At 41.0% G+C, this 72089-nt stretch overlaps 1 long non-coding RNA gene across 1 annotated transcript; it reads left to right on the forward strand.

The window, feature by feature from the left end:
• Positions 1 to 6064: 6064 nt before the first annotated feature.
• On the forward strand, positions 6065 to 20331 carry LOC138421654 (uncharacterized). The gene is made up of 2 exons (XR_011249575.1): positions 6065 to 6215; positions 19487 to 20331. It is a non-coding gene; the product is annotated as an uncharacterized lncRNA (long non-coding RNA).
• The last annotated feature ends 51758 nt before the right edge of the window (positions 20332 to 72089 follow it).

The following is a 72089-nucleotide window of genomic DNA, read 5'->3' on the forward strand; positions in this document are numbered from 1 at the left end:
CCCTTCTCCAGGGAATCTTTCAAAACCAGGGATAGAACCCAGGTCTCCCGCATTGCAGGCAGATTCTTTACCAGCTAAGCCACTAGGAAAGCCCAAGAATACTGGAGTGAGTGACCTATCCCTTTTCCAGGGGATCTTCCTGACCCAGGAATCAAATCTTTACCAACTGAGCTGTCAGGGAAGCCCATAAATGCATAACTAAATGTTAAAAATGCATTTAAAAGTGTTCTTGGGAATTGCTGTATGACTCAGGGAGCTCAAACTGGTGCTCTATGGCAACCTAGAAGGATGGGATGGGGTGGGGGGTGGGAGGGAGGTTCAGGAGGAAGGGGACATGTGTCTACCTGTGATTCATGTTGCTGTGTGGCAGAAACCAACACAATATTGTTAAGCAAGTATCCCCCAATTAAAAATAAATACAGGGACTTCCCTGGTGGTCCGGTGGCTAAGACTCTGAGCTCCCAGTGCAGGGGGCCCAGGTTCGATCCCTGGTCAGGGAGCTAGATCCCACATGCTACAACTAAGACCCAGAGCAGCCAAATAAATAAATAAAAATTTTTTTTAAAAATACACTTTTAAAAAGGAAAAAATAAAGCGTTTTGAATAATAATTTTAGTTTTTTGTGCCTCATATTTATCTCTTCATTGCTATTTGTGAACCTACTTTCCCCTCCTCCCTCTACCAGAGTGTAAGAATATCTAGTTTAAGGATGGTAACTTACCAATTCTTATACTCACACAGAGAGGTCACGAAATAAATATTGACCGAATGCAGTTAAGCCCACTTTTACTCCAAGGCATTGTCATTCTTGGTCCATTTGGGAAGTGTTCAATGAAAGGAAGACTTTCTTGGAGGCTTAGTATTAATAGAATTCTGGCCTAAGTGCCAGTCAAATTCACATTTGAACCACAGTTTTCCTGTTTGTATACATAGAAGGATGCCAGCGGGAACCAGAAGTCGCCAGCTGGCACCGGGCTGGGTGTCGCAGGGGGCAGGGATGTGCCCTTGCCTCTGCAGTGATGTCCGGCTGTTCCCTGACCCCAGCTTCCTCTGCCCTCTGCCAGGGTGGAAGCGGGGGCCACCCTATCTCTGCTGGCTTATTTCACCGCATGGACCACTGGCTAAAAATGTAGACCAAGGTTAACCCTGCAGAACCCTCAGCTGCGAGATTTTAAAGCCAAAGCGCTCGCCACTCACTTGCATATTGTGGTTTGGTCAGCGCACCTGAAATGTTAGAACAGTGGCCTTTCTTTCCTACAAGTAAGAGACTGCCCCAAAGCCTGAGCTTATAATCAACAAAAACTCCGTGGCAAGGAGTAAAAACTCACTTTCAGAAACATTAAAATTTAACTCAGCCCTTCAATCAGAGGAAATGCATCTTTCTATAAATCCAAGAATCCTCTCTCAAAGAAATCGCAAACTCTACCCTGGTAAATATGTTTGAGACCATAGCAGTCTAATGTCTAGGTGGCATTCTATGAATACTGAACACACATAAAGCTTTGTAATAGAAAGAGGGGACACCCCGGATTAAATAATTTCTCATCATATTTGTTAATTCCAAATTATGGATGCACATGATGACTCGAATACATACCAATTTAATTAAAATTACCATTTAAAAAAATGTGCATCAGAGTCTTCAGAGTGGGAGCTGGGTCTGCTTGTCTGCTTGTTCAGGGGTGGATACGCAGTTCAGAGGCTTCTGCGCCATCTAGGTGGCACCAATGACAGTGGTTCTTCCTTCTGCGGGTCTCTGAAGCCTTGCTCGGGAGACCCGGCAAAGCCATGCAGAATGCTTGCATCTCAGGAAGAAGACCAGACTCTGAAGGACAATTTGGGACTTCTGGGGCAGGTGAGAAGCCACAAACAAAGGTAGACGGCAAAGCGGGGAAGCCCACCCATGACTTGTCAGTATCATCAGTTAACTGCCTCCTGCAACTGCGGTGCAGGGAAAAGGTGCCTAATTCCTGACATTTGCTCTGCATTCTCACTCGGCACGCTGGTGCACAGAACATCTTTCACGCCCGCGTTCCCTGTGGCACTTCCTAAGGACATAAACACAGGGAAATAGCATCTTGTCCTGTGATGTCAAAGGCTGCTATTAACTAGATAAAGCCGGTTCCAGACCTTATTAGTCCAGTCTTGTCTCTTGGCAAGCCTCATACCTCAGCATGAGAAAATGTGAACTCTGCTCACCTCTCTTTGATTTCCAAGTCAAGCAGGGTTTATGTATAAGCCCTCTGGCACCAGGCTGCAATGTCGAGGCCTCTGTCTGTACCGAGAGTTAAGACAAGACAGGTCTTTAAACTGATTGGACTGCTGGAATGGGTGCAGGGGTGTCGTGTGTGTGTGTGTGTGTGTGTGTGTGCGCGTGTGTGTGTGTGTGTGGCTGTGAATCCCTACATGGTACTCCCGTGTTGTGAAGCTGTGAGATCCTGACACGGTGTCTATCATCTGGATAGACCCATATGAGTCAGGGAGCCTCATTATCACAATGATGTTGACAAACTCAAAAGTACAAAGAAGAGACGCAACAGTGATAAAGCACCTGAAAGGACTGATTTATGAGAGAGAATGAAAAGAACCATAGATAATGGTGAAGAGCGTTTTGTCTTTCTCGCATAGCGCTTTGGGGGAATTCTCAACAGGAATGTTGGCAGACAAATTCAGAAAAAAGATATCTGGAAAACAATCAAAGTCAGTGCAAAAATTTAGGAGAAACTGAAAAGAAATAAAGGACACAATTTGGTTAGGTAAAATTGGGCAACACCTGGTTTGGTCCGTGACTCAGAAAGTGATAATTTTGTTGAAAGATATATTCTTATAAAAAACGATTTGAAGTTATAGTGAATGAATATTATATATTCGCATTGCAAACAACCAACTCAGAAATAAATACATGACATGTAAATCGTAGCACATGTTGGAATGTGAATTATCTGAGGAGCTGGAACGTTAACACGTCAGATCTGATAGAGCAAATCTCAGCAGACAGGTCAGGGATCAGAGTGAACTGCTGTTGCCCAAGGGGGTGATCAGTATCATTTTCCCTTTCCATCGCTTCGCTCTATACTCTATTACAGAGGGTAGCTGTTTGAAGTCTGATCCCTGGGAATAAAGTAAATATCAATCAGGGACTGATATCTGCTGACATCAGGGAACAGAGAAACACCTGATTTGCTTATGGAAGCGCAATGCCACGGGAGCCCGTGTTTCTATGAAACGAAACATCCAGGATGCCTTACAAGAAGGGATCATAATTTCCCTCCGAGCATCTTTGCCTTGGCCATCTTTTCAGATGCCTTCCTATGAGCTGAGTTGGACCAAGTTCATTTTCACTGGCCAAGTCCCACTGCTTTTTAAGGCGATGGGATCAGGGACCAGTTTCCTAAGGATGCGTTGTGTTGCTCAGTCGTGGAGTCACGTCTAGCTCTTTCGCGACCTCACGGACTACATTCAGCCTCTCAGGCTCCTCTGTCTTCAGTAAAGTGCTCGTGTGCTGTGACCACAACAACGCGGAGGAGCCTGTCTCCAGCCGAGATCATCATCCTGTTAGACTCCCTGGGTCTTAGTCAAAATATTTGATGAGCTGTGTGTAAAAGTGTGTGGGCATGAGGAGTTGACACCTTTTTTAAGACAGGAGGTTGCACATGGAGGATCATGGAGGCTACATTATAATCGGGGACCAAAATCTGGTGCAGTTGTCAGGAACTCATGATATTTTGACATATCTGTTAAAATCAAACCTTACCACCTGATACAAAATATCCGAGTCTGATAAAGAAGTGGGAAAGGCTCTTTGTTCTCAGGGTAACACACACTGTCACTGAACTTCTCTTCCTTCCGTAGTTTTTTTCCAGGCAATAATCGCCTTTCTCATTTTGAAGAAATACAATAAATCTGAGATGCCCCTCCTCTCCAATTCATATAACATGTCTGATCAGCTGCGTCTGACTCTTCGCAACTCCATGGACTGTAGCCTGCCAGGTTCCTCTGTCCGTGGGATTCTCCGGGCAAGAATACTGGAGTGGGATGCCATACCTTTCTCTAGGGGACCTTCCCAACCCAGGGATGGAACCTGGTCCTCCCCACATTGCAGGAGTGTTCTTTACCACTAGCGCCACCTGGGAAGCCTTATACAATAAATATGTATTCTTCAAATACTCATTTCAGAGCATTCATTATTACCAGAAGCCAAAATAAAATGTCACACTTTGAACAGTTTTTTTTTCAGAAGTCAGTCCAGAGGAAATTTTTGTCTTCCCTGGAAATGCAGATGAGCTGGCTGTGGGGAGGCTGGGTGGGATGCAAGTCTCGTCCGCCCACTTTTGTGGGGTTGGATTAGAAAAAGATTCCTCAGCAGTTGCTTTGCTTGGGTAATGGCGCTTTTCTGTTTCCAGTTCCCCACAGTTAATATCGTTATAGGCGTGATCACAAACATCTCCCTGGTGTTGCCTTCACGCCTCCAGGGCACTGTGCTTCCCATCTTCTTCTTCAGAGGCCGCGGGATCCCAGCTCCCCATCCTTGCCCGGGTGTGCTCAGGATGTGGTCCTCCCCCTGGAGGGGCACTGGATCCCGATTAACCCCCGTCTACCCCTCATTATCCATCCACTGGGCAAGCCGTGCTCACTGACCTGCATTCCTGACATCAGATAGCTAAATCTCCCTTTAGGGAGCTCCAGGTCAATTCTGAAATAGCCACTTTGAAAAATTATTAAATCTTCTTCCATTCACAGAGTCCAAAAAAATCAACTTCTTTTTTTTTTCCATTCGAACCAAGGAACAGTAAAAAGGAAATGTTTGAGAATCACTTTCCAAACAGAAATCTAAAAATAAATAAATAAATAATCACAACATAGCTGAAACCCGTTAGGAGGCACTGACTTCGTGGATAGCAAACTTCCACCTGCAAGATAAGAAAACACGGGGAAGCCCTGCTGAGAGTGACCTGACGGAGCTGGAGATAAGGCTGGGGAGGAGCCCATGATGCCAGCAACACCAGGGAAGGGAGAAGCCAGTGCGTCTTGCGGTGTCTTCACCTACTGGACACAGGGACACGTTCAGACAGACAACACAGTTACACGAGTTCTCATTATTTACAGCCATGCTTCCTCATCACAGCACAGCCAGACAGAGACTACTTTTAACTTTCCTTTATCTCTGTGGGGAGGGAAAATGCCAGCTGCCTTGATGTTTGGTTTGTAGCCCTTCAGTTGCTGAGACTGTAAACCCTGCCGCCCAGGAGCGGAATGCCAGCACGGAAAGCCTGTAACTGCAGAGCATCCCAGGTGCCCGCAGCCTTGCAAAGAATGCAGAGATTCAGGGTGTCTCATACCTCTGGGATGCAGGGGCTCTGAGTATGTGTCTGGTTTCCACCTGAACCAACACTCCTGGGGTGAGCAGGGGCGATCTAAGATGGGTCCCGCCTGCAGAGCCCACCCTGCACCCCTGGAAACCCTGTCCAGGGAGGGGTGTTTGGCTTGGCCCTGAACAGAGGCCTCCTCTCCTGGCTCCCCTCCCTCCTCCCCTGGCTCCTCTCCCTCCTCCCCTCCCTCCTTCTCCCTGTCAGCTCCTCCCCTCCATCCCAGGGAAGGTGTCACCTCCTCCCACTGGGTACAGCAGCAGGTGGCAGCATTGTCACAGGCCTGGCAGCCGGCTGGCTGAGGGGACACAGGAGTCCAGCGGGAAGGACTGCACGTGCAGGGGGCTGCCCCTTTCCTGAGCTTCCGGTCCCCTACCTCCGCTGCTCCGCTGTTAGCCCACCACAGCAGCTAGTCATCAGGGTCATCAGCCTCTGGAGTCGCCCTAACCTGAGTTATCTGTTCTTCTGCTTGTTCCCACTGGCAACACGACCTATGTTCTTCCACCTCGAATCTATTAATACCAGGCCGAGGTCTTGGGACCACAGAGGGAGTGCCGGCATCTCTCATCCTTAAAGGACAAGCAGGAAACGAGCGGCAGGTGGGCGCACAGGGGAGGACAGGGGCGGGCGGCAGGGTGCGGAGCCTCTCTCATGACCTTGACACTGAGTGCGTGTTATCCGAGGGTGCTGGGAACGGTTCTTTCCCTTTGTCTAAGTAGTGACTGAGATGAAACACACCCGCCTCTTGCATCTCACGTGCGTCTGGGTGGTGCACAGCCTGGAGGAGCAGCATTGCATGGGGCAGGCATGCAGAGTAGGTTGGAGCCGAAATCCCACCAAATCCTGGAGGTAAGAGGAAGGGCTTCACCCTGCCTTCCAGCTTTACATCTGCAGTAGAGGGAAAAACGGGGAGAGGCATTTTAGACAAACGAAAGACCAGGGCTGGGGCCCAGAACCAGCCTGCATCAATCCACAGGCTGTGGCAAAATTGGGCACCTGGTTGCCGTGGGCCCGCTGGTCTCTCTGTCACTGCGACCTAGTTAGGTTTGCTTTTGCCTGGCACTTGTGACATAAAATGCTGTTTTTTCCTTTCTTGTTGTTTGGTCCCTTGTGCTAAGGCTCACAGGACATGACCGGTGCAATTAACCATCTGAGCTTAGACTGGTCATTCATTCACGTGTCCTCCCCCTACCCCCTTCCTCTATGTGCTTGTGAGCACTCTCTCTCACACACACACACACACACACACACACACACACACACACACACCTCACCCTGCCTTCTCCATGTCAGTAAATGAGTCGTGATCACTTACATAGGCTTAATAGCTCACAAGGCAAACGCCTTCCATTACGGCGCATCGAGCTGCCATAACGGGGCTGAAAACTGCCGCCACTGAGGTGTTAAGAGGCAAGTTCTGCTGAAAATGATGCCAGCACAAAGGACCAGGATTCATTAACTCGGGCAGCCTTTCTCATTAAACGTGCAGATTGACAGTCAGGACTAACTGTCATCTGCCGTTTCCTTGGCGTCCCCCTACCCAATAATATACATATAGACGTTTTTGCACAGGTGCTATTATATTTAAAACAGAATAGTGAAATTGTGACTATTTGGGGGTTGGTAGATGCCTGCTTTGTGTAAAAACAGCAGTGTTCTTGCTCCCTTCTTTGCTTCTCTGAAAGAAGAGGGACCCTAAGAAGAGGTAAACCCAATTCGGAGGCTAACCCCCAAGGCTTCTAGTTGGGTCAACATATCAGATAAAATGGACCCATGCCACCTGGAAGAGATGTAAATATTAACCATGAACCCAGAACACTCACTACTCTGGCCTTCTGTTTTCTCGCCACTTAATCCATGCATGTGTTCCACTTTCACTACACCTAATAAATCCTTTATGGAAAATTCCTTATAACACGACTAAGGAGGAAGCGTCCAAAAAGTCACATCCCTCTACGTGTAGAAATGTGACTGGATGAAGGAAAGGCACAAACTCATTACAAAAATATCATTTTTCCTCAAAGATCTGAGGCCCCTAGGTGACACTGCTTTGCATCTTAACATAAAATATGTAATGTAGAACCTTCTGGTATTAACAGATAGCACCAGAGTACTCTGCTCTGGGCACTTTGCAAAGATGCAAGATAGCTGTGCCTTGAGGTAGGTAAAGAAAAAAAAGAAAATATTTCTTCCATAAATATGGGATCTCGATCATCAATGAACAAATATCCTGGAAGGCACTGTCAATATGAAATGTCATCTAGGGGCAAAGATGCTTTCCTGATTAAAAAAATAATAGTTGTGTAGATGTGTCTGTGTACATGTATAGGAAATACTCCTCAAAAAAATAAAAAAATGCAATTTTCCAGAGAACAACCCTAAGGACCCATTCATTACGGAGAGATCTTTTACTGAGAAGTGGCTTGCACGGCTCTATGCTCTGGTTTTGTTCACTTCCTATTATCCACTTCCTTAAATGTACCCTCTATTAAAAAAAAAAACAAAAACGCTATGAGAGGGACACTTCTGTCTATGCAATGCCTCCTTCCTTTCAGGCACTTCTGTTCCAGAAGAAGTGCTTCAGTTTACAATCAACTGATTTTTAGTTCACAGCCTCTTTCCCTCATTCTGTCAGGAGCTTGGATTTCTCTCTTAAGGCAAATTCTCTAAGGCCCCTTGAGCTACTAGGAACTTGAAAGCACTTTCTCTGGGAAGCTTTTTCTCATCTTTTTTCTCAGCCTTTTGCAGCGAGGATCATTTCAAAAGGTTGCTTCTTACCTTTGTGTATAAATATAGACGGATATGGATATAGATACAGAAAACCTGGGCAACGAAGCACACACACACTCCCTCACATTCATTCCATGTCGCCTTCCCTGTGACTTGCATGCCTGTCTCTTTCCGCTGCTGTTCCCCTGGGGCAGGCAGAAGGATTCTCCTCTTTTTTTTGTGCATCACTGACTACCCTTGTCAAGTGCTTTAAAAAATAAATGATTAGAAATTTTTAAAAAAGTCTTCACCTTTGTCCTTGGATCTGAGAGTATGACTTGAACATTTTTTCCAGTCTAGCACAAACTGTGCAGTCTTAAATCAATGGTATCTTCATGATCTTGACATCCACAATTCTGCAAGTCAAGCCCAGACGGAAAACAATGCCCTTCTTTAATTACATAAGAGATTTTGAACTCATATTGCATGAAAGAGTCCAGAATAGCCAATGATATGTTACAAAAGTACTTAGCTAAAAATAGTTATTTACAAGGATAAGCCAAATCCCTGAAAAAATCTACAACTTTTTGCAAAATGATTTAAAAAATAGATATGTCCTGAAAATCACTCATGGTTTTAGGCCCATAATAGGTTTTCTTTGGAATAAAGATCACATGGAAAAACCTGATACAAATTAAATGTATTTTCCGTGGAGATGCATTAAACACTGCAAATATTTTTATGTGGTTCAAAAATGTGTGAGATTAGTATATATTGTAATGCTGACATTTTAAACTGCTGAGAAATAGATTGTGCGTCAAATAGCATTGAGAAAACTGATTTGCTGTCTCAGAAAAATCAACTTCAATATACTTAAAATAGTTGAAGCTGTGCACAATGTTTTTCACTGACTACAATAAAATAAACTAAAAATCAATATTAGATACTAGATAGCTCTCCAAAATTTGAGAAATAAATACTATACTTCTAAATAATTCATGGATCAAAGAGTCACATAGAGAATTGGAACATAAATTAAAATGAATTGCAATTAAAATACATCATATACAAATTTATAAGATGGAGATAAAACACTTCTTTGAAGGAAATTTTCTTTAAATGCTTACATTGAAAATAACAGATGTTTCAAACTAATTGCTAAAACTTACACAGGAATAAATTACAGAGGAAAGGAAAATTAAACTTAATCATAAAAAAGGAAATGAGAAACTTAACAGTAGTGTTCAGTGGAATTAGAAACAAAAAAAAGAAAAATCAGTGGAATTAAAGGAGATTGTTTCAAAAGGATCAATGAAACTGATGAACCTTTTAGCCAGACTGATCAGAAAAAAAGAGAGGACCTAAATTACTAATATCAGAAATTTAAAAATGACATCACTAGAGAATCTGCAGATATTAAAAGGAGAGCAGAGCAATATTAATACTAAAGACACACACAGTGTACAATGTCATAGACTAAACAGATTTATTCAATAATACAAAGTATCAAAGCTCATTCAAGAAGAAATAGATTACCGGGATAGTATTATATATATATATCTGTATAAAATAAAGTTTTAGTTTAAACTATTGTCACTGAATTCAAGTATCTTTACTGGCAAATTCTGTCAACACCTGAGGAAGAGATAATACCAATACCAGTTCCACATAACCTCGTCCAAAAAATACAGGATAGAGAAAATTTGCAAGTTTATTTTATTTTATTTCATTTTTTATTTTTACTTTATTTTGCTTTACAATACTGTTTTGGTTTTGCCATACATTGACATGAATCAGCCACGGGTGTGCATGAGCTCCCAATCCTGAACCCCCCTCCCACCTCCCACCCCATATCATCTCTTTGGATACTCCCTGTGCACCAGCCCCAAGCATCCTGTATCTTGTATTGAATATAGACTGGTGATTTGTTTCTTACCTGATGGTATACATGTTTCAATGCCATTCTCCCAAATTATCCCACCCTCTCCCTCTCCCACAGAGTCCAAAGGTCCGTTCTAAACATCTGTGTCTCTTTTGCTGTCTTGCAAGTTTATTTTATTAGCCCAGCATTATTCTGATATCAGAACTAGACAAAGATAGTCCACAGAAACAAAAAGTATAGATAAATAGCTCTAAAAAAGTAAGGAAATGAAATCTAGCATTATTAAAAAAAAGCATAATAAATCATGATTAAATGGTACTTATCAACAGAAATATAAGGCTCAATTAATATTTGCAAACTGATCAATATAATTTGCTATACAAATATGCTGCAGGTGAAAAAACATTATCTCCATAATGTTTGTTTGGTTTGCAGACAAAACATTGACAAAATCCAACAACTATGCTTTATTAAAACAAAAAAACAGAAAAGTAAGCTTCCTTAACTTGAGAAGGGCAAGCTGCACAGAACCACAGCTATTATACTTCATGGTGACAGACAATACTTTCCCCCAAGATTGAATAAAATGCATTGATTGAGAATAAAAACAAGGATGTTTCCTATCAACATTTCTATTCAATACCTATATCAGTTTTCTATTGATGAGCCAACAAATCATCAAAAACTTTGTGTCTTAGGATCGCTTATATTTATTATTTTATCTATGTATGGGTCAGAAGTGAAGATCCAGGTGTCACCGGGACTCTGTTGACTGGAGGCCTTCGGGGTGAACCACTTCCTGCCTGTTCAGATTGTTGGCAGAACTCAGTTTCTTGCAGTCGTAGGACTGAAGTCCCCAGAGTCTTGCTGTCTGTCCTTGAAGGTTGTTTCCACCTTCCTTGAGTCCGCCCACGCTCCTTGACTAATGGTTCCTTTCACCATGTTCAAAGTCACCAACAGTGGCTGAGCCTGTATTACAACCAGAGGTCTTCTCTTTTCTTTCTTTCAGCCATGTTAACCCTACATGAAAGCTCAGTTCAGTTCAGTTACTCAGTCGTGTCCGACTCTTCGGGACCCCATGAACCACAGCACACCAAGCCTCCCTGTCCATCACCAGTTCCCGGAGTTCACCCAAACTCATCCATTGAGTTGGTGTTGCCATCCAGCCATCTCGTCCCCTTTTCCTCCTGCCCCCAATCCCTCCCAGCATCAGAGTCTTTTCCAATGAGGCAACTCTTCGAATGAGGTGGCCAAAGTACTGGAGCTTCAGCTTTAGCATCATTCCGGTGCTAACCCTACATGAAAGGACTCCTGTAATCTTAAATGCTAGCATGATTAGGTTGTGTCCAATTGGATAATCCAGAATAATCACTTTACCTCAAAGTCCACACTCTTAATCACATCTGCAAAGTCCCTTTTGCTACTTAAGGCAACATTTTCACAAGCTCTGGTAATTAGGGTGTGGGCATCTTTTTTTGTGGGGGCATTATTCTGCCTACCAAAATAGCATGTGGAGGAACTATCCCGTACAGTATAGTAAGGGAAAGAGAGAAGTGGCATTATAGGAGATTAAAAATAAAGGCTAAAATTATTTCTATTTATAGACTAGATTATCTATGTCAAAACTCCAAGGCATCTAGAAAAACAGTAGTAGATATTATAAGAGTTCAGCAATATTATGGTATTGAAAGCTAACAAAAAGAATTGCATTTTTATATACTAGATATATTTTTATATAATATATATAAACAATTAGATAGGAAAATTTCAAAGAAAAATTTTCAGTAAAGCCAAAAAATTTGAAATATTTAGAAATAGACCCAACAAAATTGTTTGAGATTTGCAAAATAGGAAACTGAAGAGAAAAATCAAAGAATGAATAAATATATATTTATACATATATACGTATATGTTAGTCATATATATACACACATATATACACGAGATTATCCAACTTTTTTTCATGAATTGGAGGTCTGAGTTTTGTTAAGATGTCAATTTCCCTTGAGCGTGCATGCTAAGTCGCTTCAGCTGTGTCCACCTCTTTGGACACATAGCTCCAGGCAAGAGTACAGCAATGGGCTGCCATGCACTCCTCCAGGGGATTTTCCTAGGCCAGGGATTGAACCTGCATCTCTTATGTCCCCTGGATTGGCAGGTGAGTTCTTTACCACTAGAGTCACTTGGGAAGCCCCAGTTTCCCCTCACAGATTTATTAATTCAAAGTAATCCTAACTAAAGTCTCTGTAGGCATTCTTACTGAAAGCAACAGTTAACCTAAAGTTTATATGAAAATCTAATTTCTCCATCACTGAAGTCTCCAAAAGTATAACATAAAACAAATGAAACAAAAGAAATTTTTCTTTAGAGCAAAAAGAGACTTCTCAGATGCCATGAACTCCAAAAATCCATCTCCTCCTTTAACATGTAGCTTTCCAAAGAGAGACAACATCCGGAGTAAATTTCTTTCTGAAATGAAGACAATTTAAATTTATTTTAATAGACCATATTATTGGTCAAGGAAAAACAGACCTAAAAATTAGCTCCATAATGTCAAAATCATTATCTTTAGCATGCAACAACCAAGGACTGTTCTTTTCTTCCATGAACTCCATGAAAACTACAGATGAAGAACCTCAGCCAATCAAGCAGTGACTATGGAAACTAAACTCCAAACGGATGAAATTATGACTACAACTACTGATTAGCATGACTGAACATAACCCCGCAAGTGGAATTTGCTTTCATGATGTGAAGGAAGGCACCCAGCCAAAGCTGCACAAAGATAAAAACAAGCACAATTTTTGTGACTAGGATATCTCTTTCTAAGTGGAACATTAAGAAAAAATAGAAAGATATTTAACAAAACAACGCTAATGCTAAAAAAAATTTCTCATAAAAATGATGCCATATTCACTATCACTTGTAGAAGGTATTAATAGATACTGCCTAAATAATGAAAAGATGAAGGGTGCTAAATTAAGTTTTAATCATAAAGGCAATCACTAAAACGAAAAACCCAAAATGCCAGCCTTTCTAAATACAAAAATCTATTCACCAAAAAAGCACAAAAAAGTTGAACACCTATTAAAGGCTTTGCTGCTGCTAAGCTGCTAAGTCACTTCAGTCATGTCCGACTCTGTGCAACCCCATTAGATGGCAGCCCGCCAGGCTCCCCCGTCCCTGGGATTCTCCAGGCAAGAATACCGGAGTGGGTTGCCATTTATAATACACAAAATTATATGAAAGGACTAAAACAAAACATATTTATTATTTTGATGAATGTAAATAAACACATTTTAAAGTGAAACCCAAATTTATATTGTTCCACTTAAAATGTTGTGATTTTAAAACTTTAAAACAAAAGAACAAGCAAAGAGCTATAAGAGGAAAAGAGAAAGCAGGCGACTTAATTTTAAAATCAAACAAAATAAGGAGTTCGGGTGAAAACTTTAAACAAGATTAAAAAGAAACTATAATATAAAAATGAACTTTGATAAGAAAGATGTGGCAGTTATGAACATCTGTGCATGAAATAGCATAGTTGCCATACTAATGAAGCACAAATCACAGAAACAGCGAGAACTAGAAGAACCATAAGCATTAATAATATCATTAGTAAAGGAGATTTACCTTATATACAGCAAATACTGTCTCCAGGAAATAGAGATAATGTTTCCTTTATATCTGATTGTGGAGTGTCCACTGAAATAACCCATACACTGCTGTTGCTGCTGCTGCTAAGTTGCTGCAGTCGTGTCTGACTCTGTGCGACCCCATAGACGGCAGCCCACCAGTCTCCCCTGTCCCTGGGATTCTCCAGGCAAGAACACTGGAGTGGGTTGCCATTTCCTTCTCTAATGCATGAAAGTGAAAAGTGAAAGTGAAAAGTGAAAGTGAAGTTGGTCAGTCGTGCCCGACTCTCAGCGACCCCATGGACTGCAGCCTACCAGGCTCCTCCGTCCATGGGATTTTCCAGGCAAGAGTACCGGAGTGGGGTGCCACTGCCTTCTCCGACCCGTACACTTGGGCACAAATAAAATATAAGAACTTGCAGCGCTTCTTGTGTTTCACTATTGAGTGTAATTCTGGCTTTTGGGCAAAAGCAGACACATTTTATCAATTAGGAAATGGCCATCTGTTTTTGATTTATTAATTTTTTCTAAAATCATGAATAGTTGTTGAATATTTCCAAATGCCTGTCAGCATGTATAGAGATGAGCATATTTTTCTTTAGATCTTTAATATTATGGATTAAATCAATAGCTTTCCTAATATTCAACCATCGCACCATCTGGAATCAGCTCAAGATTATTAAATAATTATGTCAGTAAAGTGTTCTTTGATTATGTTTATTCATTTCACATTTAGGACTTTTCATATATACACATCTATATATACTGCTGATACGTTAGTATGCAAAACATCCCTTTGATTATCAGCATGCTCACTACAAACCAGCATCATTTAACACTGGGGAGGAGGCACTAACCAATGCAATTAGATAAGAAATAAAGCAAGTTGAAAAAAACTGGAAAAGATGAGATAATTTTCTCACTATATGATCATATGTGACATGAAAAAAATGAGGGAATCAACAAAACACTTTTGAAAATAATATCAAAATTCAGAAATTGTGAAAAGTGAAAAAATAATTTATAGAGAACTGATATATATATATATATATATATATATATATATATATACACCTGTATAATGGAAAAGTGCCCATTTAAAGTAATGAAGCCCAAATATACTCAAATATAAGATGACTACGTTCAAGAGGAAAAAACAATACTTACTTGAACTAACCTTTCCAATATTATACAAAGAGCACAAAAATAAGTGAACGTAAGAAAGGCATACCATGTTCTTTAACATGAATATTCAAAACTAAAGATGTATGAAGTTCTTACAATTTAATTTACAAATTTCACATAGTTCCAATAAAAATATGCCAAGAGATATTTTGGGAGCAGTAAAATGAAAGGGTCCTAAAGCTCGTATGGAACGAAAAGACGCAGAGAACATTGTGAGAGAAAAGCCAGCGGAGCGTGGGCAGCCTTACCCGATCTTAAAACACATGATAAACTCTCCATTAATAGAGTGTTAGGGTCCTGGCACATGAAGAGATAGACCAAAGGAAATACCCTGAAATGCCCTGGGACTTTGGAATTTTATTAATATGGCAATTAAGTAAGAGGAGTAAAGATAGACTTCTCAATAAGCGGTATTGGGACAACCGGATTGATTTATGAACACAGGAATGTTGGACCCATTCTTTACACCACACCCCAAAAAACTTCAAATGGTTCAAAGATTTAATTATAGAATGTAAACTTATTAAAGGACCAGAAGGCATGGCAAAATGCCTTAATAATCTTGAAGAAAGAGCTGACTAAAATCAAGAAGTCATAAAAGAAAATATAATTAAATTTCACTGCAAAAGCTGAAATTCACTGTATGAACCAAAAAAGAAAAAATAATAATAATAAAGCTTGAGATAAATGTCAAACCTAAAAGACTTTTTACAACACATATCACAAGCCAAGTACTGTTCTCCCTAATAGACAGCACTTCCCTCAAGCTGATAAGAAAACACCAACAACCCTACAGAAAAACAGGCAATATATATAGACTGGTATCACAAGAAAGGAGATAGAAATGTGAGAAAAGATACTCAACCTCACTTTTACTAAAGGAAAAGCACATTAAAATTACACTGAAGTGCCAAGCTCTGCTCACTACATCGAAAAAATCTGAAAGTTTGATCATGTACATTCATTGAATTAGTGAAGAAGAGAGCATTCTAAACCATGACTATCAGAAATGTAAATTAGTACAACCTCTGTAGAGGGCAATTTGGCACATTATTCAAAATTACAAACTCCTATGCATTTTGACCCAGCAATTCCACCTCTGGAAATTTCTCCTAGCATAACAAAAAACATGTGTATATGTGGTTATTTGCAATGGCATTATTCCTAATAGCAAAGTTGTACTGATGTCAATAATTGTTAACAAAGTACAGATTTATTAAATTGCCAACTACATAAATCAGTACAAACATATAACAGAATACAGTAAAATAAAGACAGAGAATACAAAATACAAATAAAAAGTCAATAGATTGAAAGGCTTTTAATATTGCTTAAATGCTAAGTCATCCAAAATGATATACAGACTCAATGCAATATCTATTAAAATTCCAAAGGCGTTTTTTTTTTTCCAGAAATAGAAGACATCTTAAATTATGTGTGCAATTTCAAGGTGCCCCAAAGAACCAAAACAATCTTGAAAACAAGAAATAAGTCTGGAGGTGTCCACTCTTCCTTATTTCAAAACATGTTGCAAAACTACAGTAAGCAAAAGAGGGCAGGACTGAGATTGAGACAGAAATAGAAACCAATAGAACAGAATAGATGACCCAGAAATCATGGTGTACCTGGTTAAATGATCTTCAACAAGGATGTATAGATCACACTGGAGAAAGAACTGTTTCTTCACAAATAGTGTTGGGAAAACTGGATATCCACATGAAAAGGAAAATTACACCGTTATCTTACACTGCTTACAAAAATCAGTTCCAATTTTGCCAGATGAAAAAGTTCTTGTGGAGATCTGTAGAACAATGCGAACGTAACCAACACTACTAACTGCATACTTGAAGACGGCCAAGATTATTTTTTGTTGTTGTTATAAAAAAGACAAAGAAAGCTCTTACAGACCTACTAGAAGTATCCTAAAGATTTATTAAGTGAAAAAAGGGAAGATGGATAATATGCATAGCCTTCTGCCTTTTAAATAAAAATGCGGACTTTAAGACCCCTTGTTTGCTTTGGCTAGAACACACAGGAACATATTTTGAAAGTTTTCTCAAGAAACTGACTCTTGATCTGTAAGGTCCAGAAGGTATATGGTGAGAACTCTGCGAATTGAATTGGGGTACAGGAGGGTGACATTTTATACTGTTGACTTGTATTCATTTTTAAGTCAGGAGAAAGTAGTGAATTTCCAAAATCATGCTTAAGACATTGAGAATTTGTTTAATTGTTATGAAATCAATAGATTGGAAGTACTAGTTGGATGAAAGTACCATTTAGGAAAATAGTGTTGAGAAAAGGTGGACTTTTGTTTGGGTTTGATAGCCTACACGGGGTTTAGTTGTCAACGCTACGTTCTGAGAACGTGGGCTGGAGGAAGCGAGCCCTGGAGTATTGACACGTGAGTGCTGAGAACACGCGCCATTGGTGCCATCTTCCAGACGGCTGCCCAAGTCCTCAGGAGACAGGATACGGCGAGCAGAGCAGACCAGAGGCTGGCCGCCTGAGTGATGCGGCACGCCCGGGGGGCGTGCCCACGTCCATGATGAGGACCCGGCATGGCACCCTCTGAGGAGCTCGCCTCAGTGGAGCCGGGTGTTTGCAGAGGGGTGGAGTAGAAACGACGCCGGCTGCAGAAGGGACAAAACGGCTCGCTCCCCTTAGTACCCCGCTTGCTTGTCTGCAAAATGGGGCTGTTGAGGGGGTGAAATGGGTTACTGCCCGTAAAATGCCAAGAACAGGGCCGGCGATGCAACAAGTGTTCTGTACAACAGGGGAGAGTAAAAACCTCTGCAAGGGCTGCTGGGGACACGGCATCTTCTGGAGCGGGCAGGAGTCCGTAAGAGCAAGGGGAAGTGGGGAAGGAGAAGTTGAACAAAGAGGGGATTCTTGGCTCAGTGGGAGCTTTGAGAGTGGGGAGGAGAGTAGCTGGTGGAGCCAGTGGGAGCTTGGGGTGCAGGTGATGAGTGGGAAGGGGGGACCTGAGGCTGCAGCTGGTGTCAATAGGAATGAAGGGCTTTGAGGGTCTTTGCACAGAACCAGAACATCACAGACATGCCCACAGCACTGGTCTGTGCCAACTCTCTGTCGTCAGGTACTTGGGACACCTTGTTGGCAGGACTTTGGGGTGACAGATGAAAGGGCTCAGGAGCACCATGCTGTGCCCCTTCTGGCTGCGGTGGGTACTGCACTTGCCTGTGCTGGGGAACAGATGGCGGACACTTCACAGAAAGGATGCGATTGTTACAGAAGACTTCTTGTCATTGTGGGAACTGTGTGCTTTGTCCGGTCAGTTCTTTCCCTCGTGGGGATAGGAAGTACAACATTCTAAATGAATAAGAAGGGGAAAAGGATAATAACATACCCAAACTTTACAAATAAGTGATTCATAGAAAGTGAAAGTGAAGTGGCTCAGTTGTGTCCAACTCTTTGCGACCACATGGACTGTAGCCTACCAGGTTCCTCCTTCCTTGGGGTTTTCCAGGCAAGAATCCTGGAGTGGGTTGCCATTTCCTTAAATGATTTATATATTAGGGGCAGATTTCTGCTGTCTTTTCCAATATAGTTTATATCAATGATAAAAACTGGGTAAAATTATTTTGTACTATTGCAGACTGAAAGATATACAAACTTTTTTTCCCCATATTTCTTTATGTACCAAAATACTGTGTTTCTTTTTTAGGGAAAAACTGGTGTACTCTCTTCTATGATAGGTTGCTTAGTACCAGTACCTGAAAAATTGCTATAAACTTACTTCCCGAGGACATTTGCTGACCTGAATGGACACTCGTTACCAATGCACAAATTTTAAACCATAATAGATTATGGATTTTATTTAGTTTACTCGCTAGTACTTGTATATACAATTGAATGTTATCTAGTCTACTTTAGCTCGGTGGCTTTATGAAGAGGTACCTAGTTCAAGCATTGTTAATTAAATTTAAGAATGTTTACAAGACATTATGGAGAAGGAAGTGACAACCCCCTCTAGTATTTTTGCCCAGGAAATCCCATGGACGGAGGAGCCTGGCAGGCTATAGTCCATGGGGTTGCAATTAGTTGGACATGACTTAGAAGCAGCGTGACTGAGCATGCTCAAGACATTTATTTCTAAGGCACTAGGGATGCCTTGCAAACAACGCCGTCAGAAGGCCGCAGAGGCTGGTATGAGAAGCTCAGTGTCATCCTTTAAATTTAGACCTGTGTCTTTGTGGGATCTGAAGGAAACTGCCTCCCTTTGACAATATTTTCTTTCTTTTTTATGAGCCAGAAAGAACTGATGGTATCTTTGGAAACCTGTCCAGCCAGTATGAAGGGAGAGACATATAAAGCCTGTCTACATACAAATGTCTGAAAGTACAGCATCAGCAAGTCGATACTGTAACCCTTGTCCTCCGTTGCTTCAGTTTCCTTTATAAGTTTCCTTATAACCTCAGCTGGTGTTGGAGAGTCCCATAAAGTTCAATGAGCGCTTGCATAACATTCTGTAAATTGAATTATCTTTGCATCAGTGGGTAAAGCACAGATTAGCTGGGGGCAAAAGGTTGCAAAAGAATAAATCTAGTGGACCTGCTGCTCTTTCCTAAGCAGGATGTGTGTGTTAGATGTAACAGAGTGTGAAGCGTTCACCCGATTCTCCAAGGGTTGCAAAGGTAAAATCACGGACGCAGGAGGCAAGCATCTCATTTCATCCTTCTCTTCATTAGGTTCAACAAAGAACTCCAGCTTCTGCTCTGGTGATGGTGAGCATCTTCCCAGGCTAGGTGACCCACAGCCACCACCCACGCCCATGCTGGTGGTGTCAATGTAGATTGTAGGACTTAACCCAGCAAGCTCCTTCACTTGGTCGACAGTGGCTTCGGTAAGAGCTTTCAGGAGGGCATCCTTGGAAGTATCCAGCCCAAGACTGCCTCCTCACGTGCAACTGCAGGTCGTGACACTTGGTGCCTGCAGTGAATGCTGACTTGTTTCATTTTCCTTCTCCACGAAAATCTGGCCCTGGTTATGCCTTACCTAGTGGCAAAGGTGTTCCCACTGAGAGGATGCGCAAGGAAAAACCCACGGGCGACATGTGGAAATCCTGTTAGCAACGCCATGGCAAAGTGCAGACGGCAAAGGAGGAGGGGGCTGGCCCATCCGTCCATGATACTGCCGGAACAGTTCAATTAGCGGGTAACGCACATTCTAAATCACCAAGGCAGTAAATCCTGGACCGCGTCTCACATGCTGAGGGTCTTCGAAATTTTCTCTGATCCGTTTTTAGCATGGGGGCGGCAAACAGAAATAATTATGTAGATTAGAACCAAAACCTCACCTAAAAGACAAATTCTTGGGGCTGGCATTAACATTTCACTGATAATGCTCTTTTCATAAATCTTGGCATTCCTGTTAAATTATTCATACACTGTTCTAGGAGAACATATGACAATTTTTTAAAAATGTATTCTTCACAGCATCTTGCAATCAGCCAGAATGTCACTCCATGGGTTATTTTTCTGAATCTCACCATCTGAATGTTCTGAATAAATTTTACTTTATTCAATAAGTTTCACTCTTGTTTCCAAGCGTTCCTTTTATGATTTCTATGGCTTCACTTCTATTGTATTACCCTCCTATTTTATTTCTTTCCCATCATCTTGATCTCCCTTTATGTCCGCCGTGCGCTTCACTTTACTGTTTTCTCAATCTATCATTTCAGCTTTGGCAAAAAAAAAAAAAAAAAAAAGGATATTTCCTATTATCTGATCTTCCCTAGATGTACTTAACTCTGTGACACTCGTATTTCTCTGAGTGACCTTTGTGATATAACTCTTTGGTGCTACATCTTGAAAGTGCCTCTGACAGATTCAGCAGGTGCCCTTTTGATTCGCGTTCTGGAACCACCCTGCCTGTCTTGAATACACTTTCTGCCAGCCCTGCATTGTCTGCACTTCCTAAACCAGAGGCAGCACAGTCACAACGCTGTCAGATGCTCCCTCCGAGGGGCCGCACGCATTTTTTCTTCCTGGAATTGTCAGATGACTTTTTCGTTGCTATTTGCCTAAGGAAATCCAACGTCAATGTAATGGAAACATACAGACATCCTCCTGTAGCCTCCATCTGGGCAGGTGGGTAGATATACGCCTTGCAAACCACCAGCCGAAGTCTGCCTTTTCAGGGTAAGAAATCTCTGTGTGTATCTGGTCACGTCCCTCTTCCTAGTCCTGAAGTCCTGCCTTGGGACTGTCCAGCGAGGAGGGTCATCTCTGGATTCTGGACCATACCATTTTCTAACAAGGTTGGTCTGAACTGTGACCCATTTTTCAAGCCAGTGATAGCCCTGTCCTGCCCCACTGGCCCGATATAGCTCAGGGGCCTGCCCTGTTTTCCAGGGGATGCAGATGAACCCCTGAATCCAAAACCGAATCCCAGAGTACGTCAGAAGGCTCTCAAGAGCTGTCTCCCCCCCACCATCTGGAACCAATAAGGCCCCATTTGAATAGTTTCAAGCTCTAGTCTGGTCCATGATGTTCACTTTTTTCAATAAATTAGAATAAATCATTTAATAACTAACAGATTAGAAAGCCTCTAGTATCATTCTTAGGTAAGCCATATACAAATAAGCCCCTTGGTGTGTAACAAAAATATTTCTGTTATGAACCTCATCAAACAGGGAACTCTGTGGTTCTTTTAAATAAACAGTCACACAATACCTGGATGATTGGCGACTTTTTATGGGAAGAAGCAAGAAAAGTGGGTGAGGCAGGACCTGTCTGACTGATGATACTTTTTGGGGTGATTTTGAGGCCGCTTATAAAGAAGATCTTTCTCTACCACCGAAAAGAACTCCTGACAAGTCTAATGCTATCCTGGAGGGTAAAAGAATTAGGAGTTTGATTATGTTAATCCTATTGAGATGATGTGAATTTTTTTTTTTAATTCAAACTGAATAAATGAATACATTTTCTTCCAGCTCTGAGAATGGGTATAAGCAAAGTAACTGCTCGGGGCTGACCTTGGGGAAGATACAGGGAGCTCTTCCAATGTTTGAGATTCAGAGCTTTCCGTCTTCTCAGCTTCTGTGGTCCGCCCACTGCCCACGAGGGCTGCACTTGAAACTATGGGTAGTACAGAGTCTTGCCTCCAGAATAAGTCAGCTTCTTCCATGGGCTCAGTTCTCATTCCTCTCCGCCAGACACTATCATCACCATGGCTACTGAGACTGCAGATTGCTTTCCACTTTCCAAAAGCTCAAACTCTGACACCAGCCACGGTGCTGCCATCACTCGTATTCCTTTATTCCAATTAACATACCGTTCTCGCTCTTTTTACCTTCCTTTCATCTCATCTCTCATCTAGTCCTTCCAACTTCCTCAGTATCAGGGCAGACACATTTCAACTCTTGATGCTGGGTCCCCAGGGTTGATCGTTAGCGCCATGCAGTAGCAATCGTCCTGAGATGACCCCCTCCACCTCTGAGGGCAAGGCCTTCCCAACCCTCATTGCCCCTCCCTCTTCTTTTCTCTCTCATCTCTGCTTTTGGACATCTTCTCTCACATCTCTGCTTGTGGACATTGCAACAAAGGCTTTTAAATTAGGTCCTCTGGAGGGTTGTATATTTGGTTCACGTAAATTGAGTTTTTTTTCCATTACTTTGACCTGAGCATTGTTATCAAAGTGGACCTGGAAAATATCCAGGTGCAGAGTGAACGGCATAAGTGGGGAGCACAGACAAAAGAACCATCCAGACAGATGGGACAGCAGCTGTGGCATACCCCCAAACTTGGGAGCCTGGCAGGGAGCTGAGCAGCTCTGTGGATGGGGGAGTTGAGCTGAACCCCAAGGTTGCTTCCTCGTTCTGCTGGGCCATGGGGTGATTCAACATAGAAGGCAAAGCAGAATGCAAGGACAGGCTGTGGATAGCACCATGATGAGATGGACCCTATCAATGAGAAAAATGTGGAATTTGCAGGTTTGGGCTCTCTGGCAGGTAAGTTGGTGTATATCTGAAGCTTAGTAGAGAAAACTGAAATTAAAAAAATAAAAATAAAAAGATTTGAGAGTTGCCAAAACCATATGCATTAATGTAGGCTTGACTTTCAAGTTTCAGAAACTGTTCTTTAAGGAAATAGATAGCAGTGAAGATTTTAAAACATGGCATCAGGGACAGGAACAAGGTGGATCTCATGGAGAAAGCAAGCTGACACTAACATTCGGAATTCCTCCAGCACGAAGGACTCCCATTCTGGGTTGTTCCTGCCATCCTTGAAAGCCGGTGCTATTCACTCTTCATTCTGTTTCTCCATCCACGTGGTACCCACGTCTTATAATCTTATAAGAGACATTCCCAGCTCAGCTCACAAACTGACTGGATGCTTCTAGGTACCAAACACAAATCCTTAGGAAAAGGAATCTGATTGTTCCAGCGTGGGCCACATGCCCAGTTCTTGCCCAATAAGCTACAGGTAAGGAGACGGAATTACACTGTCTGAGTAAGTCTAGCTCAGGGCCTACCTTGAGAATAAAAAAGTGATGCCAGGAAAGGACACTGGCTCATAGGATGAGCAGATCTCCACCCAAGTGATAAATAACTTCACTGTGGAAATGAAGGGGTGATTGTGAGCGTGGATGAAAAGGAAGTAGTTATACTAGTTGCAAATAGAAGGGGGAAAAGTGGAAAAGGTGGCAGATCTTATTTTCTTGGGCTCCAAAATCACTGCTGATGTTGACTGCAGCTATGGAATTAAAAGATGTTTGCTTCTTGGGAGGAAAGCTATGACCAACCTAGACAGCATATTAAAAAGCAGAGACATCACCTTGTAGATAAAGGTCTGTAGAGTCAAAGCTATGGTTTTTCTAGTAGTCATGTACAGATGTGAGATTGGTGTTGCTGTTCAGTTACCCCTTTGGGTCTGACTCTTTGTGACCTCACGGACTGCAGCACATCAGGCCTCCCTTTACCCCACTATCTCCCACAGTTTGTCCAAGTTCATGTACATTGGATTGGTGATGCTATCTCATCCTCTGACCCCTTCATGGATCACTGCCTTATCATGGCAAAAGGACTTTCATAACTCAATGGAACTATGAGCCATGCCATGTAGGGCCACCCAAGAGGGATGCGTCATAGTGGAGAGTTCTGACATAATGTGATCTACCACAGGAGAGGATGGCAAACCATCCCAGTATACTTGACGTGAGAATCCCATGAACTGTATAGAAAGACAAATGTGAGTTGGACCATATAGAAGGCTGAACACCAAAGAATTTATACTTTCGAAGTGTGGTGCTGGATAAGACCGTTGAGAGTCCTTTGGACTGCAAGATTAAGCCAGTCAACCCTAAAGGAAATCAACTCTGAATATCCATTGGCAGGACTGATGCTGAAGCTCAAGTTCCCATACTTTGGCTACCTAATATGAGGAGCTGACTCATTGGAAAAGACTCTGATGCTGAGAAAGACTGAAGGCAAAAGGAGAAGGGAGTGGCAGAGGATGAGGTGGTTAGATAGCATCATTGATTCAATGCACATGAATCTGAGTAAACTCCGGGAGATAGTAGAGGACAGAGGAGCCTGGTGAGCTACAGCCCATGGGGTCAAAAAGAGTCGGACGTGACTTGGCAACTGAACAACAACGACAATACTAGTTGAAAGACATCAAGAATCTCATGTTTTTCTTCTCATAAGCGGTTCTTTCTACAATAAATTGTGTTTTCAGTTTTTAATTTTTACTTAATTTTTACTCATTCTTTAAGCGTCAGCTTGACACCTTTCCTTATAAAAATGTATTTAGTTGCTATTCAAAGAGATCACCTACTTTTCTGAATTTGAGCATAACTCTATCCCTTTGTGTACTAAATCATTCATGGGTGTGTATCAGTCTAGATCCTCTAAACTTCATTTCCTGTGTAAATAGGTCATGCTTTATTTATCTTTGTGCCTCATGTTTCTTCACAGCCACTTGACCAGCCCATAAGCACCTCCATCCAAGTGTAAACCCCTCGAGGGGCATGTTTGTTGCCTACTGTACAGTCCTAGCAGTTGTGAAGGCGCCTGGCAGAGCAGAAAGCATAAACCCTCACCTGACGACTGGCTGAGCCATCAGTCCCCACCATGATTACTGATGCATCCTGAGTCCCCACTGTGATTACTGACACGTCTGGAGGTCTGGAGTTAAGCTAAGTCAACCATAAAATAGAGATTTGTTACCAAAAAAAAAAAAAAAAAAAAAGAAAAGAAAAAAAGAAAAGCTCACGGTTTCTTGAAGATGATTTTAAACTTTCTAGAGAATGAGCTTTCTTTTATTTTATTCCAATTCCAGGATCCTTGATGGTGGCATACATAAATGAATTCTCCCTTGAAGCATTAGCTTATAAGATTAGATCTAGAACATATGATGCTAAGTAAAATATAACGTTGCTTTTTAACAAAAAGATACACACACACACACACACACACACATTAGTCTACTAAATGTGAATGGAGAGCCTCTTATTTCCCATAACTCACTCTTATAGGATCTGTAATTTAAACTGACCTGCATCTACTGTGGGAGAGAGCTCTGGTGATTGCCATAACACCGTCTTGTGGCAGGAATGGGGTCAGCATAGATGGGGAACCTGTTCCCTCTTCCTGGAGAGTGAAGAGAAGCCACAGAGGTCAGTGAGGACAATGCAGGTGTCCTACATTTGCTAAGTTTGCTAAGTGGACCACCTGGGGAGAAAGGGCACTCTAGTCAATGAAAAAGGAACGTGCCAAAGCCCACAGACAGGTAGCAGTTTTTCTGGCACATAAACCGTTTATGGAAGATTGGGCTTCCCTGGTGGCTCAGACAGTTAAGAATCTGTCTGCAGTGCAGGAGACACGGGTTTGATCCCTAGGTCAGGAAGATCCCTTGGAGAAGGAAATGGCAACCTACTCCAATATTCTTGCCTAGAGAATTACATGCACAGAGGAGTCTGGTGGGCTACACTCCATGAGGTCTCAAAGAGTCAGACATGACTGAGTGAATAACACTTCATATTTTGATAAGCCCAAGGTGCTTTTGAACTGTGGTGTTGGAGAAGACTCTTGAGAGTCCCTTGGACTGCAAGGAGACCCAACCAGTCCATCCTAAGGGAAATCAGTCCTGAATATTCATTGGAAAGACTGATGTTGAAGCTGAAACTCCAATTCTTTGGCCACCTGATGTGAAGAGCTGACTCATTTGGAAAGACCTTGATGGTGGGAAAGGTTGAAGGCAGGAGGAGAAGGGGATGGCAGAGGATAAGATGGTTGGATGGCATCACCGACTCAATGGACATGAGTTTGATTAAATTCCAGGAGTTGGTGATGGACAGGGGGGCCTGGCATGCTACAGTCCAGGGGGTTGCAGAGTCGGACACGACTGACCCACTGAACTGACCTGAACTGAAAGCCCAAGATCAACTGCCCTTGTAGAAGTGCAGGAGACCAAGTTCAGAGCCCTGACTCCTTTAAGAGCTTTTCACGTTGATTCTTTGATTTCATGGCCCTGGGAAGAACTCCAGTCATAAAAATTTAAGATGCAAATATCTTATTTCACAATTTCAAAGAATATGATATAAAATCTCTGAGATACAATTTGCTTCAGCCCATCTATCTTCATATATGAAAGATTTGGCCATGTGCTGGGCACCACACTGGGTGGACAGTAGGAACCAGGACAGACAGGGTCTCCAGCTTCACAGACATAGCAGTCTAGTGCCAAGGAGAGACTCAGACACGGTGCCACCTGGGAAGAGGAACTGCTTCATTGTACTGCTTTTCCATTACTGCCATAACAATTGGCTATAAATTCAGCAGTATAATACATTACAAACATATTGTCTTATAACTCCATAGGTTAGAAGCCTGCTGACTTAACTGGGCCAAAATTAAGCTGTCCACATGGCCCAGTTGCTTTGCTCTGGCTCCAGAGGAGAGTCTGTCTTCTTGACATGTCCAATTGCAAAGTCCACCCATGTTCCTAGATCCCTTCCTCCATCTTTCAAGGTCTTCCCACATCTCGTGACTTTGACCTTCTCTTTTGACTTCCTCTTCCACCTTTTAGAACCCTCGTGATTGCACTGAACCCACCGGCATCATCTAGGTTAGTCTTGCTCCTTTAAATTCAGCTGATTAGGAAGTTCATTCCACCTGCAACCCTAATTCCCATTGGCTGTGTAACAAAATATATGTGTACATATATATATATTTGTGTATATATATGTGTATATATATATGAATATATATATATGAATATATATATGTATGTGTGTATATATATATATATACATATATATATATATATATTCACAGGTTCTGGAGGCTGGCACATGGATTTCATCAAAAGATTTTATTCCAAGGGCGGTACCAAGATAAAGCAGAAAAAAGCAGTCAGTATTCCAGTGATATACTGGAGATGTAAAAGGTGATGATGTCCAAGGAATGATAAGCACAATGGTGAAGGAGGAGGGAGGCATTGCCAGAGAGTGGAGGCTTGGTCCACAGAGGTCCTGAAGAAAGTGCGGGGCATGAAGTCCACAGACGGAAGAAGGAGCCGCGGGATGAGACGAGAGGAAGTGATCGTGTGATGACGTGGCCCGGCACAGCGTTAGTCAGAACAGACCGTGGTGCCGATTTCAGGATTTGAAACCTAGTCCTTAGGGTAATGAAAAGATATTGGTGAGATCAGAGTAGACAGACATACAGTGTGAATTGTGTTTTTAAAAATTTTGATTCTGCGTTGGAGTTAAGTTGATTTACAACCTTGTGTAAGTTTCAGGTAGGCAGCCATGTGACCCAGGTTTAGGTACATATTTTGTCTTGTCTGACTCTTTTGTTATCTCGTGGACTGTAGCCCACCAGCTCCTCTATCCATGCGATTCTCCAGGCAAGAATACTGGAGTGGGTTGCCATTTCCTCCTCCACGGGACCTTCCCGACCCAGGGACGGAACCTGCACTTCCTGCCCTGGCAGGTGGATTCTTTATCGCTGAGTCACCAAGGAAGCCGAAATATATACTCTTTTTCAAATTCTTTTCCCTCTAGATTATTACGAAATACTGAGAGTAGCTCCTTGCACTGCGTCGTAGATCCTTGCTGGCTGTCTATTTTATGTATAGTAGTATGTGTAAGGGGCTTTCCCGATGGCTCAGTTGGTAAAGAATCCATCTGCAATGCAGGAGTCACAGGAGATGCAGGTTTATTAACCTCAATCCCCTAATTTATCCCTCCCTAACCTTTCCGTTTTGGTAACCATACGTTTGTTTTCTAAGTCTGTGGGAGTTGTATTTTTCAGATAATTATTTAGAATTAGCAGAAAAATAGAAGCGGTGGGTTGAGGTCTGAAGAATGACCGAGAGAGCTGGTAGGAGAGAACTTCGGTGATACAGGCAAGAGATAATGACCATTGCTAAAAAGCTTCATTTTAGATGCTTTGTTTGTGTTCATTCATCCAAAACCATTCACTGGGTTACTCTGATGATGAATAAAACAAAATTTCTACTGGGGGGAACGTGGCATTTTAGTATTGAGTGTTGGGTGCTGGAAATTGTAAAGAAAATGCCACCATGAGTTAGGGGATAGGCAGTCAGCGAGGCAAAGTCTCTTAAAGAAGCAAACGATAAACTGCTTGTTTAGGTCTTCATATAAACTTGAGCTATTACTTGAGGAAACGACTTGCAAGAAAATATAATCTGTGATTACAAAAGTACTATACTAAATATATCTTCCTCTAATTTATTTTGATCACTATTTTTTTTTCTTCCAAGCACAGCTGTAGTAAATGTTGATATTGCTTATATAAAACAGGCATTCACTAGAGGAAAATGAAGCCACTGGCAATTAAACTTCCTTGAACACATGCACATTTTGAATCTTTCAAATGATATTTGCCTGTTACAGTATACTGCAATATGCTGAATAGTATATCTTAAGGTGTATTTTATACATACATCTATAGCCTTATTAGAAGTTCATTGATTAAAAAGAAACTTTTCCAAAAGTTTTAAAGTATTTTCAGTTGTCTGTACATCATAGTATAGTAAATATAGAAATAGATTCAAATGAGTATGTTTCACATATCACAATATAAGCAGACTATATAATGAATTGGGCTTCTCTGTTGACTCAGTGGTAAAAAATCTGCCTGCCAAAGCAGGAGACGCAGGAGACTCAGGTTCAATCCCTGGGTCAGGAAGATCCTGTGGAGAAGGAAATGGCAACCCACTCTAGTATTCTTGTCTAGGAAATACCACACACAGAGAAGCCTGCCAGGCTACAATCCATGCAGTCACAAGGAGTCGGATATGACTCTTTGACTAAGCACACACACACACACATGTATCTAATGAGTGATATAAACCAACTTGTGTGTCTTTTATAATATTTCATCAAAGACATTATTCACATTAAAGTCAGAGCTGTGAAATGAGTAAATGTTTTGTGTTTTGACCAGATGGTTCCATATTTCATTTCCTGTGCAGATAGCATCTCAGGGACAAGGGATTTCTTTTCCTCCCTGCCTCTCCACATCAGTGCATAAGCTGTCGTCTCCCTCTATATCTGCTTTCATGATCTGTATTCCATGAACATGATCACCTTCAACCTAATGTGGCCTCTGAGCATGGCTGGCTTGTTGGTCAGTTGGTATTTTGTTTCATCAGATCCTTGACCATGGCAGGCTTAGTGTGTTTTCAGTTCAGTTCAGGTCAGTCTCTCAGTCATGTCTGACTCTTTGTGACCCTATGGACTGCAGCACACCAGGCTTCTCTGTCCATCACCAACTCCTGGAGCTTGCTCAAACTCATGTCCGTCGAGTCAGTGATGCCATCCAACCATCTCATCCTCTGTCGTCCCCTTCTCCTCCCATCTTCAAACTCCCAGCATCAGGGTGTTTTCCAATGTCAGCCCTTCACATCAGGTCACCACAGTATTGGAGTTTCAGCTTCAGCATCAGTCCTTCCAATGAATATTCAGGACTGATTTCCTTTAGAATTGAATGATTTGATCTCCTTACAGTCTAAGGAAATCTCAAAAGTCTTCTCCAATACCACAGTTCAGAATTGATGCTTTTGAACTGTAGTGTGTTTTACTTAAGAGCAAAAGCACATTCTCTGGTTCTAAGGAATGTGATGTTCTATTTATATTATGAGAGTAGACTCTGGTTTGTATCAGTGGAAGGAAGAGAGACCATAATTGAGAGGTAGTCTTTACAATGAAAAGATAAAAAAAAAATGCATTCAAAGTTTTTACCATCATGAATGGAAAGAAGAATGGAAATACAAATATATACTAAAAATTCTGAAATGCAGCAAATGCAGGGACTCATTGGGGCCTTCAAAGAGATGAAGATCGACAGTGAAATGTTCCTTTGTATAATGCTTAATAAATTTATAGAATTTAGCATACTTACAAAATTTCACATGGGTCATTAAAACTACATTATGCAAGTAGATTTAAGTAGACTATTTTTAAAAGTGTCACAGATGGAGAACCATAATAACTATTAGGAAACATTGCAGATATCTTAGGTTATAGCTAAGTCAAGGCTTCTGTGGTTTAAGATAAAGTGATTATATTTAGTGTCCATGGGAGATGAAATTCTATGTGTTGTATCTTTCAAGTTGGACCTCAAAGCCCATCCATCTTATATTTTTACAAAAAAGTATTCAAATTAATTACTGAATCACCCTTTTAAAATATGTAAAACATTATTTGAAGTATACAAAACACATGTGAATTGCTTCCACTAATTATGATTTTTAGAAATGGATCCCACAATCCCAGTGTATTTCATGACTGAAAAATTATAAAGTAGTTGTTTGAGTCAATGAAACAACTTTGTCAAATATTCAGTGAATTAGTTAAAAATAAAGATAAGGATTCAATATTTCTGAATAATTCATCATTTCCTTCTAAGATACTATATTACTATTCCTGAGAAATAACACAGAATTCTGATTTACACTTACCTTTTTTAGGGTAAGATCCTGAATACAATGTATCTTTTAATGGTCTTTTATCAATTTCAGTGCATAGATCTTTAAATCTACAAATCAAATTTTAATTATTAATATTAATATTCTCCTTCTATCCTAGGAGAATCTCAATTATTGGAGAGGGTGAAATCTCAATTGAAATCTCGGTTGTTGGAGGGTGAAAATCCCTCCAGATTTGAGGACCTGGACAAGGGGTCCATGCCCGGGGCTTGCTCTGACTGTGGCAGATGGTTAGTCCCAGTTAAATGAAAGGTACTCTAGCCTGGACAGTGTAACCAAAAGATCCCACCAAAGCCCGAATCTGCTGGTACCTGGATGCTGCACTTCCCAGCTTCCAGAGCCTCAGGAGAACTTTGCAGACACGCACATATAATTGAAACTTAAAAACCCTGCTCTTATCATGGGTCAAAGATGACTTCAGGGTTGGTACCACCAGTTCTCCAAACACGATCTCGGACTGCACATCAGTGAAAAAGCATCCACAGAGACCAGCTGAGTTCTTCCTCAGCCGAGTTGCTAGGAAAACAGCAAACATAGCACAACAGTATATTTCTGATTATTTCTACGTCTTCGTCACATCTTTGGGAATTTTCTGTGGCACAGAAGGACTCCCTAGTCCTATTCCCCGAACCATACCTCACTTCCCTTCTCTCTCTCCCCACCTCAGTCTCCTGCAGGTGATAGTGTGATGGGCCTGTCAGGCTTGGCCAGAAAGAGCCCAGGGCAAGGTGCAGTTTGTAGATAAATGATTTATCAGCAGGTAATAAGGCAATGCCAAAGAATGCTCAAACTACCGCACAATTGCACTCATCTCACACGCTAATAAAGTAAAGCTCAAAATTCTTGAAGCCAGGCTTTAGCATTGCATGAACCATGATCTTCCAGATGTTCAAGCTGGTTTCATTTTCATTTATTTATTTATTTTTAACTTTACAATATTATATTGGTTTTGCCATACATCAGCATGAATCTGCCACAGGTATACACAGGTTCCCCATCCTGAACCCACCTCCTCCAACCTCCCTCCCCATACCATCCCTCTGGGTCATCCCAGTGCACCATCCCCAAGCATCCTGTATCATGCATCGAACCTGGACTGGTGATTCATTTCATATATGATATTATAAATGTCTCAATGCCATTCTCCCAAATTGTCCCACCATCTCTCTCTCCCACAGAGTCCAAAAGACTGTTCTATAGACATCTGTGTCTCTTTTGCTGTTTTGCATACAGGGTTATCGTTACCATCTTTCTAAATTCCATATATATGTGTTAGTACACTGTATTGATGCTTTTCTTTCTGGCTTACTTCACTCTGTATAATAGGCTCCAGTTTCATCCACCTCATTAGAACTGATTTGAATGTATTCTTTCTAATGGCTGAGTAATATTCCATTGTGTACATGTACCACAGCTTTCTTATCCATTCATCTGCTGATGGACATCTAGGTTGCTTCCATGTCCTGGCTATTATAAAAAGTGCTGTGATGAACACTGGGGTACATGTGCCTTTCAATTCTGGTTTCCTCGGTGTGTATGCCCAGCAGTGGGATTGCTGGGTCATAAGGCAGTTCTATTTCCAGTTTTTTAAGGAATCTCCACACTGTTCTCCATAGTGGCTGTACTAGTTTGCATTCCCACCAACAGTGTAAGAAGGTTCCTTTTTCTCCACATCCTCTCCAGCATTTATTGCTTGTAGACATTTGGATAGCAGCCATTCTGACTAGCGTGAAATGGTACCTCATTGTGGTTTTGATTTGCATTTCTCTGATAATGAGTGATGCTGAACATCTTTCCCTGTTTGTTAGCCATCTGTATGTCTTCTTGGAAGAAATGTCTGTTTAGTTCTTTCACCCATTTTTTGATTGGGTCATTTATTTTTCTGGAATTGAGCTGCAAGAGTTGCTTGTATATTTTTGAGATTAGTTGTTCGTCAGTTGCTTCATTTGCTATTATTTTCTCCCATAAAACACTGGTGACAGAAATCAAAGAAGATACTAATAGATGGAGAAATATACCATGTTCATGGATTGGAAGAATCAATATAGTGAAAATGAGTATACTACCCAAAACAATCTATAGATTCAATGCAATCCCTATCAAGCTACCAATGGTATTTTTTTCACAGAGCTAGAACAAATAATTTCCCAATTTGTATGGAAATACATAAAACCTTGAATAGCCAAAGCAATCTTGAGAAAGTAAAATGGAACTGGAGGAATCAACCTGCCTGACTTCAGGCTCTACTACAAAGCCACAGTCATCAAGACAGTATGCTACTGGCACAAAGACAGAAATAGAGATCAATGGAACAAAATAGAAAGCCCAGAGAGAAATCCACACACATATGGCCGCCTTATCTTTGACAAAGGAGGTAGAATATACAATGGATTAAAGACAATCTCTTTAACAAGTGGTGCTGGGAAAACTGGTCAACCACTTGTAAAAGAATGAAACTAGAACACTTTCTAACACCATACACAAAAATAAACTCAAAATGGGTTAAAGATGTAAATGTAAGACCAGAAATTATAAAACCCCTAGAGGAGAACATAAGCAAAACACTCTCCATCATAAATCACAGCAGGATCCTCTATGACCCACCTCCCAGAATATTGGAAATAAAAGCAAAAATAAACAAATGGGACCTAATTTAAATTAGAAGCGTCTGCACAACAAGCTGGTTTTAGAAAAGGCAGAGGAACCAGATATCAAATTGCCAACATCTGCTGGATCATGGAAAAAGCAAGAGAGTTCCAGAAAAACATCTATTTCTGCTTTATTGACTATGCCAAAGCCTTTGACTGTGTAGATCACAATAAACTGTGGAAAATTCTTCAAGAGATAGGAATACCAGACCACCTGACCTGCCTCTTGAGAAACCTATATGCAGGTCAGGAAGCAACAGTTAGAACTGGACATGGAACAACAGACTGGTTCCAAATAGGAAAAGGAGTACATCAAGGCTGTATATTGTCACTCTGCTTATTTAACTTATATGCAGAGTACATCATGAGAAACACTGGACTGGAAGAAGCACAAGCTGGAATCAAGATCACTGGGAGAAATATTAATAACCTCAGATATGCAGATGAACCACCCTTACGGCAGAAAGTGAAGAGGAACTAAAGAGCCTCTTGATGACAGTGAAAGAGGAGAGTGAAAAAGTTGGCTTAGAGCTCAACATTCAGAAAACTAAGCTCATGGCATCTGGTCCCATCACTTCAGGGGAAATAGACGGGGAACAGTGGAAACAGTGTCAGAATTTATTTTTTGGGGCTCCAAAATCACTGCAGATGGTGATTGCCGCCATGAAATTAAAAGACGCTTCCTCCTTGGAAGGAAAGTTATGACCAACTTAGATAGCATATTAAAAAGCAGAGATATTACTTTGCCAACAAAGGTCTGTTTAGTCAAGGCGATGGTTTTTTCCAGTGGTCATGTATGGATGTGAGAGTTGAACCATGAGGAAAGCTGAGCGCCGAATAATTGATGCTTTTGATTTATGGTGTTGGAGAAGACTCTTGAGAGTCCCTTGGACTGCCAGGAGATCCAACCAGTCCGTTCTAAAGGAGATCAGTCTTGGGTGTTCATTGGAAGGACTCATGCTGAAGCTGAAACTCCAGTACTTTGGCCACCTCATGCAAAGAGTTGACTCCCTGGAAAAGACTCTGATGCTGGGAGGGATTGGGGGCAGGAGGAAAAGGGGACGAGATGGATGAGATGGCTGGATGGCAACACCAACTCAATGGATGAGTTTGGGTGAACTCCGGGAATTGGTGATGGACAGGGAGGCTTGGTGTGCTGTGGTTCATGGGGTCCCAAAGAGTCGGACACGACTGAGTTACTGAACTGAATCGAAAATGCTGAGATATCGTAAACTGTACTTGGGGATCAAGTACTTGCCTTTCTTACTTTCAGGAATATGTTAACTGATGTTAGTTGTTCACCTTCTTAAATTAAGCTAAAATTCTAAATTCTTGGTTTTTTTTTTTTTCCTGTCCAGTTTCTTAAGGGAAAGACAAAATAAAAATTACCCTAAGTTGAAATGTAATGATAGACCTGACTGAAGAAACCTGGGTGATGCTCAGAAGAAATGAAAAGACATTGTTCTGAAAGATCCTCCAATAATTAATATTTATGAAATGGAAAAGGACAATATTAGATATTTTAGATGCTTAGAAGTCTGATTTATTAAGAATTATTAGTTTTTCATGGGACAAAGTATTGATGTAGGTATTGTTGAGGATTTTTATGTGAATTTTTGTTTGTTCTTTGTAGAAGGATGCTCAGTTGTTTCAGCATCATTTGTTGAGACAATTATCCTTCCTCCATCGAGTTGCCTTTCTGCTTTTCTCAAAACTGAGTGCCAGACCTGTGTGAACTTATTGTTGGACTCTTACTTGGTTCCACTGAACTATCTCTCCATTTTTTAGGTCAGTACCATACTGCCTTAATGACAGCAGCTTTATAATATATATTCATAACAAGTGTTACTAGGCCTTCTGGTTTGTTCTATCTCAAAACTCTTCTGAGTTTTTTATTTTTTTAATTGTTTGTTTGAGGTAAAAAAATTAGTCTAATAGAGGCTATAGTAAGCATATTTCTCTCGTGCCTTATATTGGTAAATTTGTCTATGTCAATTATATGTATCTTAAGACCAACATGTAATTTTAATGATTTTCTCCATTATTTTTCTGGTTGTTTGTTTCATTTTCATCTGTTCTGTTCTCTATTATTAATATTTGCTGTTTTGTTGCAAAATTGAAGACAACTTGCTTTTCTTTTCCTTAAAGCTGAAGTCATTGATGTGATATTTTCCTTTGTTTCAACATAGATGTTTATTGCTATAAATTCAAGTTATTGCTGTAAGTTCAACATCTCTTCTTACAGTGTTCTGCTTTAGCTGTTTCCCACAAAATGGAATATGTTTTCCTTTAATTTTTTGTTTTGACTATTTTTTCCTAATGTCCCATTTTTTATTTATCCTTTACTATATGGTTTCTTTGGAACCAGGTTATTAGTTTCCAAATATTTAAGATTTTTCTAGAAATTTTTCTTTTATTGATTTCTAATTAAATCCATTGTGGTAAGAGAAAATACTTTGCATGAATTGAACTATTTTATATTTATTGAAACTGGTTTTATGAGACAAAACATGTTCTGTTTTGCTAAATATTTCCTGTGCATTGCAAAATAATTTGTATTGACCTTTTGTCAGATATGGTATTCTAGGTATGTCACTCAGGTACAATTAGTTGATAATTTTTTTAATAGTGTGTATCCTTATTGATTTTCTCTCTCCTTTTGAAAGTAAGGTATTAAAATCTTTTAATATAATTACTGATTTACCTATTCTCTTTATAGTTATTTTGTTTTTTGCTTCCTATATTTTGAAGCTAAGTTATTAGGTTCATAAAATTTAAAGATTATTAGTTCTATTTGAGAAATAGAGTCCTTTATATTTGTGGAATGACTTTCTTTATATGACTTTCTCTGATATATACTTTGTTTTGTTTTAATGACTGTTAGAATAGTCTTTTTCTATCTTTATATTTTTATTTACATATAAATTTATTTTATTTATTTTTTATTTCCTTCTTTTAATTTCATGGCTGCAGTCACCATCTGCAGTGATTTTGGAGCCCCCAAAATAAAGTCAGCCACTGTTTCCACTGTTTCCCCATCTATTTCCCATGAAGTGATGGGACCAGATGCCATTCAGGTATGACCTAAATCAAATCCCTTATGCTATACAGTGGATGTGAGAAATAGATTCAGGGGATTAGATCTGATAAACAGAGTACCTGAAGAATTATGGATGGAGGTTCATGACACTATATGGGACAGTGATCATTCCCAAGAAAAAGAAATGCAAAAAGGCAAAATGACTGCCTGTGGAGGCCTTACAAATAGCTGTGAAAAAAAGAGAAGCAAAAGGCAAAGGAGAAAAGGAAAGGTACATCCATTTGAATGCAGAGTTCCAAAGAATAGCAAGGAGTGGTAAGAAAGCCTTCCTCAGTGATCACGGAAAAGTAATAGAGGAAAACAATAGAATGGGAAACACGAGAGATATCTTCAAGAAAATTAGAGATACCAAGGGAATATTCCAGGCAGAGATGAGCGCAATAAAGGACAGAAATAGTATGGACCTAACAGAAGCAGAAGATATTAAGAAGACATGGCAAGAATACACAGAAAAACTGTACAAAAAAGATCTTCATGACCCAGACAATCACGATGGTATGATCACTCACTTAGAGCCAGACATCCTGGAGTGCAAAGTTGTAGGAAGCATCACTACAAACAAAGCTCGTGGAGATGATGGAATCCCAGTTGAGCTATTTCAAATCCTGAAAAATGATGCTATGAAAGTGCTGCACTCAATATGCCAGCAAATTTGGAAAACTCATCAGTGGCCATAGGACTGGAAGAGGTCATTTTTCATTCCAAACCCAAAGATAGGCAATGCAAAGTAATGCTCAGAATTCTCAGGCTTCAGCACTGTGTGAACCATGAACTTCTAGATGTTCAAGCTGAGTTTAGAAAAGGCAGAGGAACCAGAGATCAAATTGTGAACATCTGTTGGGTCATTGAAAAACAAGAGAGTTCCAGAAAAACCTCTACTTCTGCTTACTATGCCAAAGCCTTTAACTGTGTGGATTACAACAAACTGTAGAAAATTCTATAAGAGATGGGAATACCAGGACACCTGACCCGCCTCTTGAGAAATCTGTATCCAGGTCAGGAAGCAACAGTTAGAACTGGACATGGAACAACAGACTGGTTCCAAATAGGAAAAGAGTATGTCAATGCTGTATACTGTCACCCTGATTATTCAACTTTTATGCAGAGTACATCATGAGAAACGCTGGGAATGATGAAGCACCAGCTGGAATCAAGACTGCCAGGGAAAATATCAATAACCTCAAACATGCAGATGACACCACCCTTAAGGCAGAAAGCAAAGAACTAAAGAGCCTCCTGATAAAAGTGAAAGAGGAGAGTGAAAAAGTTGGCTTAAAACTCAACATTGAGAAAACAAAGATCATGGCATCCGGTCCCATCACTTCATGGCAAATAGATGGGGAGACAATGGAAACAGTGACAGACTTTATTTTTTTTGGGGGGGGGGGCGTCCAAAATCACTGCAGATGGTGACTGTAGCCATGAAATTAAAAGACACTTGCTCCTTGGAAGAAAAGGTATGAACAACCTAGATAGCATATTAAAAAGTAGAGACATTACTTTGCCAGCAAAGGCCTATCTAGTCAAAGCTATGGTTTTTCCAGTAATCATGTATGGATGTGAGAGTTGGACCATCAGGAAAGCTGAGTGCTGAAGAATTGATGCTTTTGAACTGTAGTGTTGGAGAAGTCTCTTGAGAGTCCCTTGGATTGCAAGGAGATCCAACAAGTCCATCCTAAAGGAAATCAGTCCTGAATATTCATTGGAAGGACTGATGCTGAAGCTGGAACTCTAATCCTTTGGCCACCTGATGCAAAGAACTGTCTCATTGAAAAGACCCTGATGCTAAGAAAGTTTGAAAGTGGGAGAAGGGGATGACAGAGGATGAGACGGTTGCATGGCATCACCGACTCAATGGACATGAGTTTGGGTGAACTCCATAAGTTGATGATAGACAGGAAGGCCTGGTGTGCTGCAGTCCATGGGGTCACAAAGAGTTGGACACGACTGAGCAACTGAACTGAACTGAACTGAACTAAACTGAATTTTTCATCAGATACATGGATTTTTAATCTCTCAAAATGCAATTTGGATCTTCTTTATATCTTCTATGTGACTATTTAACTTTTTGTATATATGGATTACAATTTAAAAACTTGTCAAATGTCCTTGTCTAATTTTTGTTATACCCTTTGGTGATTGGATATTTCTGAATCTATAATTATTCTTAGCATATTCCCCTATCCCCCAACCCCACCCCAGGTCCACCCCAGGGTGCAGTTGTTTAACTTGAAATCATCTTTATCCTCTTAGGTCCTGCTTTTATGGTCTTGCAGTAGAATGGGCACAGTGTGCAGCCTATGGCTAGTTCCCCCCCTACTCAGATGAGACTATCCTGAGAGTACTGCTCAGTGGTCTTGAATCATTGGTTTTCCTGGTGGTGAATCCTTTCTGGCAGTTCTTTCCAAGCCTCAGGGAGCTTACTATGCTTGATGTTCTGTTTATGTGCTAAGTGAAAGTCCCTCAAATGTGTGACTCTTTGCAACCCCATGGACTATACTGTCCATGAAATTCTCCAGGCCAGAATACTGGAGTGGGTAGCCTTTCCCATTTTCAGGGGCTCTTCCCCACCCAGGAATCAAACCCAGGTCTCCCACATTGCAGATGAATTCTTTACCAGCTGAGCCACAAAGGAAGGCCAAGAGTACTGGAGTGGGTGGCCTATCCCTTCTCCAGCAGATCTTCCTGACCTAAGAATCAAACTAGGGTCTCCTGCATTACAGGCAGATTCTTTACCAACTGAGCTATTAGGGAAACCCAATGTTCTGTTTAGTGCTCAGCTAAACACTTTTAAGGATCTTCCAGAAGTCCCCAGAGGACCATCTCGATGCAGCCCTCTTCTCTCCGGTACCTAGGTCTGGGGCATTCCCATCACCCTGACCTCCTGGGATGCTCAGTTGTGTCTTTTTAACAAGACGAGTCCACTGGGCTCCACCAAGGACCATCTTCCATACTCTGGCCTGGTAACTTTCCAGGTGGAAAGCTATGTCACAGGGCTGGTCCAGTTTATCTCCCATCTTCCAGGTATCTTCATTGCCTGGTGTCCAGTGTCTTAAAATCCATTATATTGTATAGCTTGCCTGGTTTTGATTGTTTCAGCAGGAAGGGTAAATCTGGTTCCTGTATGTCATCTAGGATTGAAGTGGAACAGTCTAGAATATATTACTTTTATGACCAGAATCCTGGCATTACATTTGGCCAAGGACTTCCCTGGCAGTCCAGTGGTTAAGATGCCACGTTTCCAATGTAGGAGGTTCAATCCCTGGTCAGGGAACTAAGATCCTACATGTTGTGTTGTGTGGTCATAAAAACAAACAAACAAACAAAAACCCACATTTGGCTATTTGAGCTCAATTAGGAAACACTAAAAATAACAGATAAATGGGGCATTTCCTGTTAAATAATTGAATCTAAGGATGAGGCGTGCAAAATTCCTAAAAGTAACTGAAATTTTCAAACAGCTGTTTTACTCCTTCAATGAGCAGAGTTGAAGAGTTGTACGTATTGCATGTCTATTATATCAAAACCATTACTACACTTGTTCTAGTATAGTGAATCCACAACCTTGTTTTTCATTCTTATTTTCTCATCTATTATGTTCATTTATAAGATTTCATTTGGTACCAACTGATCGATATTTCCTCCTGAGAGTTTTCTTAGCTAGAGCTTGAAACAAATCTCTTGCCAAGCCCTATATTTTCTTCTGTTCCAAGCATAGACATGCATTGTAGATATATGTGAAATATGTATTTTCATAGCTACTGGTTTTTATATTGACCTATACGTTGATTTAAAACAAGGAACTACTCTAGAGAATCAAATGGTATGCAAGCCAAGCACTTCCTGCCCATAATATTTAGTGTTTAAATTGTTTGGTTTGTGAGCCATTTAATTAACATCTTTAATTAAAAAAAAAAAAAAAAGGTAAAAAGAGGCCCAGAGTTGCTAAATTCCCAGTGAGGGTTTCCTTTCACCGTCCAAGTCATTGGGATTCTGCTCTGCTCTGTTGCACTGCCGGCTGTGGTGGAAATTTTAATGATGCTGTCTTATGCAAAGGGTGTGCTCTACAAGGAAAACAAATAAGAATGGGGAAATGTACACTTTGTACCTTTGAAAGGTTACATGCAGTGGCACAGAGGCTAGGGTTACAATAACATCTGAAGGGAGCTGGGCGGTGGGAACGCCGCAGGACCCGTTTTGGAGTAGACAGTTGACTGAACATGGGGGTGATTTAGTGCCCATCCATTAGCTCCTGCCTGTCACTTAAACAGGCCATCTGTATGCATGGTGAGACCAGGGTGCAGAGGGGAGGTGGACACCGTGATTTATGGCGGAGGGCAAACACCTGTGGGTGAAGCAGCTCAGAAATTAGCCACAAGTAGCATATTAGTGCAGCTAATCAGGCACGGTTCAGGATTTCAGTTTCTTGATTTGGCCATAAATAAGCTGCTATGTGGCTGCCCCAGGGCCTTCTGGTGATTAAGTGCCTTGACCTACAGTAAAATACACAGATGTTGGAGCGCAATGGGGTTTGCAGGTGGACGCGGTAATCGTAGGACTCTCAACCTGCACGCTGTGGGCAGGTCTGCAGGTTTTGAGAACTGTGTTAGGGAGGCTCATCAGAGTCCTTAACAGCCCACTTCCTTTCCATACTGCACTCCTGTCACGAGGTGGGCAATGTGTAGACCCAGCTGTCCGGTGACCATTCACCCGCCGTAAAACACTCTCCCTTTGTGTCCATCGTCAGACTGAAGGGATTCTTAGCCCGGGAAGTGTATGTCCTGAGGTTGCCATTTTTAGTAAGATTTAACTCCTTCAGATTATATTTTTTGTATTCCTCTTTTAGAGTGAGGGAACCTTCTTCACTAGTTGGGGTGTGCTGGCCGTATCTAGAAAGATGTCCTCAGATGCCTTTCCATTGTTAGTTACTAGGCTGGGCTGCTTTGTACTTGACCTGAGACGGTGTGAGCCGACAGCAGTAGAACTTGGAGGTGAGTCGTGACAGCCAGTCAGTGAGATGTACATTATGCAGTATTGACAAGATGTTGCCTCTTTCTTTGATCTTAGAAAACAGAGAAGGATCAACAAGAGCCAAACTGTCAGGACCCTGGGGCGAATAACCTCTGCACTTCAATGAAGGAGGTAAAGTTGGTTATAAGCAATAAACCATCGATCTTGATGGTTGAGGTAAGTAAAATTTCATAGGTAAGTGGTAGACCCTGCTAGGTAACCAGCAATTCATCAGGGAAGTGAACTTTGTCCCGATGTTATTTAGAAGATTTCCTGGATCTTCTAGGCTAATTTCTGCCAGTTGTGTCGCTCCTGAAATTCTCTTTAATGTATATATTCAATACATATACATATCTGCTCCCATCTTTATTGCAGCACTATTCACAGTAATTATCAGTCCATGTGCCAAATCTGGTTATGCTGGGAAGGTCAATACTATGACTTGTTCCAAAGTCTTCTCCAAACCCCAGATCACTGTAAACTTTAGAAAGAAGAATAATAAAACAGTCAAGCAGGTTGTATGACCTTGAGTTAGCAGTGGAGGGAGCAATTGGAGTGTAGTTTTAGAGTAGTCAGGAGCTGTGGCTTCCATGCGGAAACACAGAGAAAGGATTCAGAGAATGTTAGGGAAGGACCTAGAGACAGAATGGGGTGGACAGAGGGTATTCTGGGGGCCCAGGGGAAGAGAGGTGGGAGATTTTCCAGGATTACAATGCTGAAGAGCAGTGATGCTTCTGGAGAAGGAGAAGCGGTTACTGGAAGATAGTGAAATATTTTCAGCAGGTTTCCATTCCATCAATAAATTAATAATGCTCCAAGTTAATAAATTCAAGAGAACCCCAGCTGAGATCTGAACGCTCGACCTCCTCGGCTGTGATAGTTACATTTTAAACCAAACAGGGCTGTTTCGGTGATACTCCTCAAGGCAAGAACGCTGTCACATGAATTGCAAATGTTAAACTGCTAATAGCTTTCCCAGGAGTTTGCTTCCTGTTAGGGACCCTTCAATGATTTTATCCATTTATGTGTGGAAAAACATTGCAATTGCCAAGCGAAGCCCCATACTCAGAATGTTTCCACATTATTACCAGAGGGCAAAGGCCAGAGTTTGGCTCCACTGCCTTCCAGCTTCCTGGCATATTCTTCACTGTAGGAAGCAGTAACCTCTTGCTTTCAACCACCATTTTCTGAGCTGAGGGAAAGACCCTCTCACTCTCCTATTGTTCCAGAGAGGTCCTGCCAGTGCAGGAGCCAGAGAAGACTCTAGGGCCCCATCCTCTGGCCTCTCTCAGGCCCACGTTGCTTTTTCTTCTGCAAGAGCTGCCTAACACATGGGAGAAGCAGCTAGTACAGGTGACCGACAGTCCCCTCCCTGAAGTCATCACTCCAGGGCTTCCCAGGTGACGCAGTGGTAAAGAATCTGCCTGCCAACGCAGAAGACTCGTGTTCAATCCTTAGGTCAGGGAGATCCTCTGGAGGAGGAAATGGCCACCCATTTCAGTATTCTTGCCTGGAAAATCCCTTGCACAGAGGAGCCTGGCAAGCTGTAGTCCATGGAGTGCAAAGAGTCGGACATGGCCTAGCAACTAAACAAGACCAAAGTTATCACTGACATCCCTATTATTAGCATAATTTCCCAGATTCCATACTTGTGGTGAGGGCTAAAATCTCCTCATCTGTCAGAGTGGCTTATTCTGTTTTGGAGCCTCTAAGCACTGAACTGGGGAATATCGGGAATTCTTACCCATGGACTTTGAGTGGAAGTGATGAATGACTTCCAGGTCAATGCAGTTAAGAGCACATGTGACTCGTCCATAGCTGGGAACACACTTTCCCATCCGCAGTACTCTACGCTAGAAGCAAATGACTCCAGCTGGAAAAGTTTCCATTGGGCGATAGCCTGCGAGGTTGGGGATGTTTGTTACTGAAATTCAACCTTGTGTATCCTGACTGAGATTAACATAATCACTTTCACTGCCTAACACTAGCCAACATCTCCATCTGAAAAGTGGGCCAGCAGGACCATTGGAATTTACAGAAATGAACATCTGGAAATTGTAACAAAAATGTATGGTGGGTGCGGAAGATATATTAGCTGCCTACAGAGTTCAGTTTCTCCGTGGATTTGGCAAAAACAATGCAGATAATCATAACTCATTTCTCTAGTGAACAAAATAGGTATTCTCTCCAAGATGAATTTTTCAACATAACTTTTTAAAAGTTGGAAATATCACAGATAACTGCCCCCATCTTACATGTTTCTGTTCCTGTCTCATGATTATTATTCTGGGACAATCAACTAACATAAACTTGTTTCAGTTGTGTGATATTTTATATTCTCTGATTTAAGAGAGCATTCTTTTCTCATCAAAGCCATTTTAAAAATTCACTCTGCCAAGAATACTAACTCTGAAACTTATATGAGCGCAATGGAACAGAAAGCTTCAGGTCTGTTGTAAACTTCCTGTATCCTGGGAGATCAACTTTAGCTTACAGTAGTTTCAATTAATTCCTAATTACTTTTGTGTTGTCTTTGCATAAGAGGAGCCACATGAGGAGTAGGGAGTAATAATTTGTAGCCCTGTTTCTTTCACAGAGTTGAAAGTAGGTTGTGTTTATTATGAACACTACGTTAATGAGAGTGATCATTAGTAATTCTTTGCAACTGTGTTTATCCACCTCTGAGGAGCTTTGAGCTAATGAATTCCCCACATAGATAAAGAGAAGAAAGATTCAGAAGATCTCACTTTTTTCCCCATGGGCATTACATATTTAAAACATTTAGCAAGATATTATGATTTCATATTGTGAGAAAATCCTTTCTGTACAGAAAGTATTCATCGTTTTCTGACTTTGAAAAGAGACTATTGGATCTACTAACATATAATTAGTAAGGAATTGGTCATCTTTTCAGATCACTGATCCCTGGTGGCCCAGTGGTAAAAGAATCTTTGCAATGCAGGAGAAGCGGGTTCGATCCCTGGCTAAGGAAGAACCTCTGAAGGAGAAAATGGAAACCTACTCCGGTATTCTTGCCTGGGAAATCCCATGGACAGAGGAGCCTGGTAGGCTACACTCAATGAGATCATAAGAACCAGACAAAACTTAGCAACTGAACCACCACCATCAGATTATAAGGCAGCTACTAGTTCTAAAGAATGGAGTATTTTCAAACTTTCAGCTATAAATGAACAGGGTCTGAGCATCTAATGTGATCATGTTGACTGTAGTTGATAGCATGTCATTGTATAATTAAAATTTTCCATGAGACTAGAACTTGTGTGGTTACATCACACACTCACAAGGTAAGTATGTATGGTGATGAATGTGTTAATTAGCTTGATGGAGGAAATCCTTTCACAATACTGATGTATATCAAATCATCACTTTGTGCACTTTAAATATCTTAAATTTATTTATCAGTTATATGTCAGGAAAGCTTTTTAAAAAAGAAGAAATGGGAGGGGGGAGTTTTTGCCAAAACCACTGCCTGACTTCCCTGCAGCCTAAATTACTCCTGAGGACCAGCTACTTAGAAGGTAGAGGGGCCTCAAATAAAGTCGCTCTTCATTTGTGGAGCCAAGTTTCATTTCTCCAAGTCTATGTTACAGAGGGAGCTCCAATCAAATTCTGCTTTTGTTTTAAGGTAGAAAGAGGAGTTCATTCTCACCATTCCTGTTAAAAACCACTCGAAGCGAAGTGACAGAGCCATAAGAACTGGCAGACGTTTGACGGGCGCGCAGCATGAGGAATGCTCTGTTTCAGTCCCCAGAGAGAAGGTTAATCCCATGGCCCTTAGTGGCTCCTCTGCCATGACCTGCACTGGGTGAGTGATGGAGACTTGGGTGTGTACTCCCTCAGGGGTGTCCCAGTGCACCAGCTTTGGGTGCCCTGTTTCATGAATCAAACTTGCACTGGTCATCTGTTTCACATATGGTGATACACATGTTTCAATGCCATTCTCCCAAATCATCCCACCCTGGCCTTCTCCCACAGAGTTCAAAAGTCTGTTCTTTCAAACTATATCTCTTTTGCTGTCTCGCATATAGGGTCATCGTTTCCATCTTTCTAAATTCCATATGTATGTGTTAATATACTCTATTAGTGTTTTTCTTTCTGACTTATTTCACTCTGTATAATAGTCTCCAGTTTCATCCACCTCATTAGAACTGATTCAAAAGCATTCTTTTTAATAGCTGAGAAATACTCCATTGTGTATATGTACCACAGCTTTCTTATCCATTCATCTGCTGATGGGCATCTAGGTTGTTTCCATGTCCTGGCTATTGTAAACAGTGCTGTGATGAACATTGGGGTACATGTGTCTCTTTCAGTTCTGGTTTCCTCAGTGTGTGTGCCCAGCAGTGGGATTGCTGGGTCATAAGGCAATTCTATTTCCAGTTTTTTAAGGAATCTCCACACTCTTCCTTGTAGTGGCTGTACTAGTTTGCATTCCCACCAACAGAGTAAGAGGGTTTTCTTTTCTCCACACTCTCTCCAGCATTTAGTGTTTGCAGGCTTTTTGATGGCAGTCATTCTGACCGGCGTGAGAACGTACCTCATTGTGGTTTTGATTTGCATTTCTCTGATAATGAGTGATGAGCATTTTTTCATGTGTTTGTTAGCCAAGTGTATGTCTTCTTTGGAGAAATGTCTGTTTAGTTCTTCCACCCATTTTTTGATTGGGTTGTTTAATTTTCTGGTATTGCGCTTCATGAGCTGTTTGTATGTTTTTGAGATTAGTTGTTTGTCAGTTGCTTCACTTGCTATTATTTTCTCCCACTCTGACAGCTGTCTTTTCACCTTGCTTATAGTTTCCTTCGTTGCGCAAAAGCTTTTAACTTTAATTAGGTCCATGCACCTATGGACACTCTTACTTTTGACGGTAATACAGTCATGATGCCATAAAGTAGCCCCTTGGCTTTATTCAAAGTTGTGGACATCATGAAACTGAGAATTCTGGACTAGAATCCCATGACTCTGCAGTTTAGGAAACCGAGTCTTAGGAAGGCCCCTTGCCTTGCTTAACGTCACAGGGTGTCAACGAAAAAGAGGGGCCTACGAGCCAACTCTTCAATCTCTAGTTCCAAGGTCAACAATGTGCTGTTTATAAATGAGAAGCGTTGGTTTTCCAGCAAGACATGTGTCTTCAAGTGCCAGCTCTGTGACACAAGCGTGTTTGTTTTCTAAGTCCAGTGCTGTGAGAATTAAGTAAGGTAGGGCCTGGGAGGTATCTAGCCCAGCACTGGGAGACATGACTGCTCAAAACCAGATTTCCTCTCTCTTACCCTGACTCCTTTCCTTCTCCCTAAAATACACGTGGTGTTATATACTGAATCCATCTGCTAGTCACAGAGGGTAATTGGGTTGAGAGGAAACCCTTGGTTTTGGGAATCTTCCTAATTTTTACTCTATAATTTGACATGAACTATTACAATGATTGAACGGTTTGCCTTGGAAATGAACAGAGATCTTTCTGTTGTTTTTGAAGTTGTATCCAAGTACTGCATTTTAAACTCTTTTATTGACCATGATGGCTACTCCATTTCTTCTAAGGGATTCCTGTCCACAGTAGTAGATGTAATGGTCATCTGAGTTAAATTCAGCCATTCCAGTCCATTTTAGTTTGCTGATTCCTAGAATGTCAACATTCACTCTTGCCTTCTCCTGTTTGACCACTTCCAATTTACCTTGATTCATGGACCTGACATTCCAGGTTCCTATGCAATATTACTCTTTATAGCATCAGACCTTGCTTCTATCCTCAGTCACATCCACAACTGGGTATTCATTTTGCTTTGGATCCATCCCTTCATTCTTCCTGGAGTTATTTCTCCACTGATCTCCAGTAGCATATTGGGCACCTGCCGACCTGGGGAGTTCCTCTTTCAGTATCCTATCATTTTGCCTTTTCATACTGTTCATGGGGTTCTCAAGGCAAGAATCCTGAAGTGGTTTGCCATTCCCTTCTCCAGTGGACCACATTCTGTCAGACCTCTCCACCATGACCCACCCATCTTGGGTGGCCCCATGGGCATGGCTTAGTTTCACTGAGTTAGACAATGTTGTGTTCCTAATGTGATTATATTGACTAGTTTTCTGTGATTATGGTTTCATTGCGTCTGCCCTCTGATGCCTGCTCTCAACACCTACCATCTTACTTGGGTTTCTGTTACCTTGAACATGGGGTATCTCTTTACAGCTGCTCCAGCAAAGCACAGCTGCTGCTCCTTACCTTGGAAGAGGGTTGAAAGATTCTATGAAGGCCTACAAGACCTTTTAGAACTAACACCCCAAAAAGACGTCCTTTCATTATAGGGGAGTGGAAGGCAAAAGTAGGAAGTCAAGACACACCTGGAGTAACAGGCAAATTTGGCCTTGGAATACAGAATGAGCAGGGCAAAAGCTAATAGAGTTTTGCCAAGAGAATGTACTTGTCATAGCAAACACCCTCTTCCAACAACACAAGAGAAGACTCTACACAAGGACATCACCAGATGGTCAACACCAAAATCAGATTGAATATATTCTTTGCAGCCAAAGATGGAGAACCTCTGTACAGTCAAGAAAAACAAGACCAGGAGCTGACTGTGGCTCAGATCATGAACTCCTTATTGCCAAATTCAGACTTAAATTGAAGAAAGTTGGGAAAACCACTAGACCTTTCAGGTATGACCTAAATCAAATCCCTTATGATTATACAGTGGAAGTGAGAAATAGATTTAAGGGCCTAGATCTGATAGACAGAGTGCCTGATGAACTATGGAATGAGGTTCGTGACATTGTACAGGAGACAGGGATCAAGACCATCCCCATGGAAAAGAAATGTGAAAAAGCAAAATGGCTGTCTCAGGAGGCCTTACAAATAGCTGTGAAAAGAAGAGAAGTGAAAAGCAAAGGAGAAAAGGAAAGATATAAGCATTTGAGTGCAGAGCTCCAAAGAATAGCAAGGAGAGATAAGAAAGCCTTCATCAGTGATCAGTGCAAAGAAATAGAAGAAAAGAATGGGAAAGACTAGAGATCTCTTCAAGAAAATTAGAGATACCAAGGGAACATTTCATGCAAAGATGGGCTCAATAAAGGACAGAAATAGTATGGACCTAACAGAAGCAGAAGATATTAAGAAGAGGTGGCAAGAATATACAGAAGAAATGTACAAAAAAGATCTTCATGACCAAGATAATCACGATGGTGTGATCACTCCCCTAGAGCCAGACATCCTGGAATGTGAAATCAAGTGGGCCTTAGAAAGCATCCCTACATTCAAAGCTAGTGGAGGTGATGGAATTCCAGTTGAGCTATTTCAAATCCTGAAAGATGATGCTGTGAAAGTGCTGCACCCAAACTGCCAGGAATATTGGAAAACTCAGCAGTGGCCACAGGACTGGAAAAGGTCAGTTTTCATTCCATAGAAAAATGTCTATCTCTGCTTTATTGACTATGCCAAAGCCTTTGACTGTGTGGATCACAATAAACTGTGGAAAATTCTGAAAGAGATGGGAATACCAGAGCACCAGACCTGCCTCTTGAGCAACCTATATGCAGTTCAGGAAGCAACAGTTAGAACTAGACATGGAACAACAGACTGGTTCCAAATAGGAAAAGGAGTACGTCAAGGCTGTATATTGTCAGCCTGTTTATTTAACTTATATGCAGAGTACATCATGAGAAATGCTGGGCTGGAAGAAGCACAAGCTGGAATCAAGATTGCTGGGAGAAATCTCAATAACCTCAGATATGCTGATGACAACACCCTTATGGCAGAAAGTGAAGAGGAACTAAAGAGTCTCTTGATGAAAGTGAAAGAGGAGAGTGAAAAAGTTGGTTTAAATCTCAGCATTCAGAAAACGAAAATCATGGCATCTGGTCCCATCACTTCATGGGAAATAGATGGGGAAACAGTAGAAACAGTGTCAGACTTTATTTTTTGGGGCTCCAAAATCACTGCAGATGGTGACTGCAGCCATGAAATTGAAAGATGCTTACACTTTGGAAGGAAAGTTGTGGCCAACCTAGATAGCATATTGAAAAGCAGAGATATTGCTTTGCCAACAAAGGTCCATCCAGTCAAGGCTGTGGTTTTTCCAGTGGTCACGTATAGATGTGAAAGCTGGACTTTGAAGAAAGCTGAGAGCCGAAGAATTGATGCTTTTGAACTGTGGTGTTGGAGAAGACTCTTGAGAGTCCCTTGGACTGCAAGTAGAACCAACCAGTCCATCCTAAAGGAGATCAGTCCTGGGTGTTCATTGGAAGGACTGATGCTGAAGCTGAAACTCCAATACTTTGGATACCCCATGGGAAGGGTTGACTCACTGGAAAAGACTCTGATGCTGGGAGGGATTGGGGGCAAGAGGAGATGGGTCGACAGAGGATGAGATGGCTGGATGGCATCACCGACTTGATGGACATGAGTTTGAGTGAATTCTGGGAGTTGGTGATAGACAGGGAGGCCTGGCCTGCTGCAATTCATGGGTCGCAAAGAGTCAGACACATTGAGTGACTGAACTGAACTGAACTGATTACAATGATTTCATAATGAGATTAGTTTCTTGAAAGTGAAATCTATGCTTGACCCTCTTTTTGGTCATATGTACCAAGATGGTTCCCAATGACCCCCCGACTCTGTTGCTCATCCTCCCTGTGACCCTCTCCCCTTAAATGTGTGATGCTCTTATTGATTCACTTCTTATGCGTATACCTGAGAGAAGTGATGGGTTTACTTCTGAGATTAGAAGACAAAGAGACTGTGGCTTGCATCTCGATTACTGTCTGGCACTCTGTCTTGTATCACCAGTTGTTGCGTCATGAGGTCCCTCAAGCCCTCAGATGCTACCACCTTGGACAAGAGCGTGGTTATGACTTAACATGAGACCTCTGGAAAAGGAGCCAAATGGGCTCTACCGGTTTTCAGACATGCAGAAGCTATAAGGTAACAAATCTTCCCTGTTTGTGTCACTCTGTATTTTGGCATAATTCGTTACGCATCTCCACACTTCTACAGCAGGTTACAGACCTTTGGCTTGGATAAGTATATTTCTATAAGTTGTTCTCAGGTTTGTTCATTTGTTTGTTTTATAACTAAAGTTATATTTCAGCATATACAATGCTGATATGACAAGACTAAAGGTACCCATTTTCAAAAGATGGTGTCTTACTAGAAGGATAAAATAGAAAAGGATAATTTCAGTCACGAACTTAGTCTGATAAAACTGGCATCTTCTATCTCTGTTTATAAAACAGTAGCTAGGTGAATTTCCATAGGACAGTTTAAAATGCCATAATTCCATTTAATCGCCACCTCTTTCTGTTATTTATTTAACAGATATTTGTAGAACATCCCTCTACGTTTCAAGTACTAAAGCCACAGAGATAGTTAGGAACCAGAATCTGCTTCAGAGAAATCGGAGTTTCTTTTTCTATTTTTAATCTGTCCCAACAGATCTTGAGAATCTTTAGACAAGTCTGATGGTAAATTTACAGTAAGGGTTAACACCTTGTGTTAAGAAACTATATAGATTAATCAGTGGGAAGAGTGAAGTGATAAACATTTTATTTAAAGGTACCCTTTTCTTTTAGCCAAAGGAAGCCTTATATTTCAGTTATAGCTAACTCAAAATGGCTACATGAAAGCAAGAACTGGTTGGAAAAAAAAAAAAAGAAGAAGAAACGGCAAAAAAAGAGAATTTATTGTGAGAACTCTGAACTGATATCTGATGATTCTAGGAACAGCCCTGGAGATGTCAAAGATGATAATACAGTAACAACATTTGGGAAGTATTTCTAGTCTTACACTTAGCCTTTTGGCAGGAATTTATTAAGACAGAATAAGCCTGTGACTTTTCAATTCCGAGTACAATTTGTTTCTCTAATGCATCCGCAGGAGTAACGTGTGATGGAATTTTTTCTTCCCGGCCCCTCCAGTGTGGATGATGATGTTCTGTAATAGGTTCCTGCAGGCCACATCTCAGCAAAATAAAACACAACACATGTACATCTGTGGCCCAGTGTCAGTGCCTTAAACGTACATCAGAAATGCATTAAATCTTCTGATTGCTATTCTGTTTGTACAGCTTGTTGGTTCGGATTTTCTCCTGTAATGTACTCTGCTGATTACCTTGAATTATCGGTATATCCTTGGTAGAACAAGCACACCTTGTTCGGGAAAAAAAAACAGTCATATAGATGTGGCTCGAGCCCTTTTGGTTGGAAGAAAAACAACAGAAATATTTCTTGGAAGTTAACACAGGCAACCTTGTACTTCCTTAAAGTCACATCTCAAAAGCATCTTTGCTCCCAGGTAATCTCTTCAGCACCACTGTCCAGGAAGGCTCGCAAGATTCTTCGTATTTGATGAACTCCAGGTGACTTGCACATATGTAAATCTTTCTCTTGAAAGGACAGGAAGAAGGAAAAGGGTTTCTGGGCTGGTCTGTGCTCCAAGCAGAAAGAATGTCCTTTTGTCTCTTCTTGTAGAACTTGAAGGGTGTGCAAATACATTTCAACATACCGAACGTCAAGAAGGAAAGTTTCAAATGCTTTTAAGAATCTGCCTGTGTTGTGTTAGCACTGGGTAAAGTTTCTGAACCTCAACAGTTCAAATAATTATTTTCATGTTAAGTATCTTTGCTGTCATCAGAAAATGCATATTGAAGAATGTTCTGCAATCATCTGTATATGCAAATAGAACATCATCAGGGCTGGTGAACTGTTTTAAAAAATCTATCTGTCAATGAGTGTGTCTGTGTGAGTGTGTGTATTTGTGTGTGTATGCGTCTTTAAAGTATAAGAAGTCACCACATCACATTCTTTAGGTTGGTTTTTAAATAGTGAAAACTGATCTCATATACCTACAATTTTTGTTTCTTTACTCTTGGGATGATAGGTGACAGGAATTTGTAAAGTTTAACGATGCACTTAGTGGCCAAGGATGAAAAATAAAGCAAAGGTAACAAACCAAGAAGGTGACCTAAAATATTCATTAATGTTTTTGTACTAATTATATGAACCAAAAAAGAACTAAGATATTAATCCTCATATGAAAGTGAAAGTGTTAGTTGCTCAGTCATGTCTGACTCTTTGCAACCCCATGGACTATGACCCCCCCAGGCTCCTCACTGCATGGGATTTTCCAGGCAAGAATCCTGGAGTGGGTTGCCTTTCTCTTCTCCAGGGGATATTCCCAACCCAACGATTGAACTCAGGTCTCCTGCATGGACAGGCAGATTCTTTACCATGTGAGCCACCAGGGAAGCCCATATAGCCCTGCCTTATATGAAATGTTAGACTTTTAAAAGCCTGTTGTCATTTACTATTGTCATCCCAGCATTAATAGTTTTAAAGCCTAGAGGTTCCCAAAAGTAGCTCTTATTCACTGAGTGGCTCTGCTCCCCTAGGTCCTGTGCTGGATGAACCTCGTGGAGAGAAATGAGGTCAAGGTAGGGTCTGTCCTCAAAAAAATTAAAAGCAAATGAGGAATAGAGCAAACAAGTAAAATACGAGGGTGAGTTAAGAGAGAAAACTGGGAACCTGATCTCCTGGGGAAAGTCAGCGTCAGCCCAGGAGAGACTGGGGACCAGGAGGAGATGGGTAAGAGCGTGGGTATGGGAGAAGGTGGAGAAAATGCATTTATCTCCAAATTCAGGGCCAGGAATTGGCCACCCCAGGTGTTTCAAATTTATTCTCTTGTTTTTTTGCTTTACCTGTGTCCATTTTCCATATTAAAAAAAAAAAAAACTTTTAAAATTCACTGTTTTATTGGTTGGATATAAAATAATATGATGAAGTATAACAAAAACTAACAAAAAAATAACATAACTTTTTGACGATGATAAGCACGAAAACATGTTTGTTTCTAATTTCTAAATTGGTTGCAGAATCCGGTGTTTTCCGAGTGACAGAGAGGAAGTTATGTGACGTCACAGGGTGTCTCGGTGGGAAACGCTCTCTCACTGGTTGGGCTGGGCTGGTCAGAACAGCTATTCTTTGGCCTCATGAAAAGCAGAGATTTTTGTAATTATAAATCTATGTGATGACAACCAACAAAATACAGTATGGATATGTCTTTCTGGGTATTGCACATATCTACACAAGGTTTCAAGTGAATCCAAAATTCCATCAGAAAGCTGTTAAAAAAATAGTCCTTTAATTAAGTCATGCGTCAGAGTTTTGGGAGTATGAGTATTTTCCTAACTGCAAGTATTATTTCATTATTTTTGAAAATTTCATATACTTGTTATCTATATGGCAAACAGAAGGGGGACAATTGGAAGCAGTGACAGATTTTACTTTCTTGGGCTCTTAAATCACTGCAGATGTTGACTGCAGCCATGAAATTAAAACACTCTTGCTCTTTGGAAGAAAAGCTATGACAAACCCAGGCAGCATATTAAAAAGCAGATACATCACTTTGCCAACATGGGTCCGTATACCCAAAGCTATGGTTTTTCTAGCAGTCATGTATGGTTGAGAGATCAGATCATAAAGAACATTGAGCACCGAAGAACTGATGCTTTCAAATTGTGCTGCTGGAGAAGACTCTTGAGACTCCCTTGGACTTCAAGGAGATCAAACCAGCCAATCCTAAAGGAAATCAACCTGAATATTAATTGGAATGACTGATGCCAAAGCTGAAGCTCTAATACTTTGGCCACCTGATGGGCAGAGCTGACTCATTGGAAAAGATCCTGATGACGGGAAAGATTGAGGGCCTGAGGAGAAATGGGTTGCAGAGGATGAGATGGTTAGATAGCTTCACTGACTCAGTAGACATGAATTTGAGCAAACTCTGGAATATAATGGAGGACAGAGGAATGCTCATGGGGTTGCAAAGAGTTAGAGATCAAACAACTTAGAGATCGAACAACAACAGCAACAAATAAATAATATTAGTGATAAAGCTAACAAATAGCATTTAAGAGCCTGCATTTGGGATGTTGCTATTTCAGTATTTGTCCAGTCACTCGGGAAGCTGAGCTGAGTCTTGTGACTGGGCACCGCAACAATGAAGGAGATGCTGTATCTTATGCAGAACTGTCACGAACCTCAAAAACTTGAGTTCCTCTGAGTGAAAAGTCCTGTTAATATATATACCTCCATAGCCAGGCCATTTTCTCTTAGTGTATACATGAATTATGGTAGGTTAGTTTCACTCCTTGTTTGTAATTGGGGAAAACCTGTTCTTTCTGAGTTGATTAAAAAAACTCCTTAATGGAAACTTGTGTTTTAATCATTCATTGCTGCATATAAATTGACACTCATGCCATCGCAGAAGCAATCTTCCCAATGCAATCTATGGATTCCTGCTATTTTCTTAATAATGGCAGGTAGAAATGTGTAGGTTTAACAGGTTCTTTGAACAGACTTTACTAATGTGACTTGATATTTAACCAGGAGTCCTAAATTCATCATTCATGATGATTACAAGCAGTCTTCTTTAAGTGAGAATAAACTCTTGTAGAGCCAAACTTAAAAAATAATACAATTAATAGGAAAATATAACCATAGTGTTATTATTTAGCTATATCTACAAGATAAAGATATAGAAAAACAACAAATAAAAATCCATAGCTGTATATTCGGACTGGACCAAAAATTCAAGTATGAAGTCTTTCTTCATTGAATTGGAAACAGTGTGAAAATGTCACGTGTGCGTATAGATGATCTGTTATAAGTGTGATTGCAGATCAGGCGACTAACTGGGTTACCATGTATGCACACGTGTATGAGACTGTGTGTCTGAAAGAGAGACGGAATTGTATCTACTGAACCAAAAAAAATCTAATTTACAAAATCCCTTCCTGATACCCATTTCTCTTTCCATGATAACCTTTGTTTTAAAATAAATGCTCATCTGGAAGGTAATGTTCTAACCAAATTCCAGCCCCAAAGTTGAGTGATCTGAAGTGTCGACCATTCACATCAGCATTACAAAGAAGGAGCAGGAGGACGAAGGGGAAAGAAGCAGAAACAAAAAAGAAATGGACAGCATCAACTATTGGAAATTCCAAAAGACAGCCAACAAGGAGCTACACACAGTGAACTATACTCAATATCTGTAATAACCTATAAGAAAAAATAATCTGGAAAAATGTAGATATATATGAAACTGAATCACTTTGCTGTTTACCTGAAACTAACACATTGTAAATCAACTATGCATCAATTAAAAAAAGAAAGAACGATGGTGAAAAATAGATCAACAAAGTGGAGGAAATAAGTTCCTGCCATCCTCACAATTAGCTTTATATCAAAAAATGCTTGAAAAAGTTTGTTTAAAATGCTATTTATATATAGCAATTAATAATCCGGTAAATCTCAATATAATGAAGATTATGAACATAAAACATATAAGCATAATGAATGAAAGCCCGAATAAAACAGAAGAGTGACGTAAAGGATACGAAGAAATACATAAAGCTGCAGCCTGGCCCTTGCCCTATTGCTTATTTCTGACATGCAGATTCAAGCAGTATGAGGAGGCTGAGATGGCAGCCTTCTCTCAAAGCTGGTAATGGGCTGGCCCCTTACAGCAGCTGACGGCTCCTAGTACACACAAAGAAGGCCACGCGTCACGGGAAATCAGGTGTGTGCAGCATTTTAACGTGAAAGAATTTGCAAGCCATAGACCTTGGCGATAACGTCAAACCTGCAGACCCTTGAAAGGGCTCGTATTGAATATCGAGTTGTGTTTTCCTGGGTCCCTTTAGACCTGTTGTTTCTTTGGCTGATTTTCTAATGGTCTCCTTCCATAAAACTTCTTTTTTTCCCAAGATACAGACATTTTGAGAAAAATATCTTTACCAATAATAATATTGCTGTATTTTAAAGTTGTTGCAGTTTGCGGGTATCTATGTTTTGAGAGGAAGGCAAGTCTGTCACCTCGCACGTGTAAATGTCCAGGCACGAAACCTCTCTCAATAGCTTCTTCACACGTGATACCATTGGGTTTCCAGAGACAAGGTGGTTCTCCTTCCACATTCACAGAAATTCAGAAGACAAAGCCCACCCTCTATTTACAGGGCCCAGGGTATTCATCAGTGCCTGCACATTTGTTTGTGAGACCTTGTGTGACACTCTTTAAATATGTAATGACAATAATTGACCAGCCCGAGTCAGTCTGGCCTGGGATGCCTAACTTCTCTTTCTAATGCCATCCTTCCGGAAGGGTCCCACCTGTCTCTTTCTGCTGCCATGCGGGGCTTCAGCTCTATGTGCTGACTGCATCTGCTGGTCAGGTCTGGCCTCCTTGCATCCTTCTTTGGAAAACTCCTGAAGGAAGGTTTACCTTTGTAATGCAAATGGACACTCCTCTGTGTAATTTAATAAAGGGGATACATAAATAAGAATAACCAAGTGATTCTAAACTTTTTCATTTTTACTCAAATGCCATCAAATGCCCAGCAAGCTGTGTACTCCTGCAGGACTGGAGACATTGTGGCTGTCACGCTCAGGCTTGGAGAAGAGTTTCTGCTCTCCGTGTTGCTGAGGACCACCGGAAACATTTCTCTCTTCTTAGCTTCCTCTCGGTCCCACTCCCCTCCGTTTCCCAGCGATGTCTCTCGAGGAGCACAAAGCTCTTACAGCCAGTGGTGAATTCAGCACTGCCCTTCCAAGGTGCATCTGTATCTCAGCTAGCTCTTCCTTTCCAGTTGTCCCGCATCCCAATGTCCAGACGCTCCCAGACAAGCGCGTGACCGTGCTGCGTGTCTTCTCTTCTTCGCCTCCGTCCGCGGTCCGCACCGCGCGAGCTGGTCCTGTGCTCCGGCAAGCGGAGTGGCTTGTGCTGGATCGTGAGGTCTCCTACCCTGGAGCTCACCCAGGATGATGAGATGGAGGGGGAACCAGGAGAAATAAGGCAGGAAGTCAGAAAGCACGCCTCGTGTGTACTTCCCCGTGGGTCGCCATCGCCAGATGTGGCTCTGAAACGCAGCGCTGAGGTCCGGAGAGCTGGCCAGTTACACACCATCCCGTGTCTGGTGTCCAGTGGCCATTTCCCAGTCCTTCTGCAGCCCTGGAAGACGGGAATCCAGCCCGCTGTAATCAGCTTCTGACTCTGCATCATCTCTGTGAAACCTACTCATGCCATTAAAACAAACTTCAGCTGAAGTTTTCTCAGATTATCTCATTTTGAGTGGGCCTTCACTTTGTTGCTGGGGCTTTGGAGATACAGGGGCCCTTGAGATTAGTCCCAGCTAGCCATCAAAATCTTTGATTTTAGTGTTTGATCTCAGCTGGCTATTAATTTCTTTTTTTTTTCCTTTTCTTTTTAAAAAAATTTTTTTAAATTTTAATATCTTTAATTCTTACATGTGTTCCCAAACATGAACCCCCCTCCCACCTCCCTCCCCATAACATCTCTCTGGGTCATCCCCATGCACCAGCCCCAAGCTTTTGAGTGAATAATACAATCGTTTTACCTTAAAAAATCCATTTATTCTTGCGTTCATACTTTTCTACTTCCAGTCCCTCTTCTAGCAATGAACCAAACAGATCCAGACCCTGCTATCATGGGCCTGATGAAAAAATGGAATAAGCAGACACGCACGCACACACACACACACACACACACACACACACACACACACCGGAGTGAAATATGGGGAGCAGTTACAGTTTTATGTATGGTGGTCAGGGGATGTCTCTCTGATGACATTTCCCAGAGAGAATGAGTGATAAAACTTGGTTGGACTTAAGAAACAGATGTCCAGGCAAAGGATACAAGGAGTGCAAAGACCCAGAGATGGGAACTGACCCGCCAGTCCCTACACATGAGAATTAGGGAAAGGAGGCTGGTGAGGGGTTAGAGGGTCAATGCTGGGATAGATCACGGGAATGCCTTTAGGACACTGGGGTGGTTTGGCTTTCACTGAGAGTGATACAGGTAGCTAGGGTAGGTTTACATAGGGAATCGACATCTAAGTTTAGCTCAGTCACTCAGTCATGTCCGACTCTTTATGACCCCATGAACTGCAAGCCAGGCTTCCCTGTCCATCACCAACTCCCGGAGTTCGCTCAAACCCATGTGCACCGAGTCGGTGATGCCATCCAACCATCTCATCCTCTGCCGCCCCCTTCTCCAACTGCCTTCAGTCTTTCCCAGCATCAGAGTCTTTTCCAAGGAGTCAACTCTTCTCATCAGGTAGCCAAAGTATTGGAATTTCAGCTTCAGCATGAGTCCTTTAAATGAATATTCATGACTGATTTCCTTCTGGATTGACCGGTTTGATCTCCTTGCAGTCAAAGGAACTCTCAAGAGTCTTCCCCAACACCATAGTTCAAAAGCATCAATTCTTCAGCACTCAGCTTTCTTCACAGTCCAACTCTCACATCCATACATGACCACTGGAAAAACGATAGCTTTGACCAGATGGACCTTTGTTGGCAAAGCAATGTCTCTGCTTTTTAATATGCTGAATAGGTTGGTCATCGTTTTTCTTCCACAGAGCAAGTGTCTTTTAATTTCACTTCTGCAGTCACCATCTGCAGCAATTTTGGAGTCCAAGAAAAGAAAGTCTGTTATTGTTTCCATTGTTTCAGCATCTATTTGCCATGAAGTGATGGGACCAGATGACATGATCTTAGTTTTCTGGATGTTGAGTTTTAAACCAACTTTTTCATGCTCCTCTTTCACTTTCATCAAGAGGCTCTTTAGTTCTTCTTTGCTTTCTGCCTTTAAGTGTGGTATCATCTGCATTTCTGAGATTATTGATATTTCTCCCAGCAGTCTTGATTCCAGCTTGTGCTTCATCCAGCCCAGCGTTTCTCATGGTGTTCTCTGCATATAAGTTAAATAAGCAGGGCGACAATACACAGCCTTGATGTACTCCTTTCCTGATTTGGAACCAGTCTGTTGTTTCATGTCCACCTCTAACTGCTGCTTCTTGACCTGAATACAGATTTCTCAAGAGGCAAGTAAGGTGGTCTGGTATTTCCATCTCTGGAAGAATTTTCCGCAACTGCTTGTGATCCACACAGTCAAAAGTTTGGCATAGTCAATAAATCAGAAGTAGATGTTTTCCTGGAACTTTCTTGCTTTTTTGATGATCAGTCAGATGTTGGCAATTTGATCTCTGTTTCAAATTGACATCTTATAACAGATCAAATTGACATCTTATAACAGACCAAATTGACATCTTATAATTCACCATTTGAAAAGCTCACTCTGGCTGTTGTGTGAAATATGGATCCTAGAGGAAGCAGAGAGTAGAAACAGAGAAACTGTTTAGATACACATGCAGTAATGTTGCTGGCGACCCAGGTCAGTGCAGTGACACCTTTGCTGGAGAGATGCACACTGAACCCCTCCCTCTTCCTGGGTGCACAACTCAGACTCATCTTCCGGTCACTTTGCATCTAGATGGGACCGTTCAGCTAGGGCTCGTACCAATGTGCGCGTAAGCATCATGTCACTTCTGGTCCAAGGCAGTCTGGAGAGAATGTCCCTTCTCTGTGTCTTCTTTCTCTCACCTCCTGAGTATTGTTATGATGCGATGCCTAAGGCAATATGAGGACACACGTTCCTTTGAAGGTGTGAGGCTGTCTCAGATGGGATCCTCATGAGACCATATGGAGGGGAGCATTCCCTTCTGCCCATCCACTCACACCAACTCTAATGAACTGTGGCATGAAAAATAAACCTCCTTCATTATTAACTAGAGGTTTATTTGTTATAGAGTCTAGCATTACATATCCTAACTAATACTGAAATTAGCGCCTTGAAGTAGAGTACTAATGAAATAAAAATATAAAACTCATGGCTTTGGCTTAGCAATTAATCAGTGAACACTGAACAAGCGCTGTTTAAGGTTGAAAGATGTTAGTCCATGTCACACAGTAGAAAATCATGAGCTGAGTCAACAGCTCTGCGGAGGGTGGGGAGGTTGGGGACATGCTTGAAATCAGTGTGCTGTATGATCACTAACCAGAACAAATGGGAGAAAATGGAGTGGAAAAACATGGAGCCTTAATGGGTTGGGAAAACCAGGTCTTTCTGATTTTAAACAGTTGGACAAATGGTTTTAAAACACCCATAAGCAACCATTTATTCTCAATCATAAACTGAAGTATTCTTGCCTGGATAATTCCATGGACAGAGGAGCCTGGCAGGCAATGGTCCGTAGGGTCTCAAAGAGTCAGACACCACTGAAGCAACTTAGCATGTGTGTGTGCAGAACCTGGAGGCCAGGTCTAAAGTGTGACTTCTTATGCAAGCCAAGTAGTTTTGAGATACGGCGACCCCTTTAAGACAGAATCATGCATGTGAGGAAGCAGAGAAGTCAAAGTGACTTGGGAGCTTTATCTAGGAAAGAATTTTAGGTGTAATTACAGAAACCAGAAGTGACTAGAAGTTAATAACAGCACATTCAGTTATACGGAGACTCATATTTTAGAGACTTTATTCCAACCCTACAAGAAAACCTACTGCGCCAGTGTCCCAATTTCTATTTTTTTCTTTCCTATTCTACACCTCTTTGATTGCCTTTTCCCCACAAATTATAGGGGTATATTGTGACGGACAAGATAGAAGGGCTTTTCAATTTCTAACTATCTTCTTTATTAACCTCCAAATAGAAGCTTAAAATATGTGCCATATAAGGTCTTCCAGATTTTCATTAGAGTGGCTTTTGCAGAATTAGTGGTATATATATAGATACCATTATAAAATATCGTCACAATCCAGAAGGGAACTTCCCCTTCATCAAAAGAAGCTCCTCAAGCCTCATTCTAATCTCTCTCTCCCACTTCCCTTTCCCCAAAACCCTCCTTCTAACACGAGGAAACCCCTGATCTCCTTCTATCACTTTAGATCAGTTTGCATTTCCTGGAGTTTCCTACAGATGGAATTGTATAGCATTTGTAGTTATTTCTCCAGCTGCACTCATTCAGCAATTTTTTGTGAGGTTTATTCATGTTACATCAAGTATCAGTGATGCATTGCTGAGTTATTATTAAGTAATATTTCATGACATAGACACACCAGAATTTGTTTGTTTGTTCACCTGTTGATATGCATTTAAGCCTTTTCCAGGTTAGGGTTATTAGATTAAAGCCACGGTGAACATTTATATACACATCATTGTGTAAATGCATGACTTTTTTTTAAATTGTCTTAGATAAATGCTGAGAGTACCATACCACTACCTGTTCATATGATAGGGGTATGGTTAACTTCTTAGCAAACTGCCAAACTGTTTTCCAAAGGAATGACATTTCATACTCCCACCAGCAGTTCATAGGAGTTCCAGTTCTTCCATGAACCCACTGAAACTATATGTCTACACTGAGCCATTCTGATGTGTGCATATGACATCTCACTGTGATTTTAGTTCTTATTAACATAGTCATTGATAGGGTGGAGCATTTTTTTCATGTACTTACTTTCTATCCATAAAAATCTTCTCTGAATAAATGTTTAAATTATTTACTCATTTTCATTTTTTCCCCAAATGTTGAGTTTTGAGAATTTCTCTGGATATTCTTAATACTAATTCTCTGTCTATATGATTTGCAAATATTGTCCGTGAGTATAAGCCATGTTATAAATTCTCTTCACTGTATTTTCCTAAAATCCAACATTTTTTTTTAAATTTTCAAGAAATCTCACTTATCAATGTCTTCTTTCATGGATCATATTTTTGGGGTTTTCAGTAAGAAGTCTTTGCCAAATCCTAGGTCACAGAGGTCTCTGCCCTGTGTTTTCTTAGGGAAGTGTAGAATTTTAGATTTTACATTTTGGTCTATAATACACTTTGAGTTAGATTTATTCATGGTGCATAGTACAGACTGCACTTTATTGTGTGTGGATGTACACGGACAGCTAAACTTTCCAGCATCTGTTAGAAAGCTTGTACTTTCATCATGGAAATATTTTTGCTCCTCCACTGAATATCCGTTTACCATGTAGAGTTTGGGTCCATTTATGGAATTTCTTTTCCATTTTCCACTCTTTTATTCTATTCACTGATTTTCTGTCTATTTAAATCATTATCATATTTTGATTGCTATCCCTTTATTAAATTGTGAAATAGGTAATGTTACGCCTCATTTTTTTAAACTCTTGCTATGAGTAAAGCTTTGTCACATTCCATATGAATTTCAGAAGCAATTTGGCAATTTCTACAAAATATATTCAGATTTTAAGACAAGTAAAACTAATTGGGGGAAATTCACATTGTAGGAATATTATCTCTCTCTCTCTCTCTCTCTCTTTGTCTAGTGCTCTTTATTCATTCTCAGCAGTTTTCTGGAATTTTTAGTGTACAGGTCTTGCACACATATCCCTAGGTGTATCATATTTGTTGCTGATACTGTATGTAAGTATTGCTCATATGACTCTGTGATTTCTCATCACTAGTATAAAGAATTGCACATTGATCTGGTTTCGCCAGAGACTCAATGGTAAAGCATCTGCCTGCAATGCAGGAGAGGAAGGAGATACGGGTTTGATTCCTGGTCAGGCAGATCCCCTGGAAGAGGAAATGGCAACTCTTTCCAGTATTCTTGCCTGGGAAATCCCATGGACAGAGAAGCCTGGTGGGCTACAACCCATAGGGTTGCAAAGAGTTGGACACAACTGAATAGGCAAGTATGCACTTACCTCCTACAACTCTCCTAAACTCACCTGTTAGTAGGTTTTCTTGAAGAAATCACCAGAATTTTTATATAAGTGAGTATGTAGTTTATAAGGAAAGACAGTTTTACTTTATTCCAAGCTTAATGCTTTTTATATTTTTATTTGTGTTTTATTGTACTGGCCTCCAAAATAGGGTTGAATGAAACAGACGATAGCAGACCTGCCATTTTGGGATGTATTTTTATATGGTGGTCTGTAATTCCTTTGTATTAACTAAGGGCTGCTTACTGTCAAGTGATATTATAACACTTCAAAAATAGAGCAAAAAGTTTGCAATAATGTATTTTTTTGGTCCCCATTTCTGAGCTCTGTGTTATTTTTAACAGGTCTCCCCTTTGCGACCCTATGGACTGTAGTCCACTAGACTCTTGCCCATGGAATTCTCCAGGCAAAACACTGGAGTGGGTTGCCGTTTCCTTCTCCAAGGGATCTTCCTGACCCAGGGATTGAATACAGGTTTCCTGCATTGCAGGCATTTTCTTTACCATATGAACCACCGGGGAAGCCCTCACACCTTTATAAACACCAGTTTGCAGTGTTATTTTTGTTTTCACTCAGGTAATTACCATTTCCGATGATCTTCATCTGTTTGCTTTTATCCACAAATCCATCTAGTTTCACTCCCTTTTGTCTCCATAGCATCATTCACATTTTTTTTTTTTCAGTGCAGTCATACTGGTGATTCATAGCTCAACTTTTGTACATCTGAGAACATTTTCCAGCATCTCTGGTAAAGAATTCTGGGTTTATAGGATGTCTGTTATACTTTGTCTTTATTTTTGCTCTCTGTTGGTAAGATGGAAGCCCTGGCTCACTGTCTTCTCATTGCACTCCACCTGACGAGGAGGCCGCTGTCTCTTTATTTGCATTCCTCTGTATACAACCCGCTTCAGTCCTTTAGCAGTCTTCACCATGGTAGGTTTTGAGCAACATGAATATGATGTGCCTCAGCATAATTTCTTCATATTTCTCATGCTTGTCTTTCGTTGACTTCTTGGATCCTTGGGCTTATTCAGTTCAGTTCAGTTCAGTCACTCAGTCGTGTCCGACTCTTTGGGACCCCATGAATCACAGCACACCAGGCCTCCCTGTCCATCACCAACTCCCGGAGTTCACTCAGACTCGCATCCATCAAGTCAGTGATGCCATCCAGTCATCTCATCCTCGGTCATCCCCTTTTCCTCCTGCCCTCAATCCCTCCCAGCATCAAAGTCTTTTCCAATGAGTCAACTCTCCGCATGAGGTGGCCAAAGTACTGGAGTTTTAGCTTTTTAGCATCATTCCTTCCAAAGAAATCCCAGGGTTGATCTCTTTCATAATGGACTGATTGGATCTCCTTGCAATCCAAGGGACTCTCAAGAGTCTTCTCCAACATCACAGTTCAAAAGCATCAATTCTTCAGCACTCAGCCTTCTTCACAGTCCAACTCTCACATCCATACATGACCACAGGAAAAACCATAGCCTTGACTAGACGGACCTTAGTCAGCAAAGTAATGTCTCTGCTTTTGAATATGCTATCTAGGATGGTCATAACTTTTCTTCGAAGGAGTAAGCATCTTTTAATTTCATGGCTGCAGTCACCATCTGCAGTGATTTTGGAGCCCCCAAAAATAAAGTCAGACACTGTTTCCACTGTTTTTCCATCTATTTCCCATGGAGTGATGGGACCAGATGCCATGATCTTCGTTTTCTGAATGTTGAGCTTTAAGCCAACTTTTTCACTCTCCTCTTTTACTTTCATCAAGAGGCTTTTTAGTTCGTCTTCACTTTCTTCCATAAGGGTGGTGTCATCTGCATATCTGAGGTGATTGATATTTCTCTCGGCAGTCTTGATTCCAGCTTGTGCTTCTTCCAGTTCAGTGTTTCTCATGATGTACTCTGCATAGAAGTTAAATAAGCAGGGTGACAATATACAGCCTTGACGTACTCCTTTTCCTATTTGGAACCAGTCTGTTGTTCCATGTCCTGTTCTAACTGTTGGGCTTATTGTTTCCGTCAAATTTTTAAGCTTTCAATCATTATTATTTTACTTATTTTTCCTTAACTCACTCAAACTAAATGTATAATAAGTCATTTGAAGCCATACAACTCGTGAATACTGTTTGGTTTTCATTACTTTATCTGACTGTTTTCATATCTGATAGTTTCTTTGCCATGTCTTCAAGTTCACTAAGCCTTTACTCTTCAATACGTAACCTGCCATCAATCCCAGAGTGTATATATCTTATCTCACATGTTTCAGCTTTCATCTCTAAACTTTAGTGTTGCCCTTTTGTTGCTCTTATCCACCCTGTCTTCTCTTAAATTGAATACGTGGGGTACAGTAATAATAGCTGCTTTAATATCCTCATCTGAAAATCGTTTTTCCAGCGATGTCAATTATGTGTGACTTTTAGTGATTTTTCTCCTCAAAATGGCTCACATTCCGTGCTTCATTGCATGTCTGGTGATCTTTAGTTGGATGCCAGACATTGCGGTCTTGCCTTGTTGGATTCTGGCTGTTTTGGGTATTTATATAAATATACTTGATATTTGTCCTCAGGTCCAATCACATTACTTGGCAAAAGTCTGAAGCTTTCACACCTTGCTTTGAGGATCTGTTCAGGTGAAACTGGAGTGGTGCTGGTTTTAAGGCTAATCACGCCACACCCACATGCCTCCACCCGCCGCCCCCCTCCCGCCCCCCCGCCCCCCCGCCCCCCCGCCCCCCCGCCCCCCCGCCCCCCCGCCCCCCCGCCGCCCCCCTCCCGCCCCCCCGCCGCCCCCCTCCCGCCCCCCCGCCCCCCTCCCGCCCCCCCGCCCCCCCGCCCCCCCGCCCCCCCCCGCCTCTTGGGAAAAGAGTACACCAAGGCTGTATATTGTCACCCTGCTTATTTAACTTATATGCAGAGTACATCATGCAAAATGCTGGTCTGGATGAAGCACAAGCTGGAATAAAGATTGTTGGGAGAAATATCAATAACCTCATATATGCAGATGACACCTTATGGCAGAAAGTGAAGAAGAACTAAATAGCCTCTTGATGAAAGTGAAAGAGGAGAGTAAAAATTTGGCTTAAAGCTCAACATTCAGAAAACGAAGATCATGGCATCTGGTCCCATCACTTCATGGCAAATAGATGGGGAAACAATGGAAAAACTGACAGACTTTATTTTGGGGGGCTCCAAAATCACTGCAGATGGTGACTGTAGCCGTGAAATTAAGACACTTGCTCCTTCAAAGAAAAACCAACCTAGAAGCACATTAAAAAGCAGAGACATTACTTTGCCAGCAAAGGCCCATCTCATCAAAGTTCTGGTTTTCCCAGTGGTCGTGTATGGATGTGAGAGTACGACCGTAAAGAAAGCTGAGCGCCAAAGAATTGATGCTTTTGAACTGTGGTGTTGGAGAAGACTCTTGAGAGTCCCTTGGACTGCAAGGAGATCCAACTAGTCCATCCTAAAGGAGATCAGTCCTGGGTGTTCGTTGGAAGGACTATTGCTAAAACTGAAGCTCTAATACTTTGGTCTCCTGATGTGAAGAACTGACTCATTTGAAAAGACCCTGATACTGGGAGAGTGAAGGCAGGAGGAGAAGGGGATGGCAGAGGATCTGATGGTTGGATGGCATCACCAACTCAATGGACATGAGGTTGAATAAGCTCCAGGTGTTGGTGATGAACAGGAAAGCCTGGCTTGCTGCAGTCCATGGGGTCACAAAGTGTTGATGCAACTGAGTGACTGAAGTGAACTAAATTGAACTGAAGTCATTGCCCCAGCAAACATGAGGTTTTCCGGTCTCGTTGATGTAGCAGGCATTTTCTGGTTGCTACTGTTCAGTTGCTAATTTGTGCCCCACTCTCTTCGACCCAGTGTACTGCAGCACACCAGCCCTCCCTGTCCTTCACTCGATCCTGGATTTTGCTCAAATTCATATCCATTGAGTTGTTGATGCTATTTAACCATTTGATCCTCTGCTCTCTTATCAGGTACTATCTTGGCCATAAATAAACTGGAGTACTCGTGTACAGTGCTTCCCAGGTGGCGCAGTGGTAAATAATTAACCTGCCAGTGCGGGAGATCCAAGAGGCACAAGTTGATATGTGAGTCAGGAAGGCCCACTGGAATAGCAGTTGCCATTTCCTACCCCAGGAGATCTCAGGGATTGAACCAATGTATCTTGCACCTCCTGCATTGACAGGCAGGCTCTTTACCACTGCACCACCTGAGAAGCTAGAGAGAGGAGTAAGAAAAGGCAACCCACTCCAGTATTCTTGCCTGGAAAATTCCATGGACAGAGGATCCTGGCAGACTACAGTCCATGGGGTCATGAAGAGTCAGACATGACTGAAGCGACCAAGCACACACATTAATCTATAACCATTTCTAGTGGTTCTTTTCTCCGGCCATGTGTAGATTTTGCAGATGGAAAGACGTAAGTACTCAGAAGAATGCTCAAAGGCAATTGTCTTCAGATCTCCAGTGTTATCTTTCTGCACACCTCTCCTGTACAGTTTCCATCCTGCAAAGCTGATGATTGTGTCTGAAATTCTTGGCTTTCTTCACAACTCAGGACGTTTGCTAAGCTTTGTTGGAGTTCTCCCTTCCTGAAACTTAACCTGAAGAGTTACTCAAGGCTTCTGAGGGAAATTGTAGCGCTCCCCTGGTTTCTAATCTCTCAGGGATTATTGTCTTTATTGTATGATGACCAGCATCTTAAAAAAAGAGCTTTTCATAAATTTTGTTCATTTCTTTTTGTTTCAGGCAAGAAGGTAAGCATAATCTCTATTAGTTTATTTTGGTCAGAAGGAGAAATCACTTTTGTTACTTTACTTCTTTTCTCAACACATATCGAGGTGTATTTACATATCATAAAATCCAAGTGTACAAACCAATAACTTTCAGTGACTTTACCAGGTGCTGCTATCATCGCCATCAATCAGCTTTGGACATTTAACTCCAATCCTTCGGCCACCTGATGCAAAGAACTGACTCATTTGGAAAAAACCCTGAAGCTGGGAAAGATTAAGGATGGGAGGAGAAGGGGATGACAGAGGATGAGATGGTTGGGTGGCATCACCAATTCAATGGGCATGAGTTTGCGTAAGCTCCGGGACTTGGTGATGGACAGGGAAGCCTGGTATGCTGCAGTTCATGGGGTCACAAAGAGTCGGACATGACTGAGTGGCTGAACTGACTGAATCCCCCCAATAAGATCCCTGTGCCCATTTACTGTTAATCCTCATTTCAAGCCCTGCCCCACGCAACTAATAATTAACTTTCTGTCCCTATAAACTTGACTTTACTGAGCATTTCATATCAATGAATTTTCCAGGGTGCGATCTCTTGTGTCTGACTTTTCTCACTTAGAATATTTTTAAAGTTCAGTCACGACACAACACGTGTTAGTAGTTAATTTGTTTAATACTGGATAATATTCTTTGGTATGGACATATCACAATTTGTCTATGTGTTCGCCGATCAATGCATGTTAGACATTTTGCAGTTTGGGGCTATTATAAATAATGCTGCTATGAACATTACATGCATATCTTCAGCAGAAGTATGTTTCTGTTTCTCTTGGGTAAAAGAAAAATCATGTCTCTGGGTGGTAGGCTTATACTCTGCAAATGTTTTGAGAAACTGCCAAATTGTTTTCCAAAGTGGTTATAATATTTTACATTCCCACCATTGATGGGAAATTTTCCATTTCTCCATATCTTTATCAACATTTATTATCTGTTTAATTTATTATAGCCATTCTATTACGAGTGGAATATTATCTGATCATGGTCTTAATTTGCATTGATATGTCTTCTTTGTTGATGTTTTTATTCATATTTGTTGTCTATTATTTGATTGAATGATTTTTCTTCCTATTATTTTTATTGAATTGTAAAAGCTCTGTGTAAATTCTGGATCTGAGTTCTTTAATGGACAGTGGTTTTAAACCGATTTCCTCCAAGTTTGCTGCTTGCTTTTTAATTTCCTTCATGGTATCGTTTGAAGGGAAAATGTTTTGAATTTTTGTGCAGTCTAGTTTTGTTTCCTTTTATGAACCATAATGTTGATATCATGCTATGAAATTTTTTAACCCCAACTCTTGAAGCTTTCTCTCCATTGTTTTCTCCTAAAAAGTTTCATTTCAGTTCTTACGTATAACTCTATGATCCATTTTGAATTAACTTGTTTGTGTCATGTGAGTTGAATGTCTAAGTTCATCTTTTTATGTGTGAAGCCTGATAGGCTCCAGTCCACCGGGTTGCAAAGAGTCAGACACCACAAAAGAGACTCCGCACACATGCAGAGTTGGTTTACAGCATATTAGTTTCAGGTGTACAACATAGTGAGTGGGTCAGTATTTCCACACTTGATTTAAAATTATTGCAAAATAATGGCTATATTTCCCTGTACTGTATAATATATCCTTGTTGCCTACTTATTTTATACATAGTAGGCTGTGTTTCTGAACCCTATACCTCTACCTCACCCGTCTCCCACCTTAATAATGTTAACTCTTCCAATCTATGGACATGGAATCCCTCTCCAATTATTTAGGTCTCCTTTAATTTTTCTCAAGAAAATATTGCAATTTTCAGTGTACAGTTTTCACACTTTTAAAAATTATTGCCCAACTTTAATATTACTTTAATTTTATTAAAAATGGAAACGTATTATTTGGGTTATTTTTGGATTTTTCACGGATTACATACAAAGTACAGTATTTTAATATTGATCTTACGTACTCACACCTTCAGCGTACTTACTTTCTAGTATTTTTTTTTATTTAGTCTACAGTGGAATCATGTTGCCTACAAATAAATGCAATTTAAAATTTTTCTTTTTAATTATGATCTTTAGTTCTGTTATTTTTTGCCTAACATCACTTTTCATTATTATTTATAAGTTAATTGATTATAACTTAATTTTCTTAAAGTACATATTGATTTCCTCATGCTACTAGGAGCATACGCTTTTCTTTTATTTTTCTAACATATTCCCAAATTCCAATTATCTAACACATGGCCATATATTGAAGTATAGACATTGGGAGTTAGAATGTATATGCATTCAAGAAACAATGGGATTGAATAGCATGCCAAAATGAATATGTTAACTTAAAAGAATATCTTATGTTTATTTCCTTTGTGACTTAAATCTGAATTTAAAATGTGCTTTATTGCCTCAAGATGTCCTCTCCTTCCCTCTCTTCCCTTCCCTCCCTTTTCTTCAACCGTCCATCCCTCCTTCGTCCCTCTGTTTCCTTTTTCTCTTCTTGGTAGAAGGCTGTGATGCACTCGGGATGAGAGAAATCCACTTTCGCATTCTATTTAGCTGTTGACTAATTTGCATTACTGGGACTACAAAGGTATGGCGAGCGTATTGCTGTCTTCCAGTTCTGAACCTCCGCCAGAGAGAGCACGGCTAGAGCCTCTGTTGGTCCTTTATTCAATAGGGTCTGTTTATAACTTCAGCGGAGGCTGTGTTTTCATTTTAAAATGGCTGAAATCTAATTTATTTGGAAGAATTAGGATACACTTTCCCCTTAGAACTGTCAGACCACACATGGAATAAAATGGAGCTTGACAGCAGTTTCTAGGGTACCAGGAGGAGGCATAAAAGCTGCTCTGGAGGTTGACGACGCCGGCATTCGTTTTCAAAGAGTGTTTCAGAAGTTTATCAATTTGTTCCTGGTTAGGGAGCACCTAGATGTCAGCTTGCTCCTTTGAACAGTCTTCAGGGCTGGAACACTGCCTCATTATGAATAATATGAATATGAGAAAAATAAATCTAACTCTAAAACAGGACTTGGGCTCTCACTTTGGGAGGGAAGTGGTGGAACCATTCTTGAAAGCACTTTCAGAAACCTGAAAGGAGGTTGGCTGTTACAGCAGCCTCTAGATAAGTCTGAGAAGAATCAGTGAAAGAGCATTTTTGTGTCACTGGCAATTCTCTTTCAGTTTACAGGCAAAAAGGTAAATCCTTACCTGAGGTAATGTGTCACAAAATGGAAAAACACTTTTTAAAAAGTGGAATAATCAGTGCTTTCCAAAAGATTTCCCTAAAGGATGAAAAGACAAGAAATGTGACAAGATATGGCAAGAATACTTAAATGTCACTGAAAGGGGAGTTTTTCTTTTTTTGTTTTTATTTAGCCTCATTTCATTTGTTTGTTCCCGATTTATGGGAGATAAGAGACATAACAGGCAATGGGATAGCTATGTTAGTCACTATGAACATAGCATTATGTATTTTATCTCACTCATTGAACTAGGATAAGACTGAATTGTAGAAATAAGGTCAAAATGAAAAAGAAAACAATACTCTACAAAAAGCAAGGAAAAGCAGAGGTGGGAGGGAATAACATAAACAACAATTACTACTCTAAAAATATGTGTATAAGAAATATTTTGACAGCAAATTCCCTTAGCTTCCTACCCAGCCCTATATTTGTTTTTTGTTTCAGCGTGTTGACTAAGTGACTCTATTTCTTAAGTGTAATATTCCACAAAAGAATTGATCTGTTGTGTATTATTATGCAGCAAAGCACCCAGGTCTTAGCCCAGTACACAAAGAGTTCACAGTGCTGAACACAGTGCTGAACATCTATCCATGTGGGCAGATGTGAGCATGTGAAATTGCTTTGGTACAGACCTAAGGAGGATGGGATGTTATAAAATTAATTCATAAACTATGTCAGTTTCTCTCATGAAATGTATGTAGAATTTATGTCAAATGTCTCCATTCTTCCTTGAATAAATCCTCCAGGATGTATGCATGCATTTTTGTTGTTGCTGTTCTTTCAACCCCACGGACTGCAGCACACCAGGCTCTCCTGACCTTTGCCATCTCCTGGAGTTTTCTCAAACTCTTGACCATTGAGTTGGTGATGCCATCCAACCATCCCATCCTCTGTCATCCCCTTCTCCTCCCGCCTATAATCTTTCCCAGCATCAGGG

Source organism: Ovis canadensis, chromosome 16 (genome assembly GCF_042477335.2).
Source record: "Ovis canadensis isolate MfBH-ARS-UI-01 breed Bighorn chromosome 16, ARS-UI_OviCan_v2, whole genome shotgun sequence".
Taxonomy (NCBI): Eukaryota; Metazoa; Chordata; class Mammalia; order Artiodactyla; family Bovidae; genus Ovis; species Ovis canadensis.